This window comes from Tachysurus fulvidraco, chromosome 4, assembly GCF_022655615.1.
Source record: "Tachysurus fulvidraco isolate hzauxx_2018 chromosome 4, HZAU_PFXX_2.0, whole genome shotgun sequence".
NCBI classification, from domain to species: domain Eukaryota; kingdom Metazoa; phylum Chordata; class Actinopteri; order Siluriformes; family Bagridae; genus Tachysurus; species Tachysurus fulvidraco.
The window spans coordinates 12,522,395-12,594,483 of NC_062521.1; the positions used below are offsets into that span (position 1 = coordinate 12,522,395).

The following is a 72,089-nucleotide window of genomic DNA, read 5'->3' on the forward strand; positions in this document are numbered from 1 at the left end:
GAATAGGGCCATACATTACATATTGCTTGATGGGTTTTATGAGATTTCACCAAACATCACACTTAGTGTGCATTGTGTCACTTTCTCACACTGTCCTAGCACACTGTAATACTTTCAGTGAACGTGTCAGGCACTTCTGTAACACAAAGCTGAGAATGTTGTGTATTTGTTGGTGCAATAAATTCATTACATATATTATTCTGCATATTTTAGAATGCAAAACTCACTGGACAATTTGTTCTGACTGGATAATTAATTCTTATAATATTATAATTAATAATAGTGCATGTTAATACAATTAGAATCTCGTTTTTTTTTTTTTTTTTTTTAAATTTCAGGATGATTAAGCACACCGGCTATTTTTATTCTGATACTTAGCATATTATATTCATTACTTACCTAAAGTAGGAAAAGAATGAAGCCTATTAAGTGCCATAGTATGAAGGTCACAGAACAATTGGCCTATGTGGTAATGAAGCATTAGTCACACCTACAGAATAAGTGTGAGAATGCAGCAAGGTTTTAGAGTCTGCAGTCTTCAGGATGCATGAATGATGCTTAGTGCTGCAGGAGAAACTCTGACTAGGATTCCACAGTTAGTTCATCAAGAAGGACAAGGAGTGGTCTAGCAGTGCCAGACAGCCAGAATACACACTTGGTTCTTTTATACATGATTTTCAAAGTTCAGTTTCAAACTAAATAGCAAAAATATGCATTTTTGTGTCTCGTCCATCAGTCTCCAACCTCAAATCAAATGCTTTTGTAATCTTGTGAGTGAGATCAATGAGTCAGATATTCTCATTTAGCCCCAATGCAAACAAACCTTAACAACTCCTGCACTATTTTTGTTTCAGATAATAACAATTTATCAGCATTATGGATGTGACATCAAATGAACATTGGAAGATTTGTTTTTGAAGATTTCATTATATATAAATATACATAAATATTATGTATATATACAATTTTGCATTATGCGCATGATATGTCTGAACTATATTTAATGTAAAAAATTATATACAATTTTATGTATAATTTAAAATGTGAAGCTAATTACAGTGAAATATAAGGGAATTTTAAAAAATAATTTAGTTCCAGTTGCATTACAATTTAGTTACTTTTTTTTATCGCTGCTTCTTGTGCTACTTGCAAGTGCTTCTTGAGATAATTATAGTATCTTAGCTTCCTAAAATTGTTCTGCAATTATTTATTATTATTCTCATAAGTGAATTCATTATTTCATATTTGTGATATTTATAATATCAAGGCAAATGCCACTTAGTTATTTTGCATAAGAACAGCTACATATATAGATATAAAACACACAATGCATTTTACAGTAGCTATGTTTCAAGTTTAAGCAGCAAGAGCATCTTATGCAACAAAACAGTAAAAGTCCCTATCATTTAAATTTGATCTTTTAACTGAAATCTGAAAACTTTCAAAGATTCCTCTCATACCTCTGAATCATACTCCAATTATCTCTTTAAAAACCCTCAACCCATGTAGGTTTCTTTACTAGGCTGAGATCAGGTGTGTATTGGATCCAGACGTGGTTTACCAGGTCATCTGCCCAAACCACTCTCAACAGTAAGGGCAAGAGAAAAGAGCCAATGTCTCATTATTGTTTCGTCCCAATGACCCTGACTGTGTGTGCAAGAGCAAAAAGAATGGGCCTCTGCAATGAGATGGCCCATTCATGTTCACTATCGATGCTTAGTGCACACATTAATTGAGCTGAGAAAAGATGGTTTGATGTCTGTTAAATAGGTTTAGGTGAGAATACTGGTCCATTTTCACCTCAGAAATAATGATGGTGATCAGCATGTTTATGAACTTCATCACTAAGTAAAAAGAATGACTGTAGTATTGACAAATAATAATGCGTGAAGTGAAAAGTTTCGGCTATTCTCTATTTTCATCTCCTTTGAACAGTCAGAACAGAACAATTGTATATAAATTGGAGTGCGAAAATGCAGGTTTACTGTCCTTTCTTGTATATGCATGTGTATTATCCCACACAAACATACAGTATAGTTTAGTTTATAAAGAACAGTCTACATATAGACAACTTATAAAATAAATCTTGAATAAAAAAAGATAGGTACTGTTTTAGTGGTAAGTAGTTTATGTGCATTTCAGTGAGTATCGCATTTTTTACAAGAAGGATGTTGTAGGAGGGACAGCTACTGTTCACCAATATGACTATGAAAAGACCTCCAAGACCTCAGTGTATTCTTTGTCTGGCTCCAATACACAAATCCAGACTTAGCCTTCATTTTGTGTGGGCACATCAACTTGACCCTGGCTAATGATACATTTCAGACGTGTCCCAGTTTTTATCAAAAATGGCATTAAATTCATGGTTTTCTAATAGTACATTAACTCATTCTCTAATCTACTGATTATATTTGATCTAATGTACATCCGTTTCCCTTATGTAGATTGCATAACATTTGCAGTGTAGGAGTTGGGAGTTATATGAACAAGTAGAAAAGAGGACACAATGTCAAACAGAAAAAAACTGGGAAACTGAAAAAAAAAAAAAAAAACAGGAAAGATTTTTTTGTCATCTATAAATGCACACAATGTCTAAACTGTAGTCTGTGAGAGTGAAAGTGATTGTGTGCCTAGTTGGGGGGTTGGGGTGGGGTAGTAGGTGAAGTGAGATCTAAACGGTAACATGTAAATACCGCCTCTCTCCGCTTGAATCCTGTCTCCCATAACTGTTCAGAAAACGCGTTAGTAAACAAGGAAGCCTTGACAGGGCAGTGAACCAGCGGCACTGCAGCGGCGCACACAGATGTGCTGTCGGCTGCTGTTTGCCTGCTTCATTAATCGCTTTGGTGTCAGGCGCTGCGCTGTAATTAGAAAACGCTCAGGTCAAAGGCAGAGTCGTGTTTGAGTGCGTTTTAGCGAGTCCGTTCGAGCGCTCTCAGCTCACGCCAATGAGGCCAAAGAGTTTGCAGAGCTGGCTATAATCCTCTGTTAAAAGAGGCACTGTTTGTACTAACGCGGTGTAAGAAAGCGAATCACTTCCTTTAGTAAAACCGGGGCTTTTCATCTGCGGCGTTTCATCTCCAAATTGACAATCAGCAATGAGAAAGTGCATCAGGCTACACAACACGGATTTCTATTAAACACCCCGAAATACACACAGGACAACATTTAATATCAGTTAGGTTTTTATTCGGTAGATTCCATATAACTCTACTTTATCATGTCTCTCCTCCACGTTTATCCTCTTTATTAAGTGAGATATTAAGATCCCTGAATATGACCCTCATCAGATTGACCACAACAGTATAAGCATCAGTGCGGCCGTTGTAGGGAAAGTGAGCCCAAGACAAAACTCCCGAAAGTAGCCACTGCAAAACTGCAAAAACCGACACCTCGTGTAAAAGTGTCTTCATCGGCCATGATCTCGAGGGAGGAGATCTGCTTAGTGTGCTTACACGAACGAACACCTAACGATGGCCCAGAACAGACCTGCGACTTTCAGTTGACACCTTGAAACTGAAACTGAGTTAATGCACTGTCACTGACATTTTCAGGTGTCAGAGGTCACCGCATGCATTTTGAACCATCCAAACACACAGCATCTGCTTGAAAATCGTTTGTGTCAGTTGGATCAAGATCGCTATGTTGAGATACAGGATTTCAGATGGAACTGAAATGTGATTAGAAGGTTCTGGTGTGTGTTTTTTTCCCTTATTGACCTCTGAATGTGAGGGTATTTGTTCCGCTGTGTGGCGCATTTGGCGGCGCGCTTTGATTCCCGAGAGCCGAAATAAGATGATTTGGGAACATCAATGGCTTCTCTCAGCTGCACTGGGCGCTTCTGGCTCGCACAGCCATGCAGGAATTTGTACTAAATCTAGACCCCCCGCTCCTCATCCCCCGACCCCTTTTCTGTGTTCCCGGGTTACCTCCGGAGGCATATAGTGGAAAGAGCCATTAGGATATTTGACAATCTCAGCTTGTTACAACTCCATCAGTTAATTGGATCCCTTGTAGCTCGGCTCGTTTGACTCATCTGCTACTTTGAAAGACAAAAGCGCGAAAGGGGGTCGTTGACACCTCGCACTACTGGGCGTGTATAAAAGAGCTGTGGCTTCTCCTGGTAATCATTCCACTTCTCTCCAAAGCCGGAGTAACAGAGAGCCACGGATAACTTGCTGTTTTCTTTTCTTAACTTTCACTTTTTCCTGGGAAAAAAAAAAAAAAAAAGCTCAAGAGGAAACCATGCAGATCCCTACACGGCCTCACGGACCCTACGGATTTTCAGTGCGTCCACAGGTTCATCTCCACCCGGACTGTTCCATCAGCGCGTGTCTGTCCACAGCTGCAAAACCCAGCTCCGGAAAATCATTCACCATTGACGCTCTGCTCGCCAAGCCGGACAACACCGAAAACACAAAGACAAGCCCATTTCAGGGCTCACTGAATCCTACGCCATCACCACCAGGTCTCTTTCTATATGCCGGACAGATGTGTCCACCACTTCCTCACTACCTGCACAGCCCGGCAATGATGCACACACAATCCAGCTATCCAGTCTACTGCTGTCCGCCCTACGGGTACCAGACAACATGCCCGGGGACTGTTTATTCACAAGGTAAGCATGGAGTTCTGTAATGCTTTTGCTCAGCTAAGTTTATTGTGTCACACAACTAAAATGTTCTGCCATTCTGCAGGTGCCACACTGTCTAAAGCAGGAGTTCACGCGCACTACAAGCACAAAGGGGGGAAATCAAAGCGGATGCGCACGAGCTTCACCAACGAGCAGCTGTCTCGCTTGGAAAAGGAGTTTGCGCGCCAGCAGTACATGGTGGGATCAGAGCGCTTCCTGCTTGCATCTGCACTCCAGCTCACCGAGGCGCAGGTAAACAGTTCAAAACCCACGATGTCTTTAACTCATAACACAAATAAACCCTACAGAGACGTCAATATACTAAAAAAAAAACTTTCCTTTTTCAGGTTAAAGTTTGGTTCCAGAACAGGCGCATCAAGTGGAGAAAGCAGAGTCTTGAGCAACAGCAGGCCAAACTTGCCAAACTAGGACTCGCGGTTCCGCCGAAAAGCCCCGGATCTCAAGGCCGCGAAGATGAGGGAGACGAGGACGAGCACGATTTCACAGAGGACTCTGATGTTGATATCGACGACTCCCTGCACGCCTGACAAGCCTTACTGTGACTTTACAACACTGCTTTTTGTACATATGTGGAATGCTACATATTTTTGTAGTACTACCTTTTGCATAAAAAAAGGGAAAAAAAATCCAATATATTTAAGTAATAGATAGCTATATATTTAAAACCGTTCTGTATTATTGCTCTTATTGGAGTACAATTTCTTCCTTTGTGCACGTTTGTATGAATGAAATAAAGGAATATATATTTTTCAAATACAATGCAAAATAATTTCGTCATGGATCAGGGGCTTTGTGAAGACAAAGCCATATTTGAAACATTTAGAAAATGCTATGGGATCATAACCTGATAAATAAATACAATTTCAGAACGGGCATATCAGATCTCAAAATCACACAATATTTCATTTGATCAAATTGTTTAAATATACAAATATATGTAATAAAATAACCTAAAAGATATCAATTATTAATTATGCATTTCCAGAATAAAATTATTAACTTATTATTTACTTCATAGATATATCTATATATCATTTTATACAGCAAGCATTTTGGAGGATAACACATTTGACAAAAATGATAAATTCTCATATGAAATTTAATTAGCTATGACTATCCAAATCTATGGTTTAGAAAAAAAAAACAGTGATCAACTTGGTGTAGCTTAGGAGATGAAAAAGATTAGTAAATTCTATTGGAAATGTTTATTTAATTCATGTTCCCACCTAAGAAAAAACAGTCAAAAATTCTATTAAGTTATTCAATTCAATCTCGTTATGATTATTTATAATAAAAGCAATAATTAAGGCCAGAAACATTTTTGTGTAAGGCCAGTATCTTTTTTAGCCATTTAGAAAACTGAATACATTTTCAGGTGGTGACTGATAGTATTCTGTTCACAAACTCAAGAACACACTTGAAACAAACATATTTTTTTCAACATAATGGTGTCTGGCTCAATATACATCTGCTCTACAAGGAAAGCTTTAGAACAGAATGCTGATTGAACTCTGTATGTGGACAATAATGCAGGCTGAACCATGTTAGGTTTCTATCATTTGTATACTGGGTCATGGGTAACTGAGTTGTCTATAAGACAGCCAGAGGTAGTGCTAATCTAAATTACAGCTGTGGGATTCAAAGAAATACTGGCACCTCTTTGGCACCAAGCAGATTGATTAATTTTATAGTGAAATAACGTGTGTCTCCACTTCAGAGACAGAGCCTTTTAGGCATGGTGCTGTCCTCCTCTTGTGTTTTCTCTGTAGCACACTGAAGCACGCTAAAGCCCGTTAGCATGGTGGATTTGTGCAGCCATAGGCCTGACGATAGTGATTAGTTTGGCTTAGTAATCCTTCACTGAGAACACAGCCATTATTAGTTAACACACTTGTCACAATGTTTCTTTTCTGCTCTCTTAATCCAGTTAATCCTCGAAGGAAAGACTGCAGATATGCTAAACCATCAGAATAATGGTGAATTACAGGTAGAGAACAATAAATTAAACAAATCTGAGAATACTTTAAACAAATTGATAAGCATTCTTTTCCTTTTGGTGAACCGGGGGTAAAAGGGTTTGTTAAAGGGTTCTTCAAAGTGTCAAAAAGGGCTCTACTTAGTTCTTTGCTAATAGGGATACAGTCTATTGTGGATTCCAACCAGGCATGCAACCAAAGATCCCTTACACATTCTTATCCTCTCATCCTTACATATTTGACCTTTTTTTGTGAGCGTGTACAGTTCTGAGGACATCAATAGACAGACGTGAAGCCTTTATTTCTATCTATCCAACTTATTAAATATAAATTTACAAAATCTTACTAAAATCACAAAATAATGCATTTTGATTCACCATAAAACACTAGTTTTTAAAGTACCATGTACCAGGGAAGCCTATAAATAAATTTAGATTATAATGCCATTTTAATACATTATTGGGTTCTTATAATATTTGAACAAACACATGAATGTGGTATAAGCCAAAACTTTAAAAAGCCTATGAAATATCACTTGGGAAACTTTAGCACTAAACAGGTTCCAATAACTAGACACAATATTAAGGTACACATTTAAATGAAACTTCTAATATTTAAATAGATGTATTATGTTCATAAGATAAATCTGTGCTCAGAGGGTTTTTGGAGTTATTTAACAGATAATAGGATCCGTAAATATGAAATGACAGGATCAATGTATGAAAAATGTATTTAGGCTTATATAAGGATATTATTTGTTCAATTTACCATGCATTATACAATGAAACACAGTGAACTTGTAGATTTTATTGTATAACCCTGTGAGAAAAAATTCTATTGTCGATCATAAAAAAAATAAAATAATACAATCCATGATGCAATATCTGTACATGGAAATGCAGCAAATTGACTTTACAAGAACACAGATTTGTGTTTCCCTGGAACTTAGGGGGGCACTGCCAGGAAAAGCCTCCTGTTTTTTACTAAATCTCCCTTTTCAGCAGGTACGTGTAACAGCTCTGTAAAGCATAGATAGATAAAAGAGGTGTTAGAACGACTACAAAAGGAATTAGACATATTAATTAGACATTAATATGCTCCTGATATTCTACTGCATGTTCATTGTGTCCATTTACATCTCTCTCTCTACAACTTTTGGGGTGTTGTGTGTGTGAGACTATGTATAAACAAAGCATCTCTGATGTGATCTAGTAATCCACAGCAGACCGAGAGATTTTAGGAAGGGGGGGCTTGAGAAAAGCCACAGGAACAACAAGAAAGGGGAGTGGAGCTCACCAGTCCAATTAGTCGTTGTTCCTCTCTATTCCCCCCAATGTGTTTCAGTCTGCACCCCCTACAGTCAGCATTAGCACTATGGCTCATCACTTCATCACTGCATGATATTTTAATGTGACAAATTCTCAGATAAAACTGATCTTGGCTTTCTCTGACACTCTGGAAAACAGATGGAGTGCAAAGATACCATAGTGTCTCTTGCTTGCATGCACTTGCCTGTGCACTGGTGCGCTCTCTCTCTCTCTCTCTCTCTCACTCACTCACTCACACACTCACACACTCACACACACACACACAGAGAGAGAGAGAGAGAGAGAGAGAGAGAGAGAGAGAGAGAGAGAGAGAGAGAGAGAGAGAGAGAGAGAGAGAGAGAGAGAGAACTGTCTTTTGGGTGACTTTCAATTGACACAATTACACAATTGTTAGTGCAGTTAACCAAGGATAGCCCAAAATGTAACACTAACTTTAACCTTAGTAACCAAAACGAAATGTTTGGCTTGGACAGTGTGGTTCGTATTTTACTGTACTGAGTGAGTTTTAAGGAACTGCTAGCAAAACATCATGCCTTATGAAATGGTGAAAACATATATTGTCTTTTAAAAAAGCATGAGATTTTTTATTTATAATTTGTTTTGCCTTTTTAAACGTTGAAAGCCGACGTAGGTGAGTGGAAACGTTTGCTGTTTGCATTTTATTTGTAGAGCACTGCCCTGCCACTCAATCTGACGGTCATTAGCATTCATTACTAACGTTTGAAGTAGACGAGGGCCATTGTGTCTTTGTGAAGGGATTCATATGGGACACACAATGACTTCTAACGCGCGCTGAGGAGCCTGAAAAGAGCACAAGGAGAGGCCCGGTCTAAACGAGCACTTTATGCTAATGCCACATCCCGTCTAACTTTTCAATAAAGCCTTTTTACTCAGGAAATTGAGTCGTTCAAGGGTGAGCGCGAGAAAGAGAAAGATGAGAAGGGGAAGAGAGAGAGAGAGAGAGAGAGAGAGAGAGAGAGAGAGAGAGAGAGAGAGAGAGAGAGAGAGAGAGAGATTTGAATCGAGCAGAGAAAGACCAAAAAGAATATGACATAAGTAACATAAGTAATAGTATCCATTGCACAATATATATATCAATGTGTGTGTGTGTGTGTGTGTGTGTGTGTGTGTGTGTGTGTGTGTGTGTGTGTGTGTGTGTGTGTGTGTGTGTCCTACCCTCTCGCAGGTGGAAAACTGCTTCATTTGTCATACAGATGTCAGTAGTAGAGCTGTTAGTGACTTTTTCCCAGCTCGTTCAGGCCGAGTGAAAACCAGCAGCTAGCTAAAGAGAACAGATTAGCTGAGCACACAAAGTTGACGTGAAACAATGTTGTCAATTAGTTTGTTAATGAATCGAGGTGCGATTGCGTCACCGGACACCTTTTTTAAAACAGGTTAAACAGACCTACCGCATACTCTCGCTTTCTGTCTCTTCTCTGTTTGCTGTCAACAACAGCCTCGATTTATTGCTGTGATGAATAATAAGTCCATACAACGAGGTATCAAGCTGTCTTCTTTCAGCTGCCTGCCACGCACCGAGCTGTTTTATTGTCTCATGGCGTTCTGTAAACAGAAAAAGCTATTAGCACTGTAGCCTAGTGTAAAACGCGTAACATGTCCTGTTAAGGGCTAAATAATTAGCCTGATGCTATCTCTGTTAGGCTGACCAAAAATCCTAGTCTACAGGAAGTGGACTAAGAATAACGGTCAAATGTAGAGCCCTCAATGGTTTCTCTATAGAGCCTTGGAATCCAAGAAGCAACTTTTGAGAAGCAAAGAACCCATGGCACTGTGAGTGGTGTCTACTCACAATTTCCTGGGTTTGATTCTGAGGATGGGGTTCCTCCATGGTCTTAAGTTTCCTCTACCACCCAAATCCTAAATATTAGGTTTGTTGTCTACAAGCGCGTGTGTCTGTAAGATGGTATGCAATTCACTGCTGTCCTGTTTAGGGGATTCCATTTATGACATTTGGCATTTGGCATATGACAACCATATCCAGAACAGCTTACAGTTCTTTGAAATCTGTCAGTGAATACATTCTGATACTGTTTCTCTAAAACATAAATTAATTCCAACAGTTCAAAAATTCTGTTGGGTTATATAATAAGAAAATCACCCCCTCCCTTAAAAAAAAAAATTGTAAGTGCTAATTTAAGTATTTAACTTAAGAAGGATGAATGATTCTTGCTGTCAGTCAGCTTATGTTTTGCAATAACATTTCCATTCACCAGAAAAACAAATTGCACTAAAGCATCAGTTATTGAATGTGCTTTCAATCATAATTGAAGTATTTCTCACATATGTAAATACATATGTCACTATAGTTACTTTTCTTATTGAAGAACTAATCAACTATTTCAACTGCTCAGCATATTTATGTCTGCCACAGAGCATGGCAAGATGTTAAATGCTCTCATGCAGTACAGCTCTCTGGAAGCATCTGCACTCATTATGTTTCTCCACTCATTTAAGTTCAAGTTTTCCTTCTAACCAAGATACATACACTGCTGGTTAGAGATCTTACTGTTAAAACTGGAAAAGCTAACCAAACAATAAGGTATATGTGACAGAAAAAAATGCTCACCATTACATGTCAAGTGAATTATGATGTATTTATTTTATTGCAACAATATGTATGTAATCATTGCTGTAAATAGTTAAACACTTAAAAAAACAACACGTGTTTCACAGCCACTACCACCATTGTCTATTAATCTTTTATCATAAAGGGCTTACCAAGTGTGCCCACCTTAAAGTGCTTACTTTCTTATTCTTATACCACAATTATTTCATCTTAAGTTCTCAGCAAGCAATAAAAGCAGATGTGCGTTTTAAACCTAAGTTATTTATTTATTTATTTTCAATTAGTAGTGGCAAAGTTGTCACATTTGTTCACACAGAAATATTACAACATTACATCTATGAAATGTATATTAATAATTATACTTCAAAAGTAGTTCAAAAACTTGACCTGTGAAGATAATACACTCTTGCCATATTCTTACAACACACCAGCACCAATCTATCATTTTAAATATAGACCTGACTTTAAATTCTTCTTTGCTAAAATGCTCCACATGGGGGCACTAGAGCATTCACAATTAACATTTAGTTTACATCGTCAGTAAAGACATGGGTATGCACCACTAACTTTTTTTTTAAATTGAAATCTCTTGGAATAATTGTAGTTTCTTGTGAAACTGCAGTGCATAATAGGTCTAAAACATAAAAGAGCAAAACGAGAAAGATTATTTTATCCAAGTTTTTATCCAAGGAATTTACAAGTGAGGCAGATTTAAATCCAACAATGGGTGTGAAAAATTCTCTTTTTGACAGTCCTGGGTTTTAAACTCACGACGCTCAAATCAGTAATACTGAAGTGAATTGTATATATGTATAATATTTTCTTCACCTCAATATTTTTTCAAATTTTTTTAAACATTCACCATAAGAAACCATTACACTCACAGCATTCCAACTTCAGCATTCCATTTTCATCAATAAAAATTCTGATAGTCATCTGAGAAAAGAAATGCATACCACAAATCAGTAATGCTGGAATTAACCACAGAATGATTAAAAAATGATCAAAAATGAATACATAAAATACCACCTTTCATTTGGAACATACATGCCCAGTAAAAGTTTTTTTTAACCAACTGTATTTTAATTATTTAATAGTTCATCATTAAATGCTTAGAATTGAATTTATTTGAATTAAAAAAGTTTACTTGGAAAATGTTATCGCTAATCGTTTATAATCTAAACTGTTCCAAAGTTTGAGTTGAGAGTTAGAATCTAGACAGCCCAAGAATCAGTTACACTGTACATTTCTGAAACTGCCGCATTTGTGATGTTATCTGGCTCATGTTTATGCATCAGATATTTCATATTAATTATCTGATGTGCAAATCAAGTTATTGTACTTATTATTATTATTATTATTATTATTATTATTGTTGTTGTATTTTACAGTTTATTTGCACTTTGAATTGGGCTGTAAAAGATAACCTACATATGGGAAACATTAAAGGAAAATACACACTGCTCAAAAATTTAGAGAATATAATTTTATATTAGAACACAGAAAACTGCACTCTCCTTATCCCTCCTGACTGGTTTGCCTCTAGTTTTGTGTATTGTTAGGGTCCTTGTCACTACTTTAGCATGCGGCGGTACCTGCAACCGAATCATGTGGCACAAGTAGTCCAGCTCCTCCAGGGTGGCACATGGAAGTTTGGAGTACAGTTTCAAGAATCTGAATGGAAAACGGGGACAGGCTGTTACACATGAAGAGCTGGACGGGGTCATAGGAGATCTTCAGTAGGTCATAGTAGATGCTCCTTTGCGCACTGCCAGTGCCTTACAAAATGACTTCCAACAAGCTGCTGGTGTGAATGGTTCTGACCCAACTGTCAGACACAGTCTGCATAAGGACCTGGCATCCTCTAGTGGGACCTATGCTCAAATCCTAGAACAGTGCAGCTTGTCTAACTTACATTATGAGGTGCTGTGCTGAAATTTGTGCAAGTTGGATTAGCCTGTAATTAAATGTATTTTTTATTATGATTTTTGGTGTGATTTTATCGATGGGTTGATGATTTTGGTTGCCACTGATCATTGTCAATTTTGTTCTCAAGGAACCACACAATGTATATAAGTAAAGATGTCCATCCTGAATATTTCTTTAATTGAGAAACGATGTGATTTGTGTTCCCTTTTTTGCGCAATTTTATATTTAAATTGTTTTATGTTTTATTAAAACGTGTAAAATGTTTTATTTTGAACACCTATCAATATTGGTAATCTCTGTTACAACTAATAATCCTGGAGTTGATTACTTTGGAATCCTGGAAATCTACTGCGATTTACAGAAATAATTCTGATGGAACTTTTCAGCTCCTTTCAACCAGCTGCTATAAACAAACCGACCTCTAGAGGGAAGTAGTGGGCAGAAGGTATGCACTACACAGTTCATGGAGAAGACCGATCACAGATTCACAGGTGTTTCATGCCACTGCACAGCACCTCAGCAGTTCTCAGAGAACTTGGCTTTCACTAATACGTTTAAATCTCAGGTAATCATTAAGCCACATGGGGTCACGAGGTCAGATAGTTAGTGAGCACAGGTCTGTAACCTACGTTCCTTGGCAACACATTTTATAACAAGTCAGTGGCGCCACACTGGAATTTTTATGCGTATTTTAATTAATGTTCTGAAATTTCGAGCTGGAGTCTAAAGCATCTTCATCATGTTGTTATATTGATTTTGAAGCAACAGCTGTAACGCATACCACTTCCACTTTCTGGGGGTCCAAATAGCGCTGTGTGTGTGTGTGTGTGTGTGTGTGTGTGTGTGTGTGTGTGTGTGTGTGTGTGTGTGTGTGTGTGTGTGTGTGTGTGTGTGTGTACAGTGTGTGTGTGTACAGTGTGTAAAATCTCCACATAGCAACATTTACTCACGCCTGAGTTTGCTGCAAGGTTAAATCTCTCACCCATCCTCCCATCGTTGCCTCTCCGTCCCTCTCTCTCTCACTATCTATCTCTCCCTCTCAGCATGGTAGATTTTAATTCTGTGTTTGTGCAGATGGCTGGTTGCTCCATTAGTATTCATTACAGATTCCATGAGCTCTTAATTACGGAACGAGAGAGAAAAGTGGCAGACAGAAACACTGGGTGAGACTTACTCTTACTTCATCTATACCCCACCCAGCCCCCATCCCGGCATATTTTAAGAGTATATAGCAATTATAAACTATAGCTGTGTATTAAATTTTTGCATGTGAGTGGAGCGCGGACCTATACCTAATGCGTATGCGTATAGGGTTTAAGGCAGGTGCTCTCTCTCTCTCTCTCTCTCTCTCTCTCTCTCTCTCTCTCTCTCTCTCTCTCTCTCTCTCTCTCTCTCTCTGCCTCTCCTTCTCTCTCTGCCTCTCCTTCTTTAAGTGCAGCTTTTTTACTGCATAGTGACACAGTTGTGATTAAACAGTAAAAATGTAGCTGAAAATGAAAATGTAGCTGTCATTCAAAGTAAGTGTTCAGTGCAGAGACACGACTTTTTATAATATAAAAAAGTAAATAAAAAAATATATATAACCTTCTTCTTCTTCTTCTTCTTCTTGATATAAATAATAATAATAATAATAATAATAATAATAATAATAATAATAATAAGAAGAAGAAGAAGAAGAAGAAGAAGAAGAAGAAGAACATTATTATATACAGTAGTAGTAGTAGTAGTAGTAGTAGTACAACAACTGGAATTATTATCTGCTCAATTATCTGCTCAAAGTAAACTTCAAAACGAAAACCGACAGAGCTGTTTTTCACCTTCATTTTTATTTGTTTGTTTGTTTGTTTGTTTGTTTTATTTTCTAGTTGGTTAATTACTTGCTTTATGCTTGCTGCAATTAAGCTCATATTTAAAATCTAAACTCGTCAAATGATAATGTGGAATTTGTGACCAGAATTCGGGCCTAAATCAAATTACCAATTGATATTTTCTGTCGTTTAAATTTTTTATATTTTTATTACAGTTATCACAATTACAGACACATTGCTGTGAAAATATACATCGGGATTCATACACGTTTTTTTTCTGCTGGGCAATAGATCCGTTGCAAATGCCGAGTGTGCATGTTCACGGGCTCTTTGCTTTCTAAATAGGCGCTCAACATGTTGTTCTGCCGACTAATGCTCAGCTCTAATGATTTTCTAATGTGCACTGAAGCTAACGAGCCTATGAAGCGGCTAATCATTACCTTTAAAACCACAAGATGAAACGCACGTTGACCGACCCCTCAGGAAAAGCGAGATGGGCTGGAAATTAATAGCGCAGCAGAAGTTCATGAACTCAGTACCAAACTGACTAATGTGTGCTTTTCATATCTTTCATATCTTAAACCACTAAAACGTATTCAGTACATAGTATATGTTTTCATGTTTGTGCGATCCAAGCTCCAAACTCCGGCCCGTAGCCCACAGCTTTAATGGATGATCTGTGTGAGCTGGAGAAACAGGTGGGGTCTGACTTTCTCTCAGATTCTTATCGATGTCCAGCTCTGGAAACTCTGAGTTAATACGTTACTGTATATAAGACGGTTCATGGTTTTTCATTAAAAAACCCAGAAAGAAAAGTAAATACGGTAGAGCTAGAACTGCAACATGTATAGTTACTCTAACTTATGAGGACTATACTAATTACAGGATTGATAAGCTATCTCATAATATTTGACTTTCTGGGCGAAAATTCACCCAAGGTAATTGGATGTTATCCTTTGTTAATAATCGAGACATAAAGAAAGGAGAGGCATGTTACGTAGGAAGCTGTTCCATTCTCTTTCCAAATTGCACCATGACAAAAAGCGCGCACATAAGCTTATATAGGCCTTGCCTATAGATAAGGCCTTGCCTAAAGAAATAAAGGAAAAACAAGATTTGTTTTTATTATTATTATTATTATTATTATTATTATTATTATTATTATTATTATGTTTTTTTATTGTTGTCGTGATGATGATGATGATGATGATGATGATGATGATGATGATGATGATGATGATGATGATGAAAAGAAAGGCAGGCAAAGAAAATAGGTGTGATATAAAATACCCTTTTAGTCGTTTTGCTGGAAGAATTTGATTATTCACTGCGGAGAAAGTAACCTGTTGGAGGCAGTAAGTGAATTATCAAACTAATAGTTCATTATGTGGCCCAAATAAATGTAAAGCCCACCCACCAATAAAAGCCGAGAGCCCGCAGCCTCTGTCCAATCAGGATGAGACAATCGTGACACTGCGTTTCGCCCCTGCATTCCAAATCTGCAGTCTCTTTCGCCTTACTTCTTTCTTAGCGCACAGACGCTGTTGGATTCATGGATGTACGCTGAACCGCTGTTTGCGTTACTAAAGTTATCATTCGTGTTTTTTCCTGCAGCTTTTATTTAGCAATGTTTCTATGAGGAACGGCTGCCTTCTGATAGAGGTCACTCCAAAGGTCTCGAGAAGGAAATAAAGGTGTGCTTCAACTGCTGGACTTTGGCAGGACGGACAGGGACTATGTTCTCATCAGCAGGGAAGCGCGGTTTCACTATTGAGTCTTTGGTGGCGAAGGAGAGCCCATTAGCAGGGGAAGACCCTATCCGCCCCACCGCGCTAAGCTACACAGCCCCCACAGACAGTTTTCTGAACGCTTATCCAAGCCCAGCAGGTCGCGCGCTTTATCCAAACCCCGAGCTGGTTTTTCCAGAGGCTGTGCAGCACGCGCCCATCGGCGTGCACCCGCACCAGCTCGGCGGCGCGCACCTCCAGCACCCGCACTTCTTCAGCACGCAACACCGCGAACCTCTCAATTTCTACCCGTGGGTCTTGCGAAACCGATTTTTTGGGCATCGGTTTCAAGGTAAAAGTCGAGGATCAAGACCAATTGTGTCGGGTTAATGACATTTAAACTGACATTCATATAGCCTCATTTTATTACCATCTATCATAAGAGTTTTTTCATGAGTTAGGCTACGGTGGAATCGCAATGGTAACAAAATATTTTGATCTCTTATCAGATGTAATAATACTTACTTAAAAAGAAAACGTGTAATAAACTGTTAAATTATTATTATTATTATTATTATTATTATTATTATTATTATTATTATTATTATTATTATTATTAGATTGAATGACTCTATTTACGAATCTTCCAGGAAAACACACACACACACACACACACACACACACACACACACACACACACACACACACACACACACACACACACACAAACATTTAAAAGATGCCAATTAAACGAAATATATTACTCGGGTTTCGGAGAATTTAGGATTAACACCGCAAATTCAAATCAAGGTCACGAGTCTAGGGCAAGTTCGTTACGTTTAATGACAACATTATGTAATTTTGGATAAAGGTCAGTTGAAATCAAAGAATTCTAATTAAATTATGAACTTAGCACTAGTGAATTTTCCCGTCATGAAACATTATATGATATATCCTTTTTATGAGTATATTTATGGGAGGAGTGTTAATTTGATGCATAGGATACAATTAAGACAAACGTATAGTTTAGACTAATGAAAATTGTAGCTGTGATTGCTGGAGTCTAATTATCAGTTTGTTGTGTTGATCTGTGAATCAGACAAAAGATCATCGAGGTAATTTATTTTTGACTTTTGGATTAATCGTTGTATGTATAATAATAATAATAATAATAATAATAATAATAATAATAATAATAATAATAATAATAATACAATTCTAATAATAATAAGAATATGAATACACGTGATATTGTTATGAATATATAAAATAGTACCACAGTTGTTTAAGAATGTATTTTATGAAATTTGAATATATATATATATATATATATATATATATATATATATATATATAGATAGATAGATAGATAGATAGATAGATAGATAGATAGATAGATAGATAGATAGATAGATAGATAGATTTAAAAAAAGAATGCAAAATGACATAATTCTACAACCGTAAAACACATAAGACCATACAATTGTACATGCATAATCAACGGCTGGACAATACAAAAATATTTTTTAAACTATTTACTTGGTCCTAAATGTGGGTGTGTGTATATATACATGTATGCATATATACACACACATTTAAGACTGAGTAAATGTGTATACATTATACATTTTATATGACACACACTCTCCGCATGGGATAATGAAGCTTTGTCTTATTTTCAGAGTCGCACACATTTGAACGCCACATATTTTATGTTCAATGCAGCTTCTTTTTTTCGTTCCTGCTTGTGACGCCTTCACTTTTTTATTTTACTCTAAGGGAACGACGTCTCACATGACTCATTGTTGCTTCACGGGCCTTTCGCGCGGAAGCCCAAGCGGATCCGGACAGCCTTTTCCCCTTCACAGCTCCTGCGCCTCGAGCGAGCCTTCGACAAGAACCACTATGTGGTGGGAGCAGAACGCAAACAGCTCGCGAACAGTCTCAGCCTGTCCGAGACACAGGTACATACTAATCCCTTAGATCTCATCACACATTCGATACACAGCTGATAGCCAAGAAATATATGCAGTGTAAAAAAAAAAAAAGACAATTTAAGATGGAAGGTAAGAAAACGCTAAGAAAAACTTTACTTTGGAAATGCATTGTTCTTCTTAGTTGTCGTCGTCGTCTTCTTCATCTTCTTTCTTCTTCTCATTATTATTATTATTTTTTATTTATTTATTTATTTATATATATATATTTATATATATATATATATATATATATATATATATATATATATATATATAAATAATTGTTGTTGTTGTTGTTGGTTGAAATTTTTCATATATATATGAAAAATTTGTCACATTTAAAAAAAATCCAGATGCTTTCACTTATTTAGTAGTTTCAATGTGGTTTTTAAAAATGTGTCAGATGAAAAAATAAATAGTTTACTGTGGTCTAGAATAGGAAATTTTGATCCGTGAAAATTCACCAATATTTACTTTCAAAAACATCCCATACGGTTGGAGAAGATAAGGAAATAAACGGCCAGCGAAGTTTCTGCAAATATATAGAACAACTATATTTTTTTACCCTTCAAGGTTTATGCAAAAAAAAAAAACAAATATCAGAAATTCTTTTAAGTAGTTCCGTTTCTAAAATGACAGCTGATTTAAATTACACCTGATTTTATAAATAAGGGATATTGTATAATATAATTATATGTTTGACACCTGAAAACTGTATCCCTGAAAACTGGACATTGTTTCCCTGACATAGATGAGTTGCTTAATTATTTTTAGAGGCGCAATTATTGAAATAATTTGAAACATTATGAACATATTCATAACTACGCAAATTACGACATTTTGATAATTAGCTTTTCGGCCGATGCGCTTTACGCGGGAACTCAACAGGAAACAGCTCCAGACAACTTTGCAGCGGTTTTGATAAATATGAAAATATACTTGTTTTAAAATTAGTAATATTTCGCCCTATTGTATTATTCTTCTCTCTAAAAAGGTTAAATAAACACACATAAAAAAACACCACACAAAACAAATATTAAAAAAGGAAAGTACATTACATTTATTGTTTCAAATTTAAATTAAATTGGATTTTGAAATTGTGTTTTATTATGTAATTTATAGGTTGTTTACACGTCAGTTTTCTTGATCGTAGAGGCTAGGTTCTATAAACTACGAATTAAATTGTAATACTATACAAATACTATATGTTCTAATAAAAATAGTTTTAAAAAAAATATATATCATACTGTAGGATATCATAGCGTACAACTGTCATTCAGCATTTTCAAGCTCATTTCTAGTGATAATCCACAGTTGCACTCACACTGTGTTCTGTGCTTTAATCTCCAAAAGGTGAAGGTGTGGTTTCAGAACCGCAGGACTAAGTACAAACGACAGAAGCTGGAAGAAGAGGGACCAGAGAGTTCACAAAAGAAGAAGGGTAATCATCACATCAACCGGTGGAGAATTGCCACCAAACAGGCTGGATCTGAGGATATAGATGTCACATCTGATGCCTAGAGCCCATTTGTACCAGGCCTAAACTCACACAAAAGGCCATGAAAAGATCTATTTATTTATGTTTTAAGGAATGACTGTGTATGAGTCTAAACTTGGTTTTTGCTGCTGCTGCTGTGTGTGTGTGTGTGTGTGGGTGTGGGTGTGGGTGTGTGTGTGTGTGTGTGTGTGAGAGAGAGAGAGAGAGAGAGAGAGAGAGAGAGAGAGAGAGAGAGAGAGAGAGAGAGAGAGAGAGAGATTCAGTCAGCATGTAGATTTAATTCTCTTTTTTCTTTGTAAATGTAAAAAAAGTAAAAACTATGATTTTCTTTATTTCCCTACAACTCTTCTGCCATCAAAAGACCTCTAAAAATAATTTCATTTTCCAATGTGACACATCTGTCATGCGTGTGCATTTAACCTAATAATGTCAATTACTACCATTGTACTTAACAGAATGCTCTTTAATGATGGTTACAGAGATTTAGCCTGCTCAAATCATAAAATTATATTGGGCCTCTACCTAGGAGAGCAATACAGTCAATTATCATTAGAGATTTCAATTCCTTTAGATATTTTCTGTTTTTTATTAAGATTTTACCATAGCAGTTGACAGTAACAGCAAAATAAACAAAATGTGATGCAAGGAATCATTTTACAGGCCAGTTTGGACATGATCTACCCTCAGTGTAGGAGTAAGGAGCTTGATGTATGTGTGTGTGTGTGTGTGTGTGTCTGATGTTCTGAATGCTCGGTTCTTGTTCAGTCATGGTAATGCCGGCTGCTGGATGCAGGTTACAGTGTGGCAGCTCCTGAATATTTCTGTGATTCATAAACAGAAACTACTGAATATTAGCCAATGTCACATTAATATACAGAACATTTAAAATATAATTTTCCCCCAGTAAGGGACCACAACAATAAATATGTTTTAGAAACAACCCCTGACTATATTCCCCTGCTGTAGTTCTTTTTTGTTATTCATTACAGTCTTCTCTCTCTCTCTCTCTCTCTCTCTCTCTCTCTCTCTCTCTCTTCTCACACACACACACACACACACACACACACACACACACACACACACCGCGCGCACACACACACACACACACACACACACACACACACACACACACACACACACACACACACACACACACACACACACACACTATAAGAAGTACGCTTAGGTTTAAAGTGCTGTTTCTTTTACAGAATAACATCTGCTGGTACTGTGTTTCTTTATCATGCCTCAATAGTTCCAAAAACAGGAAAGGAATCTGTGTTAAACAAGCCTGCAGATGACCTTTTACCCTAGCATTTGACCCCAATTCTGCAGTCAAGCTTTAGTGAGGTATGATGACACTTGAGAAAAACAGTCAATGGGACATGCTAAGGAAAGAAAAGGCAGTAGCATAGGAAAAAAATGCGTCTGTAGGTTTGTTATGAGTCTACAGGTTACCTTATCCTGCACACAGGTGCACACAAATACTGAATCCTCAAAAGCTCTACAACACATACCATTCATTCCTAAAGCTTACTCTCTGGTACCATACGCAAACATGAAAGAAAGGAAACATGGATGTTAAATGTAAGGAAACATACACACACTATTAGTAAAATAGTATACTCAGTCATGCCTTTTCTGTTATATATCCAAAGGCTCAGCGTTGAGAAGAAAAAGGAGGGGTATTTTTGGCTCCTAGCCTAGAGACAGAGAATTCTCACACAAATCCATTAACAAATTATTATTTCACTTTCACCTAGATAAGACATAGATGATCATCCCTATATAATAATAAAAAAAAACAATGCATACAATGCAATTATTTCATTTGAACATTTCATAAAAATTTTATTTTCTCTTAAACTATTTATGCCAAACCTACTGACACTTGCAAATAATAAAAATGCTAAAATAAATGCATCAAAATGCTTGTTTTTTTTTTTGTTTGTTTGTTTTTTTCAGTTTTTTATCGATCTGAGGAATTCCTGAGTTATAAATAGCAGGGAGCATACATGTAAGACTTTTTGAACTACCACTATGGGAAGAAATGACTGTTGGCCCACAAAAGGCAGGTAATGGATATTAAAACTAGTAAAGAACTGCTTTTAAGCACAATAGGGTCATAAATGTTTCACATGTCCAAAAAACAGCTGGTACTAGACCTAAGAGCATACCACACACGGAGGATGAGGGGAAAATAACCAGCAATTACACTTTTAGAATTGCACAGATTATTTCTTGTCAAGTTATAAATATACTGATAAAAACCACTTTCATGACAACAAACTGTTTGGAATAGTGGAAGAAGCCCTTTTGAGAACATCTTCACCGAGTGTAATTAGAACTACACTTGGCATTGTATGTGTTGGTCAGATGAGACCAAACGCTAACCTTTTGGTCAAGCATATCATCAGCATATCAACAGCACCTTTAGTGATTAAAGATTATAGTATACAAGAGAAAGCATGTTATACCTGCTGTAAAAGATGATGGGTCATTGATGCTTTGGAGCTGTTTCATGGCTAGCATTTCAGATGATCTTGAAATGGTTGAAGGCATCATAGACTCTACCAGGAGGGTCAGACTTGGCCATATGTAGAGATTTCACCGTTCAAGGTTCGAGATTATTAGTTGAACATACTTCCAAATCTGCACAGGCATTTCATTCAGAAACACAAAGCAGTGCTCTGATTGTTAATGGCAAGAAAAAAGTCTTGGTTAGAATATTTAAGTAAATAAATGTGTGTACAGTATATTATATATTTCCAACAACTGTCTCTCTCTTTCTCTGTTGCATCATTCAGGGAAGGCAAATACAGAGAGAATGCGGAGTAGCTTCTTTCAGCAAAACATTTAGGCCCTCAACCAGGAGAACACCTAGAGCCTGGACCTTTTCTGTACTTTGCCACAACACCCATCACCTCAGCTGGAATTGCAGTTGTATTATATGCACTTTTTTCACTCACTCTCTCTCTCTCTCTCTCTCTCTCTCTCTCTCTCTCTCTCTCTCTCTCTCTCTCTCTCTCTCTCTCTCTCTCATTGAGTTACTGGTATATATATATATATATATATATATATATATATATATATATATATATATATATATATATATATATATATATTGAGTTACATGCATTTGTACCATATCCCAATCAAACTGTATTCAGATACTACCTTTGATATATTTTCTTTTTGGCAGATTTCCACCATGTCTGCCCTTTATGCCCTAGATCTTCTATTTCTACTTTGTTGTATCTAATTTTTATCTTTTTTATTTCTTTAACTTATTCTTACCATCATCATACTGTGCATGATTGTGTACATGATATTTATATATTTAAAAAAAATCAATGGTGGATATTTTCCAAGAGTGACATATATACATGTATATCATTCTTGGAAAATACATCACTTCTGGTGCCCTGTCTGTCGATCGGTTATAAATAATAGTATCAGATGGCAAAAATATAAATATACAAGCCATACCATACTGGCAAGACTGACCATATGTTAAAATAGCAAAAGAATGGAATTTTAGTTTATATTAATCAGTTTGAAAGGAATTAGAAAACATAATGACAAGCATCCTTAAAATTTTTAAATAATGGAAGAACAAAGCAAATTTTGATTTGATGATTCTGCTTACATCATGAAATGACAATCCATAAAATGGGTGAAGAATTTTGGATCAGTTTAACGTAATAAATGTGTGTGCGTGGATTTGTGTGTGTAAATATGCCATCCCTGTTCTATATGGTTGATGACTGAGCATGCAGCGTCATGTCCCACCCTCTATCACCATGGCCCACCATGACATGTTGCCATGACAACCAGGTAGAAAAACAAAGGGCCCCTCCCTACAGATCTGTAGATGGCTCTAATGATAAGACAAAACTCCACATCACTCCACTATCCACCATGACAAAACATGACAAGCAAAAGACATATGTGTTTTATATATACACAAATGTCAAACATATTACAAAAGAATTGGGTGAAATATTTTGTTGCGACTTTTATATCCATGTTTAAAGTTAGTGGACTGTTACAGCCTTTGAAGATGCTCAGTTTGTCAAGATATTAACAAATAAGGACATAGTATGACAAAGCATGTTATAAGCAGCAATTTTCTGCATCAATGGGGACACAGGTACTGTACTATTCCACATAGGCAAACGAAGAGCGCTTCACACTAAGTAACAATGTTCTTTTTGATATGGAAATAAAATTAGTGAAGTTTTATAGTACTTGCCCAAAGCAGTGTCACTGGGGTGTATTTTAATTACTAGTTTACATTTACAGCATTAAGCAGATGACCTTATCCAGAGAAATGTACAAAAGTGCTTTTAAGTCTTCATCATTGAATACATTAACTCTGGTTCACTAGGTTACAGCCTTTATCTACTAGTCATAAACTGCATACTGATTATTTAAGTTGCCAAGCTGGTGTATAGGTTTATAACTCGTGTGACATAAGAGCATAAACCAAACAGAAAAAGTAAAAAGAAAAATCAGATAATTTATTAAATTGTCAAAGATGTCTTTGAATTCTTTCACTCCAATCAAACATTTTATCCAATAGTCACTGGTTAAGTGTTGACTTAATGAAAACAATTAACATTCTTATGCATTTTACAAACAATAAGGAAAAAGAAGCCGCTCATTCTGGTTATTCTCATGCTAACTTTCTGCTGATTTGGCAGAAAAGCCCTGGACTATACAGTGGTGCAGGTGATTGCAAAATAGATCCGTGTTTAGCACAGGCATGTGAATGCACCTGTCATTCACATGCAAATGAATATAAAATCCACTCCCACAAACACAAAGAAGCACACACACCCAAGTCATGTTATGAAGGTCTCCTGAGTCATTTATTGCCTAGTTCCAAGATGATTGATTGGTTAAAGGCCTTTGTTGTAGGTCAGGATCTTGCATTCAGTCGCTGCGAATATCTCCGCCTCAAGCTGAGATACATGAATCTTAGAGAATGAGAAAGTAAAAAATACAGAGAATCAACACACTGTATTTAGTGTCTCGGCAGACACAACATATCTGTTAATCTGAATTAATCTTTGACTCAAGCCTAATAATCAGTTAATCCCAATTCCTTTTAACTAAGACGTAATATGTACACATGGCCAGGGTCATCATTAGCCTGTTCAACTCAAAGCCTCTCACGCTCATCTTAAATTACCTAGAGTACTACAATATTAACAGCTGTGTGTACCTCTTTTTATATATATTCATATTAAGGAGCTGAACTTTTAGCTAAAAATTACATTCATTAGCCGTAAACATCCACTCATTAAGATGTTTAAAATGTTTAATCAAATGTGAATTAAGAGAACTGCATCTCTCTTCCATGAGAGCCTCAAGCATTTTTCACAGGCATTTTTCGCAAGCAAAACTGACGCTAAAAAAAAAAGAAGCAAAAATAAAGAGATGAGTTGGTAAATGTCCAAGGCAAAGCTAAAATGTGCAATATTTTGCTCAGAAACAGATGGCACGGAGTGTGCGAGTTTGTGAGGCAGAATCTGAAACAGACGTGCCATGGGGTGTGAAAAGGTGGGGGTACAGGAGTGGCGGATTTTTGGGAACGCACTCGTCTGGAACCCTCTGAAATGTGTAAAGAAGGAGCGAGAAAGTGAGAGGAGAGGAGGAGGGGAGAGAGAGAGGAATGGAAGAAGTTGGCAGCACATATGTCTGCAGTTCAGTAACCATATGGATGAACAGCTTATTACAGACCATTTTAAATCATAACCCTCTTCACAAGAGACAAAGACAGAGGGAGAGGGAGATGAGACAGAATAGCTGTTTTGCGTTGTGTCACGTAAAGTCCTGTTGAGCTGCTGCATTATTGTTTTATTTGTTGCATTAAGCGGTAAGGTGTAATGTGCTATTCATTTGTTTGAGATTTGTTGTTATGCAGTTGGGTTGTGTGTAATGTGCTGTGTTGTTTTTGTGTATTACGAACATTTTGTAGTGCTTTGTATATACAGTACGTTTGGTGTCCTTACCTGGCAATTCTGGGGAAACAGACTGATGGCAAGGGGCAGAGCTAGACCGAATGCACAGAGACACACCAAGCTGTGCACAGGCAGCACAAAGTGAGGGTGCGCCTGCAGTAAGGGAAGTCTAATACACACACACACACACAATTCCACAACAAAATGAAAACTCTCAGCATCATGGGCATTCCTGTAATCATCATTAAAATCCCTCTTTCTATGACACTTCCTCTGTGTGGTGTGAGATCACTCTGTACTGACACCTCCCCCAGCCCTCACTCTCGGCCGCAGTGCGGCGTGGGGGCTTGTGGGATAGCGTGCTCGGCAGGAGTCCTCCATAGCAGTCCTGCTTTAATGAAGGCAACGGCTGCTTAATGACGACTTCATCAACACATACGCGTGATGAGCTTTAATTGGCCAACAGACACGACCAGGCACTCTACATGTGCATAAAGTATATGTGTGTATAATAGGAGAAAGAGAAGGGGAAGAAACTAAGCAAGATCGTAATGAAAGAAGTATGTTAAAGATTTTTATCATGTCCATCAGCTGCTTAAGATATTTCATCATGGTCATCAATCACTCTTAATTTGGCCTAAGAAAGGCTGAGAGAAAAGGAGAGCATGAACACTCATAGTGAATAGAAGTGCAGTAAGAACCTGCAGGTAGACATCTATGTTATGGGTTCAACCATCATGCACGTTACACTCACACATCTCTCAGCACGCTAATCCATCAAACACACTTCTCTTTTAAACCCTACATTACACTGACCCTTCTCCTCTCATGTTCTCGCTCTATTGAAAGCAAGTGAGGGAGAGCTGACTGGCAGCATTGCACAGATCAACTCACCGTTTGCTAACACACACACCACACACACACACACACACACCTGTGTGAGTTAAGTTAGGAAAACTTATGAGTAGGTACAATATTTCAAGCCTATCAAACTCTCCCAAAGACGACTATTACAGGTTCTAGAGATACACATAGGTTCAGGAAGAGACACACAAATACAATACTGCAAAATTAATATCTTAGCAAGAGAAATAAAATAACTTATCTTTTTATATTATTACATTATTCAGACATTATTAGCACATAAAACCATTAAGTGATTTCTAAACAAAGTTGAAATGCTTGAAATAGGCTTATTAATTTTAAATTTGTTTTAAAAAAAATCCAAAGAGAAATCTTTTTTATATTGTTTATATTTATATTTTTAGTTACAATTTTACAGTAGAAAGGCTTGGAAAAAGTTGGAAAAAGCTTACATGCCTACAGGAATTGTGAACACCAGTGATTATTACTTTGTATGACAAATAGATACAAGTAGGTAATTATACAGGGGGGCACGGCTTAGTGGGTAGCACTTTCGCCTCACACCTCCAGGGTCGGGGTTGGATTCCCGCCTCCGCCTTGTGTGTGTGGAGTTTGCATGCTCTTCCCGTGCCTCGGGGGTTTCCTCCGGGTACTCCGGTTTCCTCCCCCGGTCCAAAGACATGCATGGTAGGTTGATTGGCATCTCTGGAAAATTGTCCGTAGTGTGTGATTGCGTGAGTGAATGTGTGCGTGTGTGTGCGTGTGTGCCCTGCGATGGGTTGGCACTCCGTCCAGGGTGTATCCTGCCTTGATGCCCGATGACGCCTGAGATAGGCACAGGCTCCCCGTGACCCAAGGTAGTTCGGATAAGCGGTAGAAAATGAGAATGAGGTAATTATACAATTACCAAGTCTGAACAGAAAGTAAACAAAACAGAATAAACAAGACATGCTGACCTCTCCAGCATGGGTGGCAGCACCAGGATAGGCATGGGCAAGACTATGCGGGTCACAGCTGTCTCCAACACAGCCTGCACAGAAACCTATCCAATCACCACTCAAAACCATAATTAAGATACTTAACGCAAGTGAGAGACAGACCTATACTTCTGATGAAAAAAGTCCATAAAAATAAAGTTACATTTATGTCAGTAAAAAAGGACATTTCATCAAATAAAAACCCCTCATGGCCCCAATAATTATCACTTAATGTAATTCTAGAACATTACTATGTAATTAAATTCAATTACTATAGAATTTAATTACTGGTAGTCATAACATAAACTGCCCTGATCCAAAAGGAGTCTGTTTGTTTTCCTACAACTTCTGACTGCAAAAAGTTTCAGAACCTCTACAAATAGTGAAACGCATCATTTGAGTGAATTTATTTGTTACCATAGGTGTTGTATTTGTAGTACATGTAACTCTCTCATTGTCCACTCACACGTCTCGCTGCCAGCTTAGAAGTGGCCACTATGTTACCCTGATCGTCCAGCACACTGATGCCTTCAGACAGCTCACTGTGGCGCATCAGCAACACATTACAAAAACATTGGCACATGCTATGAGAAAATAAAAGGACAGAAAAAGTGGGGAGAACAGGATCTGTAAATAAATAAAATGTTCTCTAAACCTAAATGAACCAAGATGTGCATATGCTTCTATTTATAATGCTGAATAAAGCAGATGAAATGATTCAAAATATGACTAAGAAATCTTTGTCAGCAACAGTGCTGTACTAAATACAGACAAAACTTACTGTCATAATTAAAGTTAAAAGATGCACTTGGTGATTTAATTAACAAAGTAATAAGACTAAATCATTAAAATACAACTTTAAAGTAGCTCCACACATTACACAAATCACAATAACATTAAAACAGGACAGTGATTTACTCGGTTTACTCAGTGTGTGTGTGTGTGTGTGTGTGTGTGTTTAAGCCTGAAGCATTTTTAATTTGCAGGCCTTGTGTTGTGAGTTATCAGTGTTTGGTGCTGCAGTGTTATGGGGTTGAGTTAATTGGCTGAGTAAATAGCTATTCACCTCTGAGGGGTTCAGACCAGATCAATTAACCATACATATGGGCACACATGAACACACACATATACATACACACGCACGTACATATGTGCACACACACACAAGCTTGAAAGCATCAAAACACTTCAAACAGAACATGAACAGTAAATGAGGTCTACTGTTAAGTTTTGTGTGTGTCAGAATGACTGAAAACCATACAGAGTGCAGATAAATAAAACAGGCAATAAACCTACAAACATCTGAAGCATGTATTCACACATTAACCAAACCCCAGACCTGAGATAGACTATTGCAATAAGGTCATATCATCAAAGTAAAATGCAAAAATGAAAATTAAAGAAGTATTTCAAACCAATCATCCTTATTGTGTCCAATTAAGTCAATTTAATAACCTATTATAAATAAACACTAGGGAGAAAACAACAGCAAGAACAACAATGACATGGCAGCCTGGAGAAGCATATCCCTCTGCTGACACAGAGAGCACTTTAGGCCTAATTAACCAATTAGATAGCAGCAACCAAAAGCTAACGAGGCTCTGTTACCCAAGCCAAAAGGTAAGGGGGGACTGGCTGATTTAATTAAAGGGGAGGGGTGAGGGGACAAAAACAATTTAATTACAGCCAAGTATCCCCACGGCATCCTGGGACTGTCTCTCAGAGCCCCTCTGGCCTTGTTAGAGCCGCAGAACGCTAATGGAACAGTGAGATAGCGTTCTAGCGATTCCCCTCTGACACCAGTCAAAATAGAACACACCAATAAACAAAAATAAACAAACGCTTAATGTATTGGTGGTTAAAGGATAGCATACACAAGTGTCATTACAATTGCAAACACAGGGCAATGAGCGTTCAGACAGAAGATGGCATGACATAAACACTCACATGATCCTAATGAATTAATGTTTAGCTCCACTGATTCAATCATTTAATTATGTCTTGTTTCTAATCATAAGGTATTTATACGACCTTCAAGACCAGGAGGTGGGTACCTTTGGAATAAAATATAAGAAAAAATATATTTATTAATCTTTTTCTCTCTCTCTCACACACACACACACACACACACACACACACACACACACACACACACACACACACACACACACACACATACCAACAGCTGGAAAAGGGATGAATTTTTGGACCAGAAGTCGTGTTGCTGGACTGAAATGATCAGCTCTCCGAATCAGAACATTCAGTCCCACCTATACAGTACACACATGTACATACCAAACACACATGAAAAGTAGGTTTACTCCAGTAAGCTTTAACTCAAATTCATCTCTAAACATAATCATAATAATACCAAACCAAAACTAAAGCTTTAGCATAAACTCAACCCTAATGACTGCAGCAAGCTCTTCATTAAGGCTCTGATTGTCTCTGTGCAGGCAGCATTACAAACATCCATTTTGCAAAATACAGCTTTCAGAGCTCCAAGTAGATCATATTCATCAGAGTTCTGATGATGCATCTTTATCATCACTGTTCAGGTCAATACTGAAATAAAAGGACCAATAATAGTGATACTAGGACCGTATAAGAACCCAGCTAGATAACCATTATGCAAATAGCCATTGTAAATGACTAGAATTATTCTAAATAAATGATACTGGGTTATAGGTGCATGTTGATATAAGAACCTATTTTACTTTGCAAAAATGTCTTTAAATTGAACTCTTTAGATGAAAAGTCTCACACTTAAATTAATAAATTTGTTTTCCTGTGCACAAGGACAACAGGTCCCCAAAGGACCCATGAGGCTTGGTGACAGGTCATGACAGGTTTGTAAAGTTGCTTCTTGCCTGTCTTTGGGAGTCTCTGGTCATTTCCAGCAGCTCCTGTTACAGGCCCGTCTAACTGCCATCTGAAAGCCCTCCCCTTCTCCCCTCCATCTCCGCTTCCCAGCAAGGGGCCTCGTCAGGACTAGGGTTTTAATTAGTGACCCCTCCCTTCACTTCCCACAGGCATGGGGCCATTTGTAGTTGTCGTCACCGTGGTTATGGTTGTCGTGCCCCAGGGCATCAAACCGCCGCCCAGCAGGGCAGCTAATTGGCTCTAGAGGACACATGGGGGTGTGGTCATAGGGACACATGTGCTTAGATCTGAGCTCTTAGCTGGTGCACAGAGAGTGACTGACAATTTATAGTTGACATCTAGGATCAAATATCTTCTAAACACTTTGTGTGGTGCACTTGAAAACGGGTTTCTATCCTGTGTTGCATGTAGGTGTCAAACTCACGGCAATGGTAACTGCACTGCTGACTGCACCCAGGTATCCTTGAAAGAATTTTGACATCCCTGTCGACTACAACCAGAATCAATGGTTTTGAAACAACAGTAATAACAGTAAAAACAGCAAGAAATAATATTGAAGTTAACTAGCTAATACAAAAGCTTTCATTTACTTGTATCTACAGAGTGTTACATGTTACATATGCAGATTTATCACTGTTATGAAGTCAGGACTCCCAATAAATCAAGGCATATTATTAAGACCACCAGAAGTGCTCTTCAAATTGGACTAACTGCAACACCACTTGTACATCTCTACTGCACCCCGGAGGAGACTGCACTGCTTATACTGCACCTTAGATGCTTTGCGATTGCAGTAGTTCACACAAGCATTATGGCTCTGGTTCAGCCACTGAGAGATCCAGACAGAATGAAAACAGGACAAAAGAGTGAATAACAATATACTATTTAGATTTTTCATCTTCAAATACTCAGCTGTTCCAAGCAAGGGGCTGTACCTGCCAGAAAATAGTAGAGGCCAAGGTCTGATTGGGAAGACCTACAACCTATTAGAATGGATAGCAGTTATGAGAAACAAGTGGTTTTAAAACACAGACCAGCTTAATAAGTGTTCAATGTGATAAATAGTTTGACTGTCTTCTTTAAACAAACCAAAAGAGGCTAGATTTACAGTATGGCTACCCTCTTGCTCTTTATTGTAAGTAATAATAATAATATACAACTTACCAGTGGAGTACCAAATGGGATATAACCTAAGAACACAAAAATAATGCTGAATAGGTTTCTGGCATTTTGGCAGATGCCCTGATCCAGAACAGCTTAAATTGATCTCATTTTTAGAGCAATTGAGGTTTAAGGGCCTCGCTTAGGGGCCCAGGATCAGTAGTCGAACACTTTATCCACTGAGCTACCGCTTCCCATTCCTCAAGCTACCACTTCCACTTCACAATAAGTAAAAGCAAAGCTTAACATTTGAGACCAAAGGCTCTGAAAAGGATAAAAGGGGAAAATAAGCTATAGACATAACACATAATACATCTGCTTAGTATAAAAATACTTTGAATTTGGCATTCATTCTTGAAGTAGCCATCACTGTTTTCCAGCAAACAGGTCTTCTTCTGTCTGACTCTGTCTCTCTTTCTTTAAATAGCTGTGTTAACACCAGGCCAAAACACTCCTATTTCTGAGAGGCCCAACAGCAGTTCCAGGCAGCAGGAGCCGAAGGCTTTAATCAGAATCCAGCTGAGTGTGACCTTTCCCTATCGCTCAGTCCACACAGCTCGCCTGCCATCCTGAGAGGTCTCCTGTGCTGGTAACAAGGAGCAAACAGCCACCCGACACACTCACACACGTTAGAGGCATGCTAACACCCTCACCTGACATGCGAAAGGGCATGGGGATCTTCTCTCCAGTGTCTGGATGGAAGATAGCCTGCAGGTGTAATGGCCACATAGAATGCACACAGGGGGGAGTGAGAAACAGAAGCTGAGTAAAAGGAAGACAAACACAAGGACTAACACAACTTGTAAACCCCTTCATTAATCTACTTAAGACTAAACGAGTGTACATTAGTGAGTATTTATTCAAGAATGTTCATAAGATATAATCATTGAAAAGAGTGTAAGATTTTCTCTTATTTCAGAAATCACTAAGACATTGTGTGGTTTGAACTCACCTGTTTTACCTTCTGAGCCTCCCAAAGCTAGAAAATGAAAAGGAGAAGCTTTGTGACCTTTTCAAAAGAAAAAACTACAATAAATAAATAAAACATGTTTTAATTATAAATTGTGTGAATGGGACAGATAGGCTAGGTGCACCCACTCTCACAGTGACCTTTTAGCTCCCCAATGATAACTGAATCAGTGCAAACCAAACATAAATCCAGATTCGCATATCAGTCATCACATTCTACAGCACATATGTAAATAACAATTATTTCTTTTGTGGGTGTATCATAGAAATATGATATATAAAAGCCTTACCTGTGCATTTATCACACCTGTGGTAAGAGTGCCATCTTTATATTGTTCTAAGAGTTTCACACATTCATTTAGATGATTCTAAGATAGAAAACATATGCCATTGAAACAAAACAAAAAATCTTTGCAAATGTTAGTCATAGTCATATTTTTTACCAAACACAAATGGGAAAACTCAAATGCTAAGACACAAACCAATTTTCCCTCACTTCATGTCCAAACATACTTCATATTCACATAACAAATTAATATGTAATATTAGACAAACACAAGACAACACAGATCAAACACATAATTTTTCATTACTTGATTTAATTTTTAACAAACTGCCTGCTGATAACACACACTCCTACACGGTCATTGAGTCAATGAGTTGGTCCTTTTTTCTCCATTCACTTTTCAAGCTCTCTTCAGGCACACCCACCTTTTCTTTTTATACCCTGAACGCAAAAGCATTTCTCACATACCTCTGATACAAAGAGTGTGCGAGGGTCAATCACATCCAGGAAATGTCTTAACCTCCCATAAAAGGACCCCTGGGACACTCAGAAAACACAATAAACAATCATTCAGCTTTATCTCCTACATGAGAATTAAATTGTGGAATGGTTCGTTTTACTTGGAACATAATGACGGATCAATATAATGACCTTCTGTAGCAGATGTTTCAATATGACAATTTTTTTTCTCCAATTCATTCTCAATTAGTTTTAATTAATTTTAGATTTATTTATATTAGATCATATTACAGATTTCTAAAGCCCCAGCCTCAGTCTGTAGGTTCTAAAAGGCAGCTGGTGCATGCAGGTCTCAGCAGCAGGACTAGCCAGTTGTTTTTGCCACCAGGTGCAGCTGCCTCGTTACACCAACTGTCTGCTAGCTCATAAGCAATAAAAGCAATTAAAGTTTTCACAAGTGTGTGTTTTTGGCAAAGTTCTGCATTTCACACCATATTTTACTGTACTATATCTCTGAAAACAGACGGCTATGTTCACCTGTTCCCAGTCTTTCGTTTAGCATGGAGCTAATTACAGCACATCTGCCTGTGCATTCAGAATATCCTTTAACATTTGAGCACCGACACTGATCATGCACACTGGAAAATTAAATAGTTATGTGGAGCCTATCATTAAGCATACAAATTTCATCATTTTGATTTTTTCCCCAACATTTTCAATGTATAACGCAGGCCAATGTAATATAAAATAAATAATTTATGCATCAGGCCTTGAATATAATATTTAGGGGGGTTAGGTAGCACTGTGAGATTTGCTGCTATAAATGTGAAATTGGCACATATTTTCAAATAGTATTTCAAATGCAGCAGAGATCAGAAGGAAATACATACCATCTAATCTGTTTGACAACAGACAACAATGAAATATGAATCATTATATGCTGAGATAAACATTTGGTTTATTATTGGGAAATACTTGTGTGCAGTCAGTGTTTACAGTGTGAATTCCATACATGTGTGCATTACTGATCATAATACCATATACGTATTGTGTTTGATGTTATGTTTTAGTAGCACATGAATTATGTTTGTTATTATATATGTTATATATGTTATTATGCATATAAACTGCCTGAATGTTTCCATCTAAATCCTGTCAACAAATATGAAAATCTCACTTGAATTCTGCCTTTAAATTGTTCATTAAATAAATAGTTTTGAATATTACAAAGTAATTATTGCTCATTGTATTTAAGCAAAATATTCTCTTGATACAGGAATCTTACAGGGACAGCTGGTATAAATGGGCTAGCAAGGAGTGAACATAATGGTACCAACAAGGGCTGGAAGAGAAAAAAATATACTTAATAAAATATGAAGAAGCAAGTCTAGGCTGACATGTTTTTAGCTCAGACTGTAGATTCACACAGTTGTCATCTGATTCCATGTGAAATGTGAGTACACTTCTCTGGCAAAGCCATCACATGTTATCAGCAGATATTGAGATGAAACATAGTGATCATGGGCTCATGGGTTTAATTAACTAAAATGAGGTTGACTGTTTACTGTCATAATATTTCCCATCTTTGTTTAACGACATTACTCATTCCATGTAAGTTGCAAGGTGTCAAACCCATGATGTTTTCAGTCTATGGTAATAAAATAGTTGTACCAATGATGTATACATTCTGTGCATGACTCTGTTTTTTCAGACAACATATGACTGTGATTATTACCAGTTATTTGTTTCAAGAATGATGACAGTCAGACTGTAAAATGTGACGGCCAACCTTATGTCATGCTATTTGATTTGACATACAACCGCGTGTCTGTGCAGTGACACTCTAACACCAATAGGGGTCCCTATCAGTGTGAGTTAACAAAAAAAAAAAAAAAAGCAACGGTATGAAAGCAGGCGACTCAAATAGTCCTGCATGCATAACCCACCTGTATGTCTGGCGCTTTTATTTTTGTATTTTAAATGCTGCACTGTGAGTCGAAAAGTAACAAAAGTAAATAATGAGCCGAACCGGGGTGTGTGTGTGTGTGTGTGTGTGTGTGTGTGTGTGTGTGTGTGTGTGTGTGTGTGTGTGTGTGTGTGTGTGAGAGAGAGAGAGAGAGAGAGAGAGAGAGAGAGAGAGAGAGAGAGAGAGAGAGAGAGAGAGAGAGAGAGTATGGGGTCAGAATTGTTTCGTTATTCTGGATAAATACACTATGATCCACAAATAAATATAAAGAGTTTCACAAATATTTTTACAAATTTCACAAAAAGAAATGAAATTCACAAATAAATAAAATGGGATTTGCAAATAAAAAAATATTTATAAATTGTATTTATTTGCGAATTGCTTCCTGCTCATTTGTGAATCGCGTTCTGTGCATTTGTGGATTTGAAACATTTCTAACGTCAAGACGTGCACAAGAATCCACAAATAGGTGGACTCCGCCCACCGTCTACTCCAGCCAATCGGACAACGGTCTCGTGGCGCTGACCAATCGTGGCACGGTCTACCTCAAACCAATCACGTTCTGATTTACTCGCACTATCACAGTGTAATATGTACTGCAAAATACGATAAAAAAAAAACAAATAAAAAACATTTGTCGCAGATTCGAGCCCAATCTGGTAACCCTGTATGGATTGTAGCCAGCACTAAGGGTTACGATATCAGCATTATCAATGGGTCCAGGGGTAGTGTGAAGAGCGAGTAAATCAGAACGTGATTGGCTGGAGTAGACGGTGGGCGGAGTCCACCTATTTGTGGATTCTTGTGCACGTCTTGACGTTAGAAATGTTTCAAATCCACAAATGCACAGAACGCGATTCACAAATGAGCAGGAAGCAATTCGCAAATAAATACAATTTATAAATATTTTTTTTATTTGCAAATCCCATTTTATTTCATTTCTTTTTGTGAAATTTGTAAAAATATTTGTGAAACTCTTTACATTTATTTGTGGATCATAATGTATTTATTCAGAATAACGAAACAATTCTGACCCCATAAGAGAGAGAGAGAGAGAGAGAGAGAGAGAGAGAGAGAGAGAGAGAGAGAGAGAGAGAGAGAGAATGCAGTGGGGTTTTCCCACATTTACCTGATCAAACCGAGACTCGCCAAGTCTAAACTGAGGATAAAGTGTGGACTCACACATGATGGACCAAACCCCGAGTAATAACAGTGAGTAAAGTTTATGCTGAAGTTCACTTGGCCTCATGCAGAGTGAGACTCAAATAGCGCACATATCTCTACGCCCCCTAAGTGTCTAGGCACCTTTTCCTTGCATGTTGGGTAATGTAGTTATTTGTTCTCTCCCAAAAGCGACTTGTTTAGATTTAAAACGAACAATCATAATATTATGCATTTTAAACACAATGTATGTATAGTCTACTCTATTATATAAATGTATTACCTATAAACATATAGCCAGTTGGTAGGTAAATTATGCTGTATGACCCAAAATATTTGGCCACGTGAATATCACGTGATATGTGAGATAGGAGTCTTCCCCAAACATTTGTCAGAAAGCTGGAAGCACCCAATTGTACAGAGTGCTTTCATATGTAGCATTACTACATTGTAACTGAGGGGTCCAAATATGTTACAGCCTTAGAATGCCATTGTGCACAAAGTGAGCTCCATGAAAACACAGTTTCCCAAGTTTAAATAGTGTCTTCCACAAAGCAAGTGTAAAGCTTTCAAAGAAGAGTGAGGGTTCTTATACTGGAAAAGAAGGACAAACTCCACATTAATAGTCACGGATTAGGAATATACTGTAATGCTCAGCAAGCCCATAGGATTAAGGGTTCAAATGCTTGTGGTCACATATATGCATGGTCTATATTTGTGCTATATACAATTAAATATACAATTATACTATTTTTTAAATATACATTCTATAATTAAAATAGAACCATAATGATCGAGCAGTATTTTTTCTTTATCGTTTATCAATAGCTGCTATAATACAAAATGTTCAGAGCTGGAAAATAACTTTTACTGAATGGAAAAATTGTCTAATTTAGCTTAATATGATGAATAAAACCATTTGATGCACATATATTTTATGCACTTGCTTAAGTGAATTAAGCAAGCATTCTGGTATATTCAAATAAACTAAAATACCAATAAAGTAGACATATAATTTATTAAGGTGTCTATATTAAATGCTATATGGGCCTCCTGAAATAGTATATCAGTATATCACTAAGATGCTATATGGGCCTCCTGAAATAGTATATCAGTATATCACTAAGATTTTTCACTACATTTTAAATCTTGGTTGCTATTTGGTCTTTTAAAAACATATTTGCACTTTAATTGACCACACAAAATTTACAAAAACATGCAAAATGCCATCCCAAAGTGAAAAGAGTTTATTTTATTGACAGATGCAAAAGGACAAATCAGAGAGCTGATTTTAATATTCCCTTCCAATCATCAATACGATTATCAATACAATAATCAAACAAGCAAACATCTAGGGACAGGCATAAAACAACCCCTGGACATCCCAAAAAACAGCACCTCAAGGAAAGACTTGATTTTAAAACGTAACATTTCTAATCCCTGTGGAGTAGTCAGCAGTCGGGAGCTTCACCTGGATTTGTCCTCTCTATAAATTCATGGAATTGTGAAATAACAAAATGAAGAAAAAAGTTAACTACAATGGATATAAAACATCTGCACACCTCTTTGTAATGTAAAAAAACAAACAAACAAAAAAAAACAAGATGAATCATGTCAGTACCTTTCACCTAATTTTATGGAAATTTTATAACATAAAAAAATTAACTGAAAAAAAAATCTGAATGGGGGGGGTGAATGGCCAATCACAATCAATCTCATTTTCAAAATAAATCAAAACACCTTGTCAACAGTTAAATGATTCTATTTAACCCTAAATAAAGATTGTTTCTTTAAGATTTTCTTCTCCTGTTCTTTATCATTATGCTGACTACTAAACCATGATCCACAAAGCTTGCATGGTATCTCACTTATTGACGGTACAGATAAGGAGAGGGGTTTAACCAAAAGACATGACTAAATTTGCACCATACTCACAGTGTAGCATGGTGGTGGCATCATAATGCTTTAGGGATGACAGAATTGGGTGTCTATTAAGATAGAGGGAATCATGAATAGTTACCGATTCCGGTCAATTTTAGTGCAAAACCGTCAGGTGTCAGTTACTGAAAAGGAATTTTAAATTTTAGCATGAAAATGCCCCAATGCACACATCCAAATTAACAAAGAAATGACTTAACCAAGAGAAGAACAAAGTTTTAGAATGAGTTAGCCAGAGTCCAGCCTTGAAATCTAAAACTCTTTGGGGTGACCTGAAGTGGGCTGTGCACAGGAGATGGCTTTACAATCTGCTGCCTCCAGAATGTTTTTGCTAGTAAGAGTGAGAAAATTCAAAGTCTTGATGTTTCATGCTGGTACTCTAACCCGAAAAGGTATGTCAACAAAGTATTAATTTATGGGTGTAAACACACTACTGCAACCACGTTACTGTTTCTTGTTATAATTTTTTTATTACCTTTTTAATATTTTTATCTTTTTTATTTTCCCCCAAAACAAAAAAACCTGCAATTTCAACAGGGGTGTGTAGACTTTTTGTATTCGTTGTATATATGTAACCAATAAATGCCTGTAATTTATTAAATAATGCAGTATATTTTATCTTTATAAAAAGAAAATAAGGATGATGGTAATTTAGGTTGTTTTTTGATTTTTTTTTTTTAAGATTTGCAGGAACAAAAATGTAGGAATGGAATTAACACAAATAATTGTTTTTATTTCCAAACAAATATACCAGAGGTTTTGCTACAGAAATGCAGCTCAGATTAACAAATTAACAATACAAATAATTATTTCCATGTTCATTCTACTGACACGTTCTTCAACATATCATTAAGTCAAGGGCACTTGTACTTCCTAACTGCACTGCAGGTGGCATCTGGCTTTTCACAGTTCTCTAGCAATCTGCACTATTGCTTCCTACATTATAAGACTTCTAAATAACGAACACAGTCATAGAACAGCATATTCTCAAACAGGGTGTAAAAATAAAAGGCAGTTTTTTCTGTTAAATGTTCACTTTTGGGTCAACATTTAACAGAAAAAACTTTGATAACAGAACTTTATAGTTTAGAGTAACCACTGTGAAAGAGTAAACTACTAGAAAGAAAAGAAAGCGTAAATATTATAACCTTTAAAAAAGGCCATACGAAGATAAAACAACAGGTTTATTAAGAATTGTAAACTTTAGTCTCTGACTGACATTAATATTCCATGAGTCAATTAAAACGACACAGTCCAAGTCACTCCATTTATACATCAATCACAACCTAGGACCTAGAGTTCATAATTCAGTAAGAGGCAAAACCTTAAGTGCTTCTAATTGTTTTGACAAGTTATGTGTAATATATTGATCTCTGATTTTCTAGCTTAGCTGGACTATAAGAATTACAGTAAGCACAGGAATACTGCAAAGATCTTAGGTTCAGAGAATGAGCTAGTGCAGTGTAAATGTATATGTATGTGTGTTATTTGTGTTTACTCCGTACTTATGCTTTTGAGGAAGAACCGTTTTATTAAGTGGATGTGTGGTTAGAAAGTGCTGTTACACAGGCCGCTACCACACAACTACAGAGGGTATTACACTGCAAAAAACACTGATAGTGGCAACATCAGGGTAACAATGCAGGCACATCAACACAGACCGGATCCATGGCTGCACTGGGAATACTGTGACACTGAATTACAGCAACCTTTGGCATTTGGTATTTCATAACCATCCACATCCTTGTGACAGTACTGTTTGTTCATCGCTCAACACTTGAGGCAGTAATAGCCTATGACATTACCTGATTTAACAGTCTGTTGGTAACCAGGTATGAACCCACAGTCCCTTACAGTCCCACTTCAAGATAAAATGTAGAGCTGAAAAGTGATGGTTTCAACAATAACAGAATAGAGACATATGATAAGGCAGCATTTGGCATTTCACCAGAGTGGCATATAAGCAGTAACAGTATATATCCTGTTCATTACACCTGAAAGCACTGGCAGCAATGTGTGCATGTTAGCTCGAGCAGGATGGGAGTGGGACTGGTTGGCAAAGACGGGCTGGGGAAACACTATTTTAGTGTGTGCCTCTACTCTTATGCTTAAAGTGCGGAAGACATGACATGAGGCACAAGCTGATGTGAACTGACCAATTCTGCTTTTTTTTTTTTTTTTTTTGCAGTTATATATCCCCCCAACGCAACATCTATAGAATCGGCCGGGTTAAGCAGCATAGTATTATGAGATTAAATGGCATAGGTCCCATTAACGTGAGGAGAAAGGAAGAACAAAATTGAACATATGAATAAACATTATTTCAAGCAGCAAAGATTCTACACCCAAGATTTCAAAATCCAGACCACACTTTCCTTTGACTGACAGGCAGCTTTGGTAACTAGCTGGACAGATGCACATCTTTTACACATCTGTTTAGAGGAAGTGAGCATCAACTAAGTAAAATTTCTCAGAATTTTTATAACAATAACAATTGTGGGAGTCAGGAAGGCAAGGGGATGGGTGCAAATTGGTAGACACTGCATTTGAGACAGCAAAGAATGCCAAATATATCATTTCTGTGCCTGTTCAGTAATGCTTCAATCTACATTTACATTGTAGCAGTGCAGGGTTGCAACTTCTGCCCAGGGGTTGTGGAAGATTTGTGAAGTGACAGTGAAATGTTTGCTGATTCACTATATGGTCATTTCATTTTGGAACGAACTTGCAACAGTGCAGGAGTTTGTTCCATAATGCGAACTAGCAAAGTGTCAATGTAATCCTCTAGATCTCGAATTACAACTTTCATCTTCTTTATCTCCACCTCCCGCTTCTCTAGCAACAAGCCACGGTGCTCATACTCCTCTCTTTCTTGTTGGAGCTCAGCATCCCGCTGCAGAAGGAGCGACACCAGCTCACTGTGGTTTAGATGGTAGTAGGAACCTCCACCCTCCACCAAGAGCTGAGAAATTGTTGAAAAGACATTACTGATTTTTTCAAGTGTTGTTTGTAGTATAGTCATGTTAGTGAAGCTCAGCTGCTCTGCTTTTTTTTCACTTGGTTTGCATAGTTGGCTTTCTAAATGGCATATACCCAGCACCATTTCTGAAAAGAAAGACTCAATGTTTCTTAGTAGTTCTACATGAGGTTAGCTCACTTAACTTAGTGTAAGGTAGTAAAACGGTAGTTTTTCTTGTCTAAACATATTTCTTTTGTTTGACAGTAATAAAAACAAAATGACTAAACAAAATCATACCTTCTTCTCATGTTCCTGGTCTCCTTGGTGACCTCGTCCTGAATGAATGGTGGACTTGAGCTTCTCAAACATAGACCACCCTTCTGACCTCTTCTCATCTGGAGGTGTCAAAGGCTTCACTGGATGTGGACTAAAGCATCCAATGATGGGAGAAACAAGATATATAAATATTCACAGACAGTAATTGAAGACAATCAAAACCACACATTGATGGCTGTAGATTTAAATATCTATCTCTGAAATAAAAACAATATGTTGCACAAGGCATACACATAGTCCCCTGGTCCAGGAAAAAAAGAGAGAGTTATTCACCCACCACCTTGGAAACCAAGAGAACGAAAGTGTATTTTCATTTTAGAAATAACACAACGCATGCAAACAGCAAAGATTAATTACTAAATTGGAAGGTGAAGGAGTTTACACACCAAGAAGGGAAGAACAGACTGAATGCACAATTATTGTTAAATACACTACAACAACAAATACAAACACCATATGATACCATACATTTTAGAGTCTGATTTATACATTAATGTAAAAAAATGAAAGCAAAGTTCAGACAGAAAGCATGAGAAAGACACCAGAAAAAGATTGAGATTCAAGTGCACCCTCACACTCTAAACCAATCTACTAATCTACTTAATGACAATCTGGGATGTTCGAGTAGTGCAGCTTTCATGCATATCTGAACACTTTTTGTGTAATTTTAATTATTTCCTTAATAATTTCTGATCTATGCAAAACACATGGACCACAGAATCTGTAGAGAGACTGCATTACTCGTTCATCCCCATCCAAGTAGATTTAATCTCAAAGACCACCCTTTTGGCCTCACCTGCTGAGATGACAGGTTACCTGATGTTCTTCCTGAGGAAAACTATCACATGATGCAGTAAATGCAGGGGAAAGAGTAGTAGTAGCCAGAGTAGTATGCAGCAATGTTTTTGCTGGAGCAGATGTCATAGGAAAGGAGGACAGTGGCAGACTGGTAATACCTTCTTCTACATGTGGTGTAGATGAGGCTAGTGGTGAAAGGTTAAGTAAAGATAAGGGGGAGCTCATCAAGAGATCATTCCCTGAAGTCAGCTGATCCATAATTGAGGGCTCGGAGAGAGGTGGATGAATATTAGGCCAGTGTGTAGCACTGTCCGAGTGCCCCACTTGCGGAACTGAAGCTGCAGTAGTTGCCACTTGTTTGTTTTTACTTATTTGTGATGCTTTAATAGAATGCGGATACAATTCCATGTTTGTGCAAGTCTCCCTAGGCAGAGGGAGTGTGACAGGGCTCATGCCAACAGAACGTGTCGCAGCATGCTGGGCCACAAACATGTTATCCGGGAGCAAATCTGTCGTAACCAAGTCCTGAGTAATGCCAGAGGTTGGTTCAGATACAAAATCAGAGGCACACATATTCTTAGCAGACTGACAAATATCTGTGATAATTTCCGGGTCCTCTAGAATACCATCACATTGCACATTGGACTGCAGAGGCTCAGTAAAGCAATTATCATTATCCATAACTGTATATGGGTCTAACTTTAAAAGAAATTCCCCTGACTTTGTTGTAATCATCTCAAATATATCTGGACTTCTCTCATGTAGCAAATCATTGTTCATTTTTGTGTCCATAGGGGGATCACATTTTTGTATTGATTCATTTGTAACTGTACCTGTTAATGCCTCTTTTGTAAGGTCACATTTTTTAAAAGTATTCTGTGATGAGACAGATTTTGGCAAAAAGGAAAGAGATACTGGTGGATTCGAAAGACCATATTGAGAAATCTCTCCATTCCTTGGCAAAGCTTCTTGAATAATCTCAGCTGGGGGTTGCTGCAGTACTGACAGGGATCTTTGAGATTGGTCATTTGTTGAGAGAACTTCCTGGTACAAATCAGATTTTGGTTTGGATTCTTGAAAACTGTCCACAGGCGATCGCTGGGGGATGGTAAGGGAAGTGTTCTGTGACATACAGGTGAGGTACTGTTCAGAATCTACACTTTCATACAGGCTATGAGAGAGAACGTACTTAGGAGATACTGCTGAAGATACCGTCATTCTGCTATCATTTGGTGCATCTACCTCATATATAGATATATTAGGTGGTGAATCACTGACTTTCTGCTTTGTAAGAGACATACAGCATGAGTCCATAGAAGAACCTCCATCAAAACCTTCCCCTACAAAACTTCTGTCTAATGATTCACATCCTGGATTACTTGAATTATCTTTCTCCATTGACAATGGATATATTGCTGGATGGACATCCAAGTATGTTCCCTCTTTAACGGCAGACTCTTGCAATTCTCTGTCTCCTGTTCCAATACCATCATCTGATTTGGAGCTCCTCTGTCCTTTTGGGGAGGACTTTGATTCTGGGACATTACAACCCTTGTGTGTAGATCCAGAGGTTACAATAGGATATGCTTCCAGAATATCAAAATTACAGGAAGGCAGCACTGTATTCTGGATTTCTACAGACCATTTAGTATAATCATCTGTCTGCCTCTTGGTGGAAAGGCACTTGACTATTTCTTGTTCAGATTTTTCAAACAGGTCTAAATAATCTAATATTTCAGAATTGGGTGCTGAGGGTTTAGGAACCACAGATGACACCAACATTGCATTTGGTGTAATGTTTATTTGGCAGACTGAGGCTGTGCTGACTTTGTCCTTATTAAATGTGCCATTTAAAAGTGTTTGGTAAGGGCATGCTAGGGCATTGAGTTCAGAGAAATCTATGCTCGAGTTATCAGGCAGTGAGGAGTCAAATTCAGATTCTGAAGAGTCCTGAGGAACAAAATTATTGAGGTCAGTTTTCTGAGTGCTACAGTGCAGAAAATATGCTTCAGCTTCAAACTGAGGAAGTGCTTCTAGAATGAAAGTGCAGTCTGTTGTTATATTACATTCACTTTCAAGAGCTTTACTGGACACCTTTACACCTTCATTGGTCACCTCTAGAACTTTATTTTTTTCACCTTCACAACACTGTGTTTGATTAGGTGGGTCAGACAGGTAGGGAGAAGGGAGGATGTTCACATTCTGAGCCCCAATCTTTGAGTTTAGCTTCAGTCTATCACCAATGAAATCATCCCATTGGATACATTTGTCAGTGTCATCCGGTGCATCAGTTCTGCAAAATGAATTAAGATATTGTAATGATCCATCCACTAGGACTCCCTTTGCATTTCCAGTTTCAACTACATGTAGAGGAGGGGAGGGGTGTCCAGGTCTTGAGGCAGGTACTTCAGGTTGACAGATGGCTGGGCTACAGAGAAAGGGCAAAGCAGGTGTTAAAGGAGTGGCAGTATGCAGCTCCTGGAAAAATGGATTCTGCTTCAGAAGTGAAAAGAAAGGGTTAGCAGGAGAGATGAATGAGGAGGAAGTGAAGGGGTTAGTGTGTTTGTAAGCCACCCCCTCTAAGAAGTCAGTGGGGGACAGGGATAAAGGGGGAAGGGCTGTGTTGGAGCTGGAGTCTGTCTGAGGTGCAACCAGTTGGCTGTGAAGGAAGGCACACAGTCATCCCATTAGACAATACCAGTCTTCTCAATTTAACCTTCAGTAATACAAGTGATTTCTCATTATTGCCTGCATTACATATTTATGAGAATTGGGAGTTTTTGGGGCAATATATTTTCAGGGGTTATGCTATACTTCAAATGTATCTCTAGGAAAACTACATAATATGAAGTGAACACATCATTTAAACAAACATGACTATAATATTTTATAACTGAATGGAAGCATAGGGTATTTCAGATCAGCAGCATATATTTTACAGCATAGCATTCTGATTCTGTCTTAGACCCTATTTACACTCAAGGCCTTTATACATTTTGAGTAGCAGGACATAGAACTGAACATATAGTGCACTCGAGATACATTAAAATAAAACAAAAATACAAATAAACCCGCTCCTAATAGGCGACATACATGGTCTTTGATTGTCTTTTTCATCAGGTTTTGGCAATCAACAACTTACAAAATTGGCCTGTATATATTAAAGTATAATCCAACTGTGCTTTACATTACATTGTTGTACCCGGATGATGCAAATGTTTTTGTCATTCTAATTTAAATGTTAAACAAACACAACCACTATTGGTCATGAAGAATAGGAGAGGCCAGGTTGTTTTATAAAATCTTCATGATCAAATACCTCATCATAAGACTTAAGACTCATAACCAGTTTAGACGACATTGCAGATTAGTCAGTCATGTTTGTATTTTAATAAGTAACCTGAAAATGAAACACTGCAGGCTGAAATGCGTTCAGTTAAGCTCACTGTGGACCAGAGCAAAAACCTCTCATTTAAAAACACCCCTTCAAACACACACACACACACACACACAGCTACACAGTGTACCTAGAATGAGTAAAACTAACTGACTCATACCACACCTGTTTTATCTTGCAGCACTGCAGAATGCTAGCATTGCAGAGCTAGTGCACCCAATAATGATCATCCAACCATATAAAAATAAAGAGTGAGAGCAACAGAGCCAAGCAGCATGGAGAGAATGAATATAAACGAAAAGGGGACTGTAGTCTAAATATAGTCTTCTATAGTGTAAATAAAATAATTCAGTATTGTAATGCATTATACTTAGACTGTTGTACAATTAGGACACCTTCATTTAGTTTAAGTTTTCCATGAAAATAAGAATGTTCTGTGAGTATTAGCAGCAGTCTTCACTTAACCTACCAAACGCTGTCCATAGTCATTGTGTGCACAAATTAACCAGTAAGTAAAGCTACAACTCTCTGATGGACATGACAAGTGGTACCTCAAACTGGAACATAATTGAATTAAACATATTTCTGGGTTCATCTTTTAGTTTCCTGCGTATATAAAAATACAAAAATGCACCAAAAAAAAAACCCAAGGGTTCAGCCAGTTATACATAATCAACTCCAGAATATACTCCAGAATATACTGACACCTTTATGAAAGAAATCTACTCACAAAATTTTTTTTTTAATGAATAGATATTTCTATCTCCTTATTTAACAAAAAACAAAATGCTAACATAAAAGAAAAAGGGCCTCTTCCAACAGGTTTGTTGCTAGCCTGTAATGACATTTTCAACAATACAATGACCCGAAACAGACACACACATTCACAATGCTGTGGGACACAATAATTGTTTAAAAATTTTGAATCCTACTGAAAACTGCAAACTAACACTATAATGTAGAAATTATCTGTATGGAGAAGTACACCAAGATCCCTCGAGCTGTTCCATGCATTGTTACGAAAACGTTTTACAAAAGAAATTCAGTGTTGTGGCTCTATCAATGAAAGACATAGCAAAATATGAATTGTACGGCGCTGATCACATTATATATACACACAAGTATTTTCCAGGAAAACAAACAGTGCTCTTTTCCATAAAGAGTGCCAATAGTTCTGGAGTTGACAGTAGTAGATTTACCAGTTATGCCAAAATCCATTCTTTATTATTTTCCTCAACAATCACAAAGCAAGTGTCTCTTAACTGTGTTAAAATGTTTAGCAAATGGTTGAATACAATTCATCCATATCTATCTCAAAAGTAAATCCCCTTTGTTTGTTTTAATCACATTATATTAGTTATGCATTAGACATCATGCAATGCTTTGCTACTGTTTGAAACCTGATAACCAGCTTTATTCTGAACAGCGTTATGAAGTGAAAACAACGTACTTGACAGTCAATGCACTGAAAAATGAGTTTATAAGATATGTAATTTTCGTCTTTTAATAGATAATGCTACTCCATTATCTTTAAAATAATTTTCTTTGAGTCATAAAGGTGACTCATGGCAATTATATTAAAATACAAGGATTGATTGTTGGTAGATCTAGCCTTAAATGATTAAATAAAAAACGGTGCCATTACTGCTCATTCTATCTGGCATCCATCCGAAATGCATGAGTGCATAACATTTATGGCACTAACAGCATAACACTTAATATATAATTGTACTCACATTACAATTCAATTAGTCATATAGTATATTCTCCATCCACCCCAAATTATTAGTTATGCAACTGGGGGGAGACATTTAAATGTTACTGATCAAGAATTATAGTTGCACTGCACACAGCCATATAATCTGTCAATCATCCTTAGGGAACTAATGACAGGAAATAGGACACAGCCAAATAGTACACTGAGGACTAAAGTATATTACTAGAATGATACTAGAAAGTATCGAAGCAAAGAAAAAAGGCAGGGGAGAGATTAAATGTGATAAATGGGGAGACAGTCCTATCTTCAGTGACTGTGCAGATATTGGTGTCAAAACTGAGAACTTATATACATGAACGGGTTTATAATGGAATCAATAATACTCATCTTTTTACCTTGGTTTACTGTATGGGTCCTTAGAGCTGAACCAGCCTCTGTGTCTTCCCTCTGTAGCCGGCTGAGCTTTGCCAGTTTCCTTTTTTTCAGGCTGTGAATGTGAGAACAAGCTTCGCTTCTTCTTGCCTTGAACTTCTATCTCGCTTACAGAGACACCTGTTTCCACCACTGTTTCATCGGCTATCAACCCAGCATGCTCCAGTGCAGCTGATATGGCCGCTTTCTCCTCTTCTCCTGGTTTATCAAAGGACCAACGGCGGCCTTCTATAGGCCCTCCGCCCTGCTGGTCCTCTTTATGGCGAGAGAGGTTCTGCAAGGATAAAGAGAGTGCAGAGCCCTTCTGCAGCATTCCTACTGCAGGGAACTGCAGGTCATGCTTGGATTTAGACTCCACTTTGGGTTGCTTGGTCTGGACCTCAGGACTGGGTTGAGGTTTGATTTCTGAGAGCTGGGAAGTTTGGGCCTGAGTGGGTTTGCCTTTCATTGGTGGGCTTGTCCAAGGAGTGTGTGGTGATTCTTGTCGGGTCTCTGTCTGTGGCCTAGGATGTTGAAGTACCAGTGAGGGGGGTTGGTGAGTAAGAGGAGATGTCTCTACTGGATTTCCATTAACACAGACAGAGGGCAGGAGAATAGGGGCATCACTGTCAGTGGACAGAGAATGAGGCACTGGGATGCTATGGTCACATACCTCATCAAACCCATGTCTAACAGGGGAGACTAGTGGTGAGGGGGCTACTGTGTGCTCTGAGAGAGAGAGAGAGAGAGAGAGAGAGAGAGAGAGAGAGAGAGAGAGAGAGAGAGAGAGAGTGTTAAAGAACATAGAAAGTGCACATGTATTTGTCATTCTAAATTGATGAAAACCATATGTCTGTAGGTAATAAATGACTTTAAATTTCCAGTTTTAAACCCAGAATATCAGAATAATGATTATGGATAAACAGTGAATCAGGAAAGTGTGTGTGTACCTGGACTGTTGTCTGCAGTCAAGTTGCTGCTGTTGCTGGGTGAATTGGAGAGGTCCGAAACCACTACACTGATGCCAGCAGTTGGGCTAAGGCTTCCCCCTCTGGAAGATGACTCACTGCTCTCAGAACCTAGAGACGTGCTAGAACGTGTGTCTGAAGACTTCCGTAACCTTCCATGAAGGAAGTAACTCCTCATTTTACTTCGTCTTACCTCTCCTCCCTCATCATCCTCATAGTCTTCCTCTCCACCACCATCACTTGGCAGACGGCCCCGCGTGCGTGCCAATGTCCCATAACCCCCTGGCACGATGGCTGAGGAGGACTCTTCATCCCCACCATGCTTCCGTGCACGCATGCGCTCACGTAGCCTGATGAAGGCTGACCGAGGTTTGTCCTTCATGGAGAGGTCATACATGCTGGCTGTCAGGTTATGGCGAGTAAACTGCACCGTTAGCTGAAGGTCCCCTCTTTCTTTCTCCTTTTTGCCAGTTTTAGAATGAAGCTTGTACCATCTGAGGCAGAAAAAGAGGCAGTTCAGTAGGACAAACTAAATATTTGGTCCTTTTCTTTATCAAATATGTTAACATGCAGTAATGAAACTGGTAACAGAAATTCAATTCACTTCAATTCAAATTCATTTGTATAGCACTTTTTACAATTGACTTTGCTTCAAAGCATCTTTACAGAACAAACTTAGAACAAAAGGTTATTATAAAGAATAATATAAAGATTAATAGAATACAAAATTCAAGATTAATATTAGATATATTTAAATGTGTTTGTATTTATCCCCAATGATAGATAGCAAGTCTGAGGTGACTCAGGCAGCAGTGGCAAGGAAAAACTCCCTTAGATTTTAAAGGAAGAAACCTTGAGAGGAACCAGACTCAAAGGGGAACCCATCCTCATATGGGTGACACTGGAGGGTGTGATTATAAAAAAAAATTCTACAAATTCTTATTTTCTCTCTCTCTCAGTCACACACACACAAATCTAACATTATGCTTTCTAGAAACATTGAGATTCTTCTAGAAAAAGAAGCGAATTCTAGATTTTGTTCTGTAGCAAGTTAACAACGGTTTTTACATGTCCTTCAAATCTATCAACAAAAATGTATTACAAAATAAATAAATCACAATCAGTTGAATAAATTTAGTCAATTTAATATTATTACTACTTATTACTACTACTATGTTGATAGTTACAAAAAAAAAGAGACTGTTCAATTTCTGAACCTATTTTCTTCAGTTTAATTTTCTACTAGTATTACAATAGACAAGGTTTTTACATGTTGATCAAGCTATGCATGACCCCATTTTTAATAACAGAGGCAATAATGTGTGTGGCATTGCACTTATAGCTACAATCTGCTTTTTACAAAAGTGGATCACATTTGGTTAAAAAACAAGCTTTAGACTTCTTTGTAGAACTGCAGAGTTTGTGAGTGTGTCATTTAAATGTTTACTGTACACTTATCTGTGGGCATAACTGCACATATGCAATATGGTTTCCTAGTGCTATCTTGCCTTCAGCTAGATGCAGCTATGAACACATGCAAGTGTTGACAATCAGCATCAAAATCTCATTATATTGCTTATCAGCAGTATTAATCTGCCCAACTGTGCAATACACGTACGCACACATTTAGCATTACTTTCATAATGTAGTAAGCTTAGAGATGACTATGCTTCAAGAAAATGCTACGCACTTCTCTTTCTGCTCACAGCAGCATGTCTAATATATATATTAGACACATACATTTATATATATGGGACATTGAAGGAAAATGCAAAAAAAAAATTTATAATAATTAACAAGCTTTTAAGGGTAGTTGTTAGTTTCTTCGATAATTTGCTTCTCTCTTTGCTTGAGTGCACACGTGGCCACATCTGAAGAGTAGGCTTTAATGCTGGAAACAGAACAGATCTTCAAACAATTTCATTTTGCTAGGAAGGCTTGTGGATTTGTTGACAGCACAGGAAATTGGGTAAATAATGTCTTTAAAACAAATGAGTGTTTATTATTAAATATATATATATATATAATATTTAAACCATGACACAGCAGTAGCAGTATACTGCACACTATTTTAAGATGCAATGTTGCACTCTCACAAGCACACAATCAACAGCAAACAAACATCTCACCTACACACCCTGAAAAAATACCAACACAACACAGAACTGACCCAATTACCAAGGGTGTGTCACTCACAGTCATATTTAAAGGATTTACATACTGCAGAAAATAGCATACAAAAGAGAAACAAACCGTTGTACATGAACTTATTTTTCTCAGTGACTTGTCACCAACAAAGTTGATTTCCTATTTCCTAAACAAGCAAAGGATGTGGTAAGACACAGTTAACTCAAGAAATCACCCTCATTAGTGCCTATAGATGTATTAACAAACAAAGCACAACCAAGCAGGACACCAAGCATATTACAAAGGCAAATGCTTATTTTATTCAAAGCAAAGTGTCTCTCTGACATTTGGCCAGAAGCTAAGCAATCAAGGATTACCAAATCATACAAAAGATTTACAAATAAGTTAGGCCTGTCTTATACTACTTCACTGTCGTTCTCCATACTAAGGGTAAGGTCCATACTAATAAGCAAAAGGTACAAGTGTACATTTGTGCTGTCGCATGTGACAACAGTACAGTGCATGCATTGAGTCAATAGCTTCAGTTAATGTTCACATCAAACATCAGAATGGGTAAAATCTCTCAGTGACTTTGACCATTGCATGGTTGTTGGTAAACATGACTGACGGATCACTTGTAAAGAGTAATTAGTTGAGGTACTATATCCTACCTGGCAGCTCCAACCAATCTGGGCATACTCTTTTGACCTGATAAAATGAAGTCTTTCACCCACAGAACTGACGTTCACTCAGACCAGCCCATCTAATATTAACATCAATACCACGGTTAAAATCACAGATCTAATATTTCCCCAATTCTGATGTCTGACATGAACATAAACAGAAGTTCTTAACCTGTATCTGCATGATATTATGCACTGCATGAATGTGAAGATATCACTAATATAGACAACAAACGTGTTAGATTGTCGCCAAGAGACAAGGCTGCAGGGTCTAACGTGTTTCAATTAAAAAAAAATTTATTATTAGGGTTCTGTGTGGCATTTGGGAAAGAATAAATTTACTACAAAGGCTTCGTCATTAGGGGGAAATTTTAATTGACGGTGGTTTTATTTATTTTTTCCCCCATTTTGCAAAGTTATACACGTTTTCCAGAGATGTCCAAATGCACAGTTAATCTTGAATTTCTAATGTTGAACAAAGCTAAAGCCTCAAAGTGGTCAGCCAGAGGAGGAGCAAACATTTAGCTGTTTTATATACTAATAGAATCTAACAAAACAAGTAAACAGTACATAAACAGTATTGCTCTTGTTTTACCTATTCTAAGACCTGTAAACATTCCACTACAGTAGTCTTCAGTGAATATATCTAGCTAATATCAAATTACAGTATTACATATTACAACATTAGTTAGCTACATCCTGGTTATATTTTTCTTAATAACCTACACCATTTGTTTTAATGTATTTGAAACCACTATGTTGTTCAGTGTTTTCAAATGACTTTTAATGGTACATGTTCAACTTCTTTAAAGGTTGAAGATTGTCAATGTTTAAAATAAATAACTGAGTAAACTGTAGATGAATTTTCATACAGTTAACATGACATAACAGGTTATCTGAACTGTAAATCAAATTTCAGTACCATTTTTCCTACTGGAGAATAACAACATAGCTCTTCTTCCCAACAGAATGGTATAATATTAGGGTCAAATATATTGGCCTATACTTTGACTGTAAAACCAACACAGATTCAAATCTAGCATGCTACAAATACAACCTTGCAATGTATTATTATATGTATTTCAGCAGAACCCAGCCCCATTCCTGAACATCAAACACACCCAGTTCTATTCACTAGCTGCTCATACACACTAACACCATCATTAGTTAAAACAGGAATGTTAGATTAGTAGTTGAGTATAACAAAGCGTCTTCTACCAGGTTATTTTATACCAAACAGCATTTTTTCAAGCTCCTATACTAGAGCATCTGGCAGAGGTCAACACTACAAGGTATAGTAGATTAACAAGCAATATTCTAGAAACTGCAATTACCTTTAAAAAAAAAAACAGATTAAAAACCTCAGTTTCTTTAGCATTAGACCTCTGCATGACCAATCATAAAGACCTCACATGACCATACAGTATGTCACCAGTGGCATAGTCAAACCCTTTCAGACTTGTCCAAACTGATTGGTAACTTCTAATCATCATTTCCATTTCAAACTACATCACTGATGAGGACCCCATGTTCAAGCCTAAAGTAAGCCGACATTTATAGAATGCAAAAGCTGGCAGTGAAGAACATGGGTTTTCACAGAATAGGAGGCTCATCATTTCCACATTAGAAACAGGGAAAGCATCTGTAAGAGGTTGCTCTATTTATGCTGTGACCTTGAGACTAACACGTTCTCTGGAGAGCACATGAGGAATAAAGGCACTATATAGACCTCACCACGCTGCTGCTCAGATGGTTATCAGTGTTTGTCCTGAGGCCTCCTTCACAAACCTCCCTCAGAACTGTATGAAGGAGGGCGTGACTGCGGAGCGGATTGCAGCACTCTCTCTCTCTCTCTCTCTCTCTCTAAGCTGGTACGGGGTTCTTACATAAACTAAGCAAAGGCACCGGCAATAAATGTCCATCACCTTTACCAATATCACAGAAGCTTATTTTATGCAGGACCACAAAACTACTGGCACCACGTAAGTCAACAAGCAAATAAGCAAACAGCCAACCTAAAGACGATGAACCTACTCGTTTCTCATGCACACACGCTCATGGAACGCCTTATCCAGCGCGATCACGGTCTGGCCCAGGAACACGTCAAGGCCGATGAGCGCGCGGTGCATGACGGTGAAGGTAAGGTCGCAAGTACTCGCCGGGTGCCCGTCGCGGCCCCTGTCGTCCAGCACACCAGGCTGCAGCTCGAATGAGCATTCCTCGCCCCATTCAGGCTCGGTACTTTTCTCCATCACGCATGTAGAGTACTTCTCCTTGCCGAGCTGCACCACGGTGTATGCGTCGCTCGTTCCGTGCTTGCCCTTGGCGCGGAGCCCTCGGGCGCGAATCACCAGCACCTGCACGTGCGTCGGCACCCATCGCTGCTCCTCGTCCCGGTTTATCGAGGCCATGGGCGCGCGTGCTCGCGGCTCCAAGACATAAACCGCGGGACGGACGGTGACGTTAAAAGTCTCGCACTGTCACGTGAAGCCCAGGCACTGCGCTGCTGCAGAGTGATCGTCAGCCTAATCTCTTTCTCAGCGATAAAGCATGGTTTCCCCAAGCATACGTTATGAGACTGCCTGCTTCAAATAAATGTACAATTCACGCTCTCCCTGTGTGTGTGTGTGTGTGTGTGTGTGTGTGTGTGTGTGTGTGTGTGTGTGTTTCGCGTCGTATCTGCCTGTCCAGCTCGGCCGGAGATTCTTCGCCTTTGCGGCGCTGTTGCCACCGAATCAGTCCGCCGACGTCACTGCTTTATCCTCCCGCTACACGAGGAAGTACCGGAAAGCTTCGCGCGGATCCCCAACCACACAGGATATCAAAATAGTATGCCACTATTATTAGGATTTAGCTCTGCATTAATCAGGACTTTTTGGCGTATTCGTCCATATGCTGCATGGAATGGAATATTTTAGATTTTATTCCGAACTAGGATTGGATGCTCTCAACGTCTGCAAAGGCTACAACTTGTTTGTTTGTTTGTTTATAATTAAACAGTAACCATTTTTGCAGCGCTAAATAATTCTAAATGGCTACACCGGCAAATGACCTGTATGCGAATTTCCCTATTTTGATTAAATTATGGCATGCTGTTCCGGATGGCAGTAATGAGACACTTTTTTTTAGTTTCATTGAACAATGGCAGAATGTTTTCGAAGATGTACTGACTAAAAGCCAGCACCGGTTCACCTGCCAAAACCCTGCCCTGCAGTGTGCATGAAGGCAGAGTGCAGTAGAATATTGAAAGCTACTGTATACAGTGCCTGGCCAATATTATCATCTGGGTGCAAGTTAACAAACATCTGGGCGTGGGTATGTCCATATTTTACATAGGGCAGGCTACTGGCCAATTTATGCACATATCCTCATCTCCCCCTAGTTTCATGAAGATCAGCACATGACAAGAGATCAGGTTTGAATTCTACAGAGTGTACATTAACACACTGTGAATATTTCTAAGTTGAGAGAGTAATAAGTCATTTGTAGGAAAATTATACATTAGACTGTATATTTTAATTAGACTAGTAGAAATTATCCAGAGACATTAATACTTAATACTTTTATGCAACTTAAGGTGTGATTTTTCTTTCCAGGGAAGAATGTTTGGTCTCTGCATAGTGAAAGTCCTTTTTGATTCTATTTCAATCACAATGTCCAGACATCTAGCCATACAACAATTTGCTAATTTGGACAGACAAAAAACATTTACACACACTGACACACACACACACACACACACACACACACACACACACACATTAGTTTAAATGCGTTCTAATGCATTTAATTCAGTAGTTCCTTATTTTGTACTGCTTATATTCTTTTTTTCCATAATATTTTTTCCAGTAGTGTTTTTTGGTCCTGTTTTAGTCATATAATTTCTTACATGATGTGCAGTAAAATATGTATGCATTTAAAGTGACAAGATAAAACCTCACAGAAATTTCATGACAATAAAAATAGTAAGTTTTATGCCACTGTTTGCTGCTGTTCAAATAGGATTTTATTTTATTTTTTACATATGCTCTTTCTTTCTTTCTTTCTTTCTTTCTTTCTCTTTGTTCCTTCCTTCCATCCATCCATCCAAAATTATGTATAGTTGAGAGAAAATTTACACAAAGGCAACACCAACATCACCATGCTAGTAATTCTCAGTAATTTCAGTCAGTTCTGTAATGGCCTTAATTTAATAGAAATGTCAGAGTCCCCAATGAGTGTCCTTGATTTAGTCCCAATTAAGAGAAGCTATTCTTAGAGATGATATGTCAGTTTCTTCTCATCATCCTCCCATTATCTGTGATCCATATCATCCACAGCTGTTGCATAATAATCACCAGCTAGATCATGGACTATACCTTTTCATTCATTCTCTCTCTCTCTCTCTCTCTCTCTCTCTCTCTCTCTCTCTCTCTCTCTCTCACATCATACTTATTAACTCAACCTTGTAAGCACCAAAATAAGTACAAAAGTGAAGGTGACATCCCAAAGCATATTTTTTGAGTCTGAATTAGCACAGTCACTTGAGAACCAGAACACACTTACTGTACCAACACAACCTACAACTAACAGAAAGGATTCACAAAAAAACACATTTTCATTCATCCATACACACACTAATCCAAACTGGGTTCTTTCCATCACCAAAGTGCAAATAGACCACTTACAGTTTAAACTCGGTAATTAGATTCTAATCAGGGATCAGAACCACAGTGAGGCACTACAAAATGAAATTTTACACTCTTACACAAACACACACACACACACACACACACACACACACACACACACACACACACACACACACACTGGCCTAATCAGCTCTTAAGCAGCTGTCACCGATATCCTGAAATTCAGGCACACACAATATATACACACTCAGGTGCACACTGAAGTAGTTTAAGTCTTTGGTTCTTTTAATTGTGATGATTTTGGCTCACATTTAACAAAAACCCACCCATCTCAAAAATACTTCATAAGACCAATAAAAAAAATTTTTTAGTGAATTGTTGGCCTTCTGGGGCTCCTTTTGCTTTAATTACTGCCTCAGTTCGGTGTGGCATGGAGGTGATCAGTCTGTGGGACTGCTGTGGTGGTATGGAAGCCCAGGTTTCTTTGACAGTGGCCTTCAGCTCATCTGTATTATTTGGTAAATTTGTTTCTCATTTTCCTCTTGAAAATACAGGTCTTGTGAGTTTGCTGACCAGTCAAGCACACCAACACCATGGTCATTTAACCAACCTTTAGTGCTTTTGGCAGTGTGGGCAGGTGCCAAATCCTGCTGCAAAATGAAATCAGCATCTTTAAAAAGCTGGTCAGCAGAAGGAAGCATGATGCTCTAAAATTTCTTGGTAAACGGGTGCAGTGTTTTTTTTTTTGTTTTTTTTTTTCAAAAAACACAGTGGAGCAACACCAGTAGATGACATCACAAACTGTGGAAACTGAACACTGGACTTTAAGCAATTTGGGCTATGAGCTTATTCACCCTTCCTCCAGACTCTAGGACCTTGGTTTTCAAATTAAATACAAAACTTGCTCTCATCTAAAAAGTTTGTGGCTTACATTTCTTGTGAATGGTGTCAATGATTGTCTTTTGGACTGTCAGATCAGCAGTCTTCCCCATAATTGTGTAGACTAATGAACCAAATTGAGAGACCATTTTGATGGCTCAGGAAACCTTTGCAGGTGTTTTGAGTTGATTAGCTGATTGTCATGTCACCATGTTCTAATTTATTGAGATATTGAATTGGTGGGTTTTTGTTAAATGTGTATATCTATCTATCTATCTATCTATCTATATATATATATATATATATATATATATATATATATATATATATATATATATATATATATATATATATAATACACATAATGCTAGGACTAAGCAATATAGTAATGTTAACTGGAAATATATATAACTGGAATAAGGTAATGCGGAACTGGAACACTATTTACCCTTACCCTTATATACCGCATATAGCAATGATTCATATGAGATGGCTACTAATATCATATTTAACATTATTGTGGGTCCAGTGTATCTTTTGGCTTTGGTATTCTTTAAATGTAAGAAAAATTTAATAAAATTAATAAACATGATGATCAGACAGTATTGCTTTTTTCCATTTCCTAGAGAGTACTAGGCTCAATTCTTTGGTAATGCTTGAAAATTTCATTCCCTGTTCTTACACTTCATCTTTTCTGGAGTTTTCATCTTTTCATCTTTTCATCTTTCATCAACAAGATTAGGATGTTCATATTGTTGACCACTGTTAAAGCTTGACTATTCATTGTCTCAGATATCAAAATATCCTTCAGATATATCTGACATACTCTGCTAACTGGGATTCTAAATAATAACTGTGTGGCTGTATCTTAAATAGTATATTAGGTTTGTACATTAAAAACTGAATTTCTTTGTCTTCTCTAAAGGAATCTCTTTAGCTAATTGAGCTACTCAGTTGTTGTTGCTTTCCTTAGGCTGCACTTAAGGTTTGCAACAGCAATTCATTCAGATCATCCGAATATTTGATTTGACACAGGATTTATGTCGTATGCCATTCTTGATGCAATCCTCCCATTGCAATCCAGGCTTGGCACTAGCACCGAGATTGGACTGGCTTGAGAAACCCCCCAGTGGCCCCAGAATCAAACCTGGGCTATGGCGGTCAGAGCACTTGATCCTACCACAAGTCCACCCAGGAACAAAATTGATAATCAGTTATTCACATACATTATTTATATGGTAACTTAAGAGTGAAAAAGATCTAAAACAAGAACATCATCATCTCTGACCACATCGAGCCACACAATAGTACTTTTAATTTGTCACTAAAATCCTATATTAGTAATTGTGAAGTCAGCTTTCACATTTTTCCTCTTTATTCTTCTTATCAGTGATCTGTAGCCATTTCATCTTTAATAAAAAGTGGACTGCTTTGGTAACCTGATGACTATGTAAGACTAAGTGACCCAAGGATAGCAAGAGATGTACCCACAGAGAAAAGATCAGAAATATTTGATGCAGTCCTCACACAAACACAGTCATTCATCATGTTAGATAAGCATTAGTCTTAGGGTTGTTGGAGTTGTTGTTGTTGTTGTTGTTGTTGCTCTTTGAAAAAACTGTAAGAGCTTCTGAGTATGGGTCACCATACTTAGCTGTATGTCACATCACTTTCAGTGTATATGCACAGTATATGCATTTGCTGCCACACATCTTCTGGATCAATGGTTCAAAACTGAGCTTGTATGACAATCTGTGTAAAGTTTGTATAGAAGATCGGAATATCTGACAGTTTTGGACATGTGGGGACATTCGACAGTGTCCACAAATACACAAACACATACACAGTCTAATGGGGTCAACTAATAAGGTTGTGCGTGAGGTATAACAGAAATTGGTTGTGTTGGTAGCATTTATTACAGTCATTACTGTACTGTAGAAGACAGAAACACGATGAGTTTTTTGAGAACATGGATTAGCCTATGTGGCTAGTACTTCCACACTTGATACCATGACTGGTGCTTTGATTGTGCAGTTTTGTGCTGTAGTGAGCTGCTTGCAGTAAGAACAGATTTTTTTGAACACCTGACCAGAGCCTCCAAAGCAGCGGCTGTTCTTTGGCTGCACACATGTTTTGACGTAGTTGAGCATATGCTGTGCGTTTCTCTGTTTCAGGGATTATCGATGGTGTCGTTTTACGAGCTTAGTCTTATGCACTTCTCTTTGAATGGTTTAACTCGATTTAAATTTTAATTATCTGCTAAACTGTGCGCAGAAGCCATTTGTGGGAACGAGTGGTGGATCAGCAACCTCTCATGTCAATCATCTGATAAGTGACCTTCTCATGCCAATCTGCAGTCTCCCTCAAAGGTATTAGCAATCTAGTACAATTTTAGCAGTCTGGTATTCTTAATGAACAATAAACAAAGAGATATTTAAACAAAACAAAACAAAAATCCTATGGCCAGTGTGACCTCGAAAATAGACACGAGGGGAAATTTCCCTGCATTTGTGCCACAACACATAAAACAGAATAACTCAAACTCTAAGCCTATACTTTAAAAACAACTGTGAACAAATCTCTTTGTAATGAGATAACATAGAATGAGTAGGCTGATTACTCAAAAGATAACTTGTTTTTCCTCTAGTCAAATAACAAGAACAAACATGATTCATCTTCATTAATTATTTTATTCTGGTCAAGGTAAACAATTTAAATGAATTTGAGGATTTTTCCAGTGCCTGATAAGCATATGTGTGTTTTTTTAGTAATAGTCCTAGCAGTTCAGTTGTGCTTACTGAAATAGCAAACTCTGTGACCCCTAATGAGAGCTCTTACAGTATTTATAGACTTATCTAGAGATTGTTAATGTTTTTTTCTTATTGTGTATAGTGCATGTGTAAAATATTTATAATTTTAATTTTCCAATTATGTTGTTTTTTGTTCAAAAGATGAATATGCATAAAATAATGCAGGCCAAGAGCTTCACTTAATTTTTGCATCAAAACAACAGACTGGGGAAAATCTTAATGGTTTTTCAGGCTTGTACTTCTTTCTGGTTTTTTTTCTGTTCTTCTTTCTCTTTTCCCTCCCCTCTACAGGAGGTGAAATGCATGTTCGATATGGTAAATATCTTGTAATAGACTAGTAATTGTCTTGCTGCATGACAAAGTTCCTCATGATTAGGTTGGATGCATTTCACTGTAAATTGGCAGACAAAATATTTCTATCAACTTCTGAATTCTTGATGCTACCATTATGCATTCCCATCATAAGCCTGTTCCAGAAACAGCTATGCAAGCACAAGATGAGCTCAAATGTTTTGGATCATAAGCAGATCCTTTTTTTCTGCACACTTTAGCCTTTCAAGCACTTTGGTTAAGATTATTAGTGGTTGTAGACTTTTGTGGATCATCTCTGTATTTCTTTGTGAAATTCAATCTGGCTTTCCTATTCTTACTGCTGATGAGTGGCCTAAATCTTGTGGTATGGCCTTTATGGTGGATTGTGATGCTATCACTTCTGCCATTTGGAGGAGATTGTTGATATCACCGATTGAGTTTTTCTACACAGCTCAAAGTACTGGCTATAACCAATGCTTGTGCAATGGGTCTAACTGATGTCTCTGGTCTTTATGCTGGTTTATCTTTTTTTTAAACAAATGCAGTATTCACAGGAAAAACCGATGACTTAAAGCAAAAGTTAATATTAAAAGTTATTTGTTTAAACAGTCTCTTTAACAACACACGCATATGCAATAAGTAACACCTGCTACTCACAAATTTCAATATGTTTGATCGCTTGAAAAATTGGTATGAAAAAGCATCCTATAACCAGTATTTGATGAAGGAAAAAATAGATTAGATTAGAATTTTATTGTTAATGAGGAAAGTAAAATAAATGCACAAAGCCAATGAAATGCATTTAGCATACATCAAGAAGTGCATATGTGGCAGATTTTTGGGGAGGAGGGTGTACAGGGCAGTGTGAATGTCTTATGTACATGAGATGCTATAAGTATTATAAATTAGGATATATTTGGTCTATGTATGTATGTATGTATGTATGTATGTATGTATGTATGTATGTATGTATGTACAAACAATGTGCAGTGGTGAACACATGTTAAAATATAACATGCTGTACATGATATACATATGTAGATATATGCATCTTTATATTATAAAATATAATTATATAAATTTATAAATATATTATAAAATTATGGTATTGCAAATATCACATTATAAGTTATGTGGAGTGCATGTGTAGAACAGGATTAAGACTCATGTTTAAACAAAAATGGGAATATTTAATGTTGGATAATGTATGGTATTTACTGACATTTCTGAGAGATAAATTTCATAATCCTGCATGTTTTTGACCATTTTTAGCACTGCACTGCTCTTAAGAAGACTACAAAACAGATGTCTCATTAGCACACTCTTAAACTGCTGCAGTCACAGAATTATCTCATGAATAACAGACAATAAATAATACAGTTTGCATTTTCATTCAGTGTTATGTTTCATTTTGCCTGCAGAAGGGATTAACCTTGAATAAATCTCTAATCTTAGAATGATAATGGGACAATCTGCCCATGAGGAAAGCAGTGTTTAACTAACAGCTTAGATGGGGCAACGAGATCTCTATGCCAGATTTTGGAGTCTATTATGATATGGATAAAGCAGACCTGTTTGAGAGGTGAAAGGTCAGGGTGCAAAGATCACTGGGTCTGTGGTCATGATCACGGGTGGTTGAATTGTCTTCTGTTAGCATCATAAGCACTAACACTTGTCCTTCCTGAATGTATATGTTTGTGTGTGTGTGTGCATAAAGGACAATAATATTGCAAAAAAATCACAATCTTTGTATGCTCACAATCAAGTGTACACACATATTCAGCATTTCTACTTAGAGGTCTGTAGTCATGGTCAAGGTGGCTGAAGCCACACAGAAATAATCAATCCTGATTAACAACTAAAGCTTAAAGTCTAGAACATATCTGTTTAGCTTAAACCACTACTGATCAGAAGGTCATAAGTTCAAATCCCAGCATTGCTAAGCTGCTACTCCTGGGCCCGTGAGAAGGCCCTTAACCCCTGAAAGCCTGAGTGGAAAAAAAGTGGTATATTGTATAATTTATTGTCCTTTCGCTTCTAGGCAGCTCTGAATAAGAGCATCTGAAAAAAAACATAAATGTAATTGATACAAGGCTCATGTTTGATTTAAGACTGATTAGGTTTTTGTTCATCTGGTTGAGGAATTAGGCATAAGAATCTCTCACTCACAGGCTCATAGAAACATCTGTGGATGAATCAGTGAAAGGGTTAGGGTTAGGGTTCAGTGAAAATTCTGACATCAAAATTAATTTAAGTATTAACTGTGTTAGGTCAGAATAATATACTTTAATATACTGATTGATATAAACAGTTCTGTCAGGGCAACAAGTATTTCAGTATAATAATGCTATTACTATAATTTAGGTCTTTCCTTCCATCATGTTAATGATGAATTGAAACCTCCTGATTCTGCATTCATCATTGAACTCATGCTTCAGGGCAAACATAAATAGACAAATAATAAAATTAAATGCTAAAGGAAATTTTAATGCTTTAAAGTTTGCCATTTGCGATTTTCAACATTCGTTCTTGTCTTTCCTGACTGACACTGTTAAATAGAATGATTCAGCAATTGTAAAAATGAATAGATTCAAATATTAATAAAAAGAAATCACACACACGCATATATACATGTGCGTTTGTGCGGGTGTGTGTGTGTATGTGTGTGTGTGTGTGTGTGTGTGTGTGTGTGTGTGTGTGTGTGTGTGTGTGTGTGTGAGTGTGTGAGTGTGTGTGTGTGTGTGTGTGTGTGTGTGTCTGTGTGTCTGTGTGTGTGTGTGTGTGTGTGTGTGTGTGTGTGTGTGTGTGTGTGTGTGTGTGTGTGTGTGTGTGTGTGTGTGTGTGTGCATGCGTGCAATAAATGAAAGAATATGTTTATTCTAGATGACCCCAAGTTTTACAATGAAGTCATACAATCTCAAATATCACTCAAATGTATGGAATATAATATAATATAATATAATATAATATAATATAATATAATATAATATAATATAATATAATATAATATCACATCACATCACATCACATCACATCACATCATATCATATCATATCATATCATATCATATCATATAATATAATATAGTCATGTATATGTATAATGTATAGTATAATTCATGGTGGGGAAATGCAAGCATTCTACAGCATAGAAATGAACATCATTATCTAAAGTGTATGTGTTCATGGAGCGGATACTTGAAACATTGGAGGAACCTCAGAGAAAAATAATGGAGCATAGAGCATAAACAAGACTCTCACATACCCACTGCGCAGGATCTTATTAAATATGACAATATTTTTCCTAGATCAAACGCATCTAAGGTGTCCATTTAGATAATCAGAACAAGTGCATGTTCAATGAAGTAGGCCTGGCACTTTCTTGTGACTTTGACCGTGTACCATACACAAGGAATATGCTCATGTATCAGCACTAATCGAAGATCGTCTACAGAAGTACTCTGTTTAACCAAGCGCTGCAGCCAAGGTCAAAGGCGAGGTTGTGTGCGCATTAATCAGCAGGATTGTAAAATATCGCTTATAACGCGAGGACCCTTGACCCGTCTGGAGACAGAGGCGCTTATTTTAATCTATCTGTATAGTGTTTGCCATTCTCTTGCCCTTCACCCTTGAATGTTGACTGATTTGCGTTCGAACATGTACATCTCCACGACCAGGAGCGCCTTTTGCATGTCAAACGTGTCATTAACTTCAGCACTGTTTCCATACAGCACGTAATCAGGAGATTATGATAAAAGATACTGCCGAGGTTGAGACAGTTTAGGAGTAATAGTGTCCACCACAAATGCTACATACCGTAACACCTTTTCTTTCTTTCTTTCTTTCTTTCTTTCTTTCTTTCTTTCTTTCTTTCTTTCTTTCTTGCCAGACGGCTTGCAATAGTTTCAGGAGCCTTAAAACACTGCATAAAAACGAGCATTAGCATAATAATAATAATAATAATAATAATAATAATAATAATAATAATAATAATAATAATAATAATAATAATAATAATAATTTGGCATTTGGCAAATGAATTGTAAGAGACACTACTGGGGGTTATGTTGCTCCACACATACATTTCAACATACCTCTGATATGGGATGTATTTTTAAGCGCAGTGCCCACTTTGTGGGCTTAAGTAAGTAAGTAAGTACGTAAATAAATAAATAAATAAATAAATAAATAAATAAATAAATAAATAAATAAATAAATAAGCAGGAAACACAAGTATCTGGTCATCATTGACTGGTTTAATTAGCTTCATTAATTAGAACTGTTTTGCATGGAGTGTAAACAGTGTGCATAGATTATAGAGGCTAGATCACAATCTTAGTCCTGGGTCCTGCACATTGTTTTTTACCTTCTCGAAGCGCATCTGATCCAATATTCTGTATCATGCAGTTAGCAGCTTGCTAACATCTACAATGTGCAAGAAAGTGTAGTGCAGGGACAAGGCCTGTCAGTTAAGAAATTATTGAATGAACTATAGCACACGTGTGTTTGTGATGACTTAAACGGTGCTTTCCTATTGTACAGCTCGTTTTATAATTTCTAAACAAATGAAAACACATTCCTAAACAAATGTGTATATGTTGGCTGTTATGGTTCGAAGTCAGCATTTAAAATTGAGAACGTTTGAGAACTTCTGGTTCTGGCTAAAGGGCTAAAAAAAACATCAGGAAATAGGATTTAAGTCTACATGCTGGAGCGTAGGAAAATGACATTTAACTTGTTAATATTTTCTATCGTCAGATCAACAATAAGTTGTCCATTATTTTTCCTTTAAAGAAAAAGATAAGAACGGAGTTGGCCCAGGGGCTGCGCTCTGCTCCTATGCAAAGTGACAACCAATTATAAATGCTGAGTGAGGGGTAACGACGTCGTGCCTTTCAGCGCCTAGATTAGCGTAATGACTTTTCAGTGCATCCACTGATTGAAATGTAACTGGTTTGTCCGCGGGCAGAGCGCAAGAAATGGATATAACAGACTCAAAGACAATCAGCAGCTATAAGACAAAGCATATCCACGCCAAACCTTCTCATCCCTGCCCATCACCTCTATTATCGGTGTACATAGAACCTATAACCCATGCAAACCTTTATAAAGTGGAAAGATATGCATACACTGATGAAAAAAATTATTAAATCAAGAACCGCTTCCAGCCAACATAAATTAGCATATTCAGGGTAAATATTCAGGCCATTTACGATAATAAGGGGTGGATTATTCAATTCAATGAATGTTAAATAGATGGCGAAATTGTGTGTGCGTTATCTGCAATGACTTCTATTTATTTTCATCTCACCCAAATTGGACTCTTCATATTGACACCCCCCCCCCCCCCCCCAAACCCCCTCCCTCCTTTTGCAGCGTACCTGGGCAGTACGCCGCACGCGCTCAGGTGCTCTCCTATACAGTCTATACGCCCTGCGGGGTAAACTCTTTTCATTATGCAGCACCCGAGATTACTGCCCAGATTAAGGCGTCCAATATGCAAAACAGCAAAATAAGCGAATACAATTTAGATTAAATAAAGATGGCCTCTACGCAGAAAGGTTTTCTGCATTCCGCCATATCCGCATCCTTCCTGCTTCGTGAAAACTGACAGGAGGTTTTACTTAATATGTTTAATTTTCCCCCAAATTATTTATTGAATTTTGTTTTATTTAAATCCAAACCAGGACAAACTAATTTCTGCGAAACAATTAGCCCTAACAGAACAAACAGCCTAATATGCATAATCTGTATGGTTTATCCTATTTAAGAAGTCTACATATTGATCTATATTATGGGATTGCATAACATACACAACGGGATACCAGAAATCTTTTAGTGCTTTTTTTAATATAATATCTTTCAGTAAAACTAAATTTCACTCCAAAATATATTAAAATCGACTTTATGCCGCGTGACAGGTTAAAGAGCTTATATCGGCTTGTACAATGGGCTGTGCTGCCATCTGCTGGATATATTACATTTACAGCATTTAGCAGACACTCATCCAGTGTGACTTACTTTTTTTTACTCACTCACTCACTCACTCATTTTCTACCGCTTATCCGAACTTCTCGGGTCACGGGGAGGCTGTGCCTATCTCAGGCGTCATCGGGCATGAAGGCAGGATACACCCTGGACGGAGTTACTTTTTTTATTTCAGTTTATTAGACCTGCACCACTGTATTTGTATTGTGGCCTTGTATTGCAAATGTTTATTTTTTATTTTTTTATGTGCACTTAAGTCTCAGTTAAAAGAGTTCAATTCAAAATTAGAGTATTTATGGCTCCCTGATTTACACATTTGAATGTAGAACACAGCCTACTTGGGCGTCTTACAAATCGCTGATATTTTGCAGTTTAGTTAGGTGTCTTATGGTGCAAAAAATGGTTGTTTTGTCATCACTCATATTGCAAGCCAGATCTCTACCGGCCCTTCATTTGGGAACCAGCAAAACATGCCACAAGGACGAGGACTAAATAGAAAATAAATAGACATGATAATGAGTCCAATTACAACGGGGAGAATGACGAGACACGTGACAAAACACACTGCCCCCTAATGTTTCGGTAGAGAATGTCCAAGCAAAAGTCCTGACAGCCTTAGCTTAATGGTTTAATAATTTAATACATTTTCAAATGCCATTTTTTGTCCTTTAATCAGCCATTAATTATGCTTGCCAGTCAGTGCCAATATCCCCATTGCTTATCTGTTAAAAAAAATTAAAGCCATTGACAGTTGGGAACTAAACAAGCCCAGCTGGGCCCCGGAATAAGTGCTGCCCTTACCACATGGACTGTCTTGTAACATTTTTTACTTTTATAACTTTGTATTTATTTTGAAAACTCTACTATGAGTGCAAGTAGAAGTTAGGTCAAAGATTTGTTACTTAATTCAAAATAGGTTTTTATTATCCATCGGAATCAAGCCTTGCTTTTACAAAAGCCTTTGAGGGAGATTTTTATTACCACATGATGCTCTTAAAAGATGTTGCTGTATAAAAAATAGGTGGGCAGATTTACCCCCAGAAATAAGATTCAGTTTCCTTTTACTAGTGACCTGAATTTTCAAAGAAGACCATTAATCTAATGGTTCAGCCTTTTCTGTGTAGAAAAAACTAAGATGGAAGCTTTGGGCAACATGTTACAAAGATGGGGCAGGGGGTTGCACACACACACACACACACACACACACACACACACACACACACACACACACACACATATGCACAGAAAGTGAAGTGTATTAAATATTCAGATTCTAATATGCTAATATGTAAATATGCTAATAATAGAAATCGAAAAGATTTTCCCCAGAGCTTGGACTAGAGAGTTCAGTAGCTACTTTCTGTTTTTGTTCAGATGTGACAAAAAAAAAGAACCAACAAAGAAAAATAAAGACTATATCATAAACAATTGGCCATATGACAAAACTCACAATACGATGCACATGTAACTAGAAGTTACCAGGATCGTTGTGGATGCAGAGCCAATCCTGGTCCACCAGTAAATCCAAAATGACAAAACGCACATGAAAACAGGAAGGATGTGTGGCAGAAAGGCTATGTGCTGCATCTGGAGTGGAACAACCAAGATCTATAAGTACTATGGAATTGCAAAGCAGCTGAGTATAATGAGACTAGTGGCTACAAAAATAAATAGAATTAAAGAATCAAAATACATTATTTAAAACAAACAAACAAACAAACAAACAAACAAACAAACAAACAAACAAACAAATAAATAAATAAATAAATAAATAAATAAATAAATAAATAAATAAAAATAGATTATTCTTGTGTTCATCTTCAGTAACGGCTTTACCCTAATCAGGCCTGTGGTTGTCAGGTATGGATGGGACTTTTCCCTCCCTGTCTGAACACCAGGGGGACATTCTGGCAGGCTTTGTTTCTGTGCAATGTGCCTTTGTTTTTGTTTTGTTTTGTTTTTTTGTATCGTGTGTTAGTCCCACCCTTTCTTTATCTGTTCTGCTCTGCACACCTGATTGTCACTGTTTATACCGGTTGTCTTGCCTCTGTTTTTTATCTGAGTCCTTGTGTTTGTGCTTTTTTGGTTTGTTATCTCTTCTGGCTTTCTGGTTTGTTACTTCAGTCCTTTTGTCTTCAACGTGTTTTTGTATTTTTCCTAATAAAACCTTTTAGGTTATCCCTGCATTTGCGTCTAATTCTGCTCTGTGGAGACACCCGTTTCTGGCATTGCTAGCTCTTAAAAACATCCTGGTAGGTGGACCTTTGTGGTATGCTGTTTTAGGCACGAATACATGCTGAATATATTATCATTTTTATATAAACCGAAAGAAAGAGAGTAATGTTAGTGAGCTGAAGTAACATGTAGTAAGCATCTAGTTTTCAGTAACCTTTCCACAACAATCCAGTATCATTTAGACTTTTGTGCATCCCTTAAATTTTATCACCAACTAAATATTAAATCTAAGTCTAAATATTCTACATTATTTCGTGTAGGAGCGTTGTTTGAAGCTGTGACCACAACCACAAAAGCCGTACTCCATTTTCAAAATGATAGAAGCAGTGGGCTGAAATTAATGCACAACCTATTTGCGACTTGGTCTGATGATGCCCCCTAGGCACAGCGTGCATTTTTATGTACGTGCAACAAGTGCATTAACCGATAGTAACTGGCTAACAATAACAACTTACATAAGCTCAAACTGAAGCAAAACTGTGTTCAGAAGAGCGGGGGTCTCTGTCGCTATGACACTCGTACCTCATATTTGTTTCTGCCAAAAAAAAGTTTACTAGAGACATTGAAGACGCTAAATAATATTGGCCGTGTATCCACGCGCTCATGGAGCCTGAAACTGCGCTGAACGCGTGTTTTGTGGGTTTTGATGGAGGGGTTCAGCAGGTGACCGGCGAGGACACGGCGGTCATCTTATCCGTCACTTTTGCATCGATCTGCGCGGTAGGAATAATAGGAAATATTTTGGTTTTTGTTGTACTGATACACAATGTAATGGTTAAGAAAAGTGCTTCTGGGATGGCCGTGATGCTCGCTAACCTTAGCGGAACAGACTTCTTGATCCTTGCAGTGTGCAGTTCGACGCGGGCAGTCACTTATCACAATCGGACATGGACACTTGGACATTTCGCCTGCAGGACAGCCGAGTGGTTGCAGCATGGTTGTTTGGCAGCAAAATCTATGACTCTCGTAGTCATAAGCCGAGAGCGATATCATATTGACTGTGATGCTCACCTCAAACTAAAAAGAGTTCTTATTTCTGCTGGCTGTATATGGCTTCTTGGGTTTGCGCTACCTGTCCTCCAGATCGTATTTTCAAAGTTGCAGGTGAAAGGGAGTTTCAGTCTGTGTGTCACCGAGCTACCGAACCAGTCCTGTGACTTCATGCGCGTGTATAGTAAAATCTACGCTCTGGTGGTCTACGTCCTCCCGGTCATCTTTTCCGCCGCGTGTCATGTGCGTGCCATCTTTCGAATCACACGTGGCCACGGCGCGCGATCGGAGTGCAGGACTGAAAGCCGTCTTGCGTTGCTTAGCGTCACTGCAGCTAACGCGCTTCTGCTGCTACCCGAATGGACAATATTTTTGTGGCTGCGACACCGTCCCCATGACACCCGCCAGCCCACAGTTGCGCTGCTTGTCCTAGCACAGGTGTGCACCTACCTGGCCAGCGCATCATCTCCCGCCATCCTTCTCAGCATGATGCCTCTCAGAGAGAACCTGGCATGGCTACTGTGTCGAGGAGAATCGTGGGAAGGGGAAAGGGAGCGGAGAGAGATGGCTGTTGGGGCGCTGGACGATAACATGATACACACTGATGCGCTCGGGAGACCTTTGCCTGATGTCAAGCATTTTTGGACCAGTCGGCGGAACACCGCAATTGTAGACAACACCAACCCTTTTCCCTGGGAAGAACTAGAACACTGCCATGCTCAATTCTGACAAGCGCCCATGTAAAAGAAGAAAAAAAAAACTAATTACGGAAGTCCTAAGAGGCCATGCATTATTATATTTTTCTTTCTTGTTTTGTCTTCATAACGACTTCGTTTTCTCATGATCTCCGCGTAAAAATATGTTCTAGAGGCAGCAAAAGCCCATTAACGCAGCATCATGGATATGGATGATCGCATTCGCTTTTACTTTGATCAGGGACTCGTGTGATTGACAGCTTTTAAGTCACAAGTTTACACTTAAGAATGAGGCTGTGATGTATGCATCTTTATCGTCGAAGACATTATAATGACCCTACTAATTCAGCTGCTGTTTTTGAAGGCACAGGTAAACTAGCCTCACGTATATTGTAGGAGATAATAGGGCTGAAAGAGGAAAACGAACCTCCACATAACAGCTCTTACATAACAGAACATTAAATTAATACAAAACGACACAAAACAATTGACAGTGTTTACGAGAATAAAGGCTTAACGTTTTAATAATCCATTACATATTAACAATGGGGTACATTCAGAAATCATGAGAAAATGAAGTCATGATTACGAAAAACAAGGAAAAATATAATAATCCTCCTGCCTTTTAGGATTTCCATACCTAATAGCCTAAATATAATAAATGTGAATTATAATAAATACAAACTTTACAAAATACAATATATATATATATATTATATAAAAATAAAAATATATACAAATATATATATATATATATATATATATATATATATATATATATATATTAAAGTGTAAACTATTTGATATTCTGTCAGTTAGTATACTTAAACTCGTTGAATAAAAACTATGCAAATGTTTTGAAGTATAATGATTACTTTCTGCTGGTGTTTGCTGCTGTGTTTTATCTGACCGTGTTTATCTGGTAGTGTTTAAAATCTTTAACTGACGTGAAAAATATTCATATAATGTATACCAAAACATGATTCATCAGACCAGACCACATACTTCCATTACTCTATGCTGATTGCTTTATTCTGATAAGTCCTATTCTGATGCTCAAAATGGGCACCTTTGGTGGTGGACAGTGTTCAGCATAGGCAATCTTACCTGTCTGCATGTATGCTTCCCCATAAACAAGTTTATATTATAACCCGTATTGATATTTTCAGAAGCTTGTGCTACTGTATCTATTCTGTGGGATTGTAACTGACAGGTTATTCCACGCTGCTTATTGAGCCATTGGTGCACATGAGGATCACCAGTTGTCCTTCCTTTTACTCAGTATTATTCCATGCATACCAGGAACAGAACACAAGATCTGCCATTTTGGAGATCTGAGGTCTGACCCAGCCATTTAGCCATCACAATTTGCCACTTTTCAGAGTCACTTAGATCTTTATGGCTGCCACTTATTCCTGCTTCCAACACATCAGCTTAATCTCAACAGTTAAGGCTCTGGGATACCTATTAGATTTTGGGTGTATGCTTCCAAACTGCCACTGTTGGACCCTTGGTCATGACCCAAACTTCCTAACGTTCTAATATATGTAAAAAACAAATAATTTCAATGTGCTGTAATGTAGAAATGACAAATAAAATTGAATCATTGTTATTCACTTCACCTATCGGTGGTTATAATGTTATGGATGATTGGTGTATTTTAAACACAATATATCAATTTGACCTCTTTTGTTTACTCTTACTGTGTTCTGTTTATGAGCTGTAGTGAGCTACTGAGTTTTGTTTGGTAAATTTCCCTTATACAATATGTAATTATTGTATTATCAGGTAATGCTATTATTATTATTATTATTATTATTATTATTATTATTATTATTATTATTATTATTATTATTATTATTATTGGTGAACCACCATTCAGAAATCATCTGTCATTGGTTGTAATGTTATGGCTGATCAGTTTACAGTATATGCTATTGCATAGTTCATTAGTTCATTTATCTATTTATATAATAACTATTTGCTGCTGTGGAAAGTAGCTATTCAATAAAAAACTTACCTTCTAGTTCTTTTCTCC

The 72,089-nt window shown here is 37.5% G+C and overlaps 5 protein-coding genes and 1 long non-coding RNA gene across 11 annotated transcripts; 3 read left to right on the forward strand and 3 right to left on the reverse strand.

The window, feature by feature from the left end:
* The first annotated feature begins 3,901 nt into the window (after positions 1-3,901).
* Positions 3,902-5,384, forward strand: noto (notochord homeobox). The gene is made up of 3 exons (XM_027142245.2): positions 3,902-4,618; positions 4,698-4,885; positions 4,981-5,384. Exons 1-3 carry the CDS (start codon positions 4,246-4,248, stop codon positions 5,179-5,181), a joined length of 762 nt encoding a protein of 253 aa, XP_026998046.1. The 5' UTR covers positions 3,902-4,245; the 3' UTR covers positions 5,182-5,384.
* Positions 5,385-7,079: 1,695 nt separating this feature from the next.
* On the reverse strand, positions 7,080-9,910 carry LOC113639959. Of its 2 annotated transcripts, none has more exons than XR_003439943.2 (4): positions 9,769-9,910; positions 9,368-9,521; positions 9,135-9,240; positions 7,080-7,649 (listed from the first exon to the last, which is right to left on the reverse strand). It is a non-coding gene; the product is annotated as an uncharacterized LOC113639959 (long non-coding RNA). The 2 variants fall into 2 exon arrangements; XR_007140459.1 differs by lacking the exon at positions 9,769-9,910 and adding an exon at positions 9,626-9,764.
* A 5,824-nt stretch (positions 9,911-15,734) lies between these two features.
* Positions 15,735-20,431, forward strand: emx1 (empty spiracles homeobox 1). The gene is made up of 3 exons (XM_027142194.2): positions 15,735-16,361; positions 17,789-17,973; positions 19,339-20,431. The coding sequence occupies exons 1-3, from the start codon at positions 16,019-16,021 to the stop codon at positions 19,504-19,506; spliced, it is 696 nt and encodes a 231-aa protein (XP_026997995.1). The 5' UTR covers positions 15,735-16,018; the 3' UTR covers positions 19,507-20,431.
* A 3,716-nt stretch (positions 20,432-24,147) lies between these two features.
* sfxn5a (sideroflexin 5a) lies at positions 24,148-36,302 on the reverse strand. The gene is given in 15 exon segments (XM_027142174.2): positions 24,148-24,465; positions 25,504-25,621; positions 27,273-27,346; positions 27,760-27,861; positions 27,864-27,877; positions 29,473-29,563; positions 30,601-30,666; positions 30,949-31,005; positions 31,112-31,159; positions 31,341-31,366; positions 31,991-32,045; positions 32,290-32,316; positions 32,597-32,674; positions 33,061-33,129; positions 36,147-36,302. Coding segments are annotated over 15 exon segments (1,023 nt in total). The 5' UTR covers positions 36,267-36,302; the 3' UTR covers positions 24,148-24,387.
* Positions 36,303-38,828: 2,526 nt separating this feature from the next.
* Positions 38,829-57,117, reverse strand: rab11fip5a (RAB11 family interacting protein 5a (class I)). Of its 5 annotated transcripts, none has more exons than XM_047812728.1 (6): positions 57,075-57,117; positions 48,685-49,196; positions 47,719-48,463; positions 42,208-44,868; positions 41,373-41,502; positions 38,829-41,078 (listed from the first exon to the last, which is right to left on the reverse strand). In XM_047812728.1, the coding sequence occupies exons 2-6, from the start codon at positions 49,097-49,099 to the stop codon at positions 40,821-40,823; spliced, it is 4,209 nt and encodes a 1,402-aa protein (XP_047668684.1). In that variant the 5' UTR covers positions 49,100-49,196; positions 57,075-57,117; the 3' UTR covers positions 38,829-40,820. The 5 variants fall into 5 exon arrangements, with proteins under 5 accessions (XP_047668684.1, XP_026997946.2, XP_026997947.1 ...); XM_027142145.2 differs by lacking the exon at positions 57,075-57,117 and adding an exon at positions 53,547-54,353; XM_027142146.2 differs by lacking the exon at positions 57,075-57,117 and adding an exon at positions 53,547-54,351 and having other exon boundaries at positions 42,208-44,637.
* An 11,852-nt stretch (positions 57,118-68,969) lies between these two features.
* LOC113639964 (G-protein coupled receptor 151 protein) lies at positions 68,970-70,085 on the forward strand. The gene has a single exon (XM_027142253.2). It carries the CDS (start codon positions 68,970-68,972, stop codon positions 70,083-70,085), a length of 1,116 nt encoding a protein of 371 aa, XP_026998054.2.
* Positions 70,086-72,089: the final 2,004 nt, after the last annotated feature.

Excerpts from the sequence above, each read along its gene's own strand:
- LOC113639964 (XM_027142253.2), top strand. The coding sequence starts at position 68,970 with ATGGAGCCTGAAACTGCGCTGAACGCGTGTTTTGTGGGTTTTGATGGA.
- rab11fip5a (XM_027142145.2), bottom strand. The coding sequence starts at position 53,923 with ATGGCCTCGATAAACCGGGACGAGGAGCAGCGATGGGTGCCGACGCAC. Across the intron at positions 48,464-48,684 it reads GACTGCAGACAACAGTCCAG|AGCACACAGTAGCCCCCTCA; the intron begins GTACACACACAC and ends TCTCTCTCTCAG. Across the intron at positions 41,079-41,372 it reads ACCAGGAACATGAGAAGAAG|CTCTTGGTGGAGGGTGGAGG; the intron begins GTATGATTTTGT and ends ACAATTTCTCAG.
- emx1 (XM_027142194.2), top strand. The coding sequence starts at position 16,019 with ATGTTCTCATCAGCAGGGAAGCGCGGTTTCACTATTGAGTCTTTGGTG. Across the intron at positions 16,362-17,788 it reads TTTTGGGCATCGGTTTCAAG|GGAACGACGTCTCACATGAC; the intron begins GTAAAAGTCGAG and ends TTTTACTCTAAG. Across the intron at positions 17,974-19,338 it reads TCAGCCTGTCCGAGACACAG|GTGAAGGTGTGGTTTCAGAA; the intron begins GTACATACTAAT and ends AATCTCCAAAAG.
- noto (XM_027142245.2), top strand. The coding sequence starts at position 4,246 with ATGCAGATCCCTACACGGCCTCACGGACCCTACGGATTTTCAGTGCGT. Across the intron at positions 4,619-4,697 it reads GGGGACTGTTTATTCACAAG|GTGCCACACTGTCTAAAGCA; the intron begins GTAAGCATGGAG and ends GCCATTCTGCAG. Across the intron at positions 4,886-4,980 it reads TCCAGCTCACCGAGGCGCAG|GTTAAAGTTTGGTTCCAGAA; the intron begins GTAAACAGTTCA and ends TTCCTTTTTCAG.